General features: G+C 45.0%; 7 protein-coding genes, 1 long non-coding RNA gene and 3 other non-coding genes across 12 annotated transcripts; 8 read left to right on the top strand and 3 right to left on the bottom strand.

Annotated features, from left to right (window-relative positions):
* The first annotated feature begins 34,072 nt into the window (after positions 1-34,072).
* LOC117843296 (CSC1-like protein ERD4) lies at positions 34,073-38,111 on the top strand. The gene is made up of 6 exons (XM_034723867.2): positions 34,073-34,595; positions 35,176-35,354; positions 35,600-35,875; positions 35,980-36,830; positions 36,940-37,195; positions 37,306-38,111. The coding sequence occupies exons 1-6, from the start codon at positions 34,322-34,324 to the stop codon at positions 37,684-37,686; spliced, it is 2,217 nt and encodes a 738-aa protein (XP_034579758.1). The 5' UTR covers positions 34,073-34,321; the 3' UTR covers positions 37,687-38,111.
* A 149-nt stretch (positions 38,112-38,260) lies between these two features.
* LOC117843297 (pentatricopeptide repeat-containing protein At4g21065) lies at positions 38,261-41,163 on the top strand. 2 transcript variants are annotated; one of them, XM_072292036.1, is made up of 2 exons: positions 38,261-40,402; positions 40,731-41,163. In XM_072292036.1, exon 1 carries the CDS (start codon positions 38,484-38,486, stop codon positions 40,266-40,268), a length of 1,785 nt encoding a protein of 594 aa, XP_072148137.1. In that variant the 5' UTR covers positions 38,261-38,483; the 3' UTR covers positions 40,269-40,402; positions 40,731-41,163. The 2 variants fall into 2 exon arrangements, with proteins under 2 accessions (XP_072148137.1, XP_034579759.1); XM_034723868.2 differs by having other exon boundaries at positions 40,693-41,163.
* A 205-nt stretch (positions 41,164-41,368) lies between these two features.
* On the top strand, positions 41,369-43,164 carry LOC117843298 (major pollen allergen Ole e 10). Its single transcript, XM_034723869.2, has 4 exons — positions 41,369-42,210; positions 42,299-42,640; positions 42,749-42,779; positions 42,877-43,164. The coding sequence occupies exons 1-4, from the start codon at positions 42,153-42,155 to the stop codon at positions 42,965-42,967; spliced, it is 522 nt and encodes a 173-aa protein (XP_034579760.2). The 5' UTR covers positions 41,369-42,152; the 3' UTR covers positions 42,968-43,164.
* A 793-nt stretch (positions 43,165-43,957) lies between these two features.
* LOC117843189 (uncharacterized) lies at positions 43,958-47,883 on the top strand. Its single transcript, XM_072291753.1, has 3 exons — positions 43,958-45,401; positions 45,944-46,165; positions 46,396-47,883. The coding sequence occupies exons 1-3, from the start codon at positions 45,158-45,160 to the stop codon at positions 47,475-47,477; spliced, it is 1,548 nt and encodes a 515-aa protein (XP_072147854.1). The 5' UTR covers positions 43,958-45,157; the 3' UTR covers positions 47,478-47,883.
* A 480-nt stretch (positions 47,884-48,363) lies between these two features.
* Positions 48,364-49,929, bottom strand: LOC117843186 (F-box/FBD/LRR-repeat protein At1g13570). Its single transcript, XM_034723745.1, has one exon. The coding sequence runs from the start codon at positions 49,927-49,929 to the stop codon at positions 48,364-48,366; it is 1,566 nt and encodes a 521-aa protein (XP_034579636.1).
* Positions 49,930-50,661: 732 nt separating this feature from the next.
* LOC117846649 (U6 spliceosomal RNA) lies at positions 50,662-50,764 on the top strand. The gene has a single exon (XR_004638378.1). It is a non-coding gene; the product is annotated as a U6 spliceosomal RNA (small nuclear RNA).
* Positions 50,765-52,167: 1,403 nt separating this feature from the next.
* LOC117846666 (small nucleolar RNA U31b) lies at positions 52,168-52,255 on the top strand. The gene has a single exon (XR_004638393.1). It is a non-coding gene; the product is annotated as a small nucleolar RNA U31b (small nucleolar RNA).
* Positions 52,256-52,561: 306 nt separating this feature from the next.
* Positions 52,562-52,649, top strand: LOC117846667 (small nucleolar RNA U31b). The gene has a single exon (XR_004638394.1). It is a non-coding gene; the product is annotated as a small nucleolar RNA U31b (small nucleolar RNA).
* Positions 52,650-52,922: 273 nt separating this feature from the next.
* On the bottom strand, positions 52,923-53,658 carry LOC117846075 (photosystem I reaction center subunit psaK, chloroplastic). Its single transcript, XM_034727180.2, has 2 exons — positions 53,399-53,658; positions 52,923-53,309 (listed from the first exon to the last, which is right to left on the bottom strand). The coding sequence occupies exons 1-2, from the start codon at positions 53,561-53,563 to the stop codon at positions 53,067-53,069; spliced, it is 408 nt and encodes a 135-aa protein (XP_034583071.1). The 5' UTR covers positions 53,564-53,658; the 3' UTR covers positions 52,923-53,066.
* A 523-nt stretch (positions 53,659-54,181) lies between these two features.
* On the bottom strand, positions 54,182-68,206 carry LOC117846074 (187-kDa microtubule-associated protein AIR9). Its single transcript, XM_034727179.2, has 37 exons — positions 67,544-68,206; positions 67,387-67,452; positions 67,102-67,167; positions 66,917-66,988; positions 66,769-66,834; positions 66,613-66,675; positions 66,453-66,518; positions 65,902-66,001; positions 65,358-65,459; positions 64,713-64,936; positions 64,001-64,115; positions 63,531-63,651; positions 63,213-63,388; positions 62,411-62,543; positions 61,556-61,656; positions 61,415-61,462; positions 61,121-61,305; positions 60,879-60,996; positions 60,146-60,273; positions 59,891-60,059; positions 59,330-59,448; positions 58,995-59,163; positions 58,753-58,837; positions 58,607-58,680; positions 58,381-58,500; positions 57,909-58,095; positions 57,700-57,821; positions 57,409-57,616; positions 57,112-57,185; positions 56,823-56,961; positions 56,563-56,744; positions 55,803-55,958; positions 55,506-55,637; positions 55,333-55,391; positions 55,018-55,050; positions 54,803-54,934; positions 54,182-54,676 (listed from the first exon to the last, which is right to left on the bottom strand). Exons 1-37 carry the CDS (start codon positions 68,204-68,206, stop codon positions 54,500-54,502), a joined length of 4,950 nt encoding a protein of 1,649 aa, XP_034583070.1. The 3' UTR covers positions 54,182-54,499.
* Positions 54,933-65,039, top strand: LOC117846076 (uncharacterized). Its single transcript, XR_004638212.2, has 2 exons — positions 54,933-55,486; positions 64,691-65,039. It is a non-coding gene; the product is annotated as an uncharacterized lncRNA (long non-coding RNA).
* Positions 68,207-68,797: the final 591 nt, after the last annotated feature.

The raw sequence follows: 68,797 nt of genomic DNA, 5'->3' as shown, positions 1-68,797 counted from the left end.
AAATTAAGGGATCGATTTGCACCAACTAAAACATGAGGGACACTTCCAAAATACTTAAGAGATGAAAAATACATATTTCTAATATTATTACCCCAATTCCCCAATTACATGATTTTGTATATTACTCCAATACCCCAAGTCTCAAATATCAATGGATCCTTTCTTAGTTGATTGTCTCTCATCTGAGTATCTAGTCTTTATTAATTATACTACGTTCTGCGTGTACATGCTAATAATTGGCCTCGCTCACTATTGAGAAATCAGCTAGGAGGGAGGGGAGCACCTCTATTTATAGGTCCTTATGATCATTGTGGTGTTGTCATGTGGCAACTTTCACACTCTTCAATACAAAATATCCTAACTCTAGAACCCTCCTCATCCTTATCTAGTTTTTTATATTTCTACCATGCTAAAATATCTAGTTTTAGAATATATTCTACACTTCACCATGAAGCATGGCAATTATGGCTCATGCATTCTCTCTAATTTTCTAGAACCTTCTTACCTTGCCATGATCTTATCCTTATACATAGCAAAGTTAGTCTCTTGAGATCTCCACAATCTTCTAGATGTTCCAAGTGTGCATTGCATATTTCAACACTCACTCCATGCACGCACTACATTGAACTAGCTTTATGCAGCAAAATACTTGTTGGAACATATATTTATTTCATGTCTGACCCTGCAGGATCCCTGAGCTCACCTTTTGGCACATACCGAGCACAGCGTATGTTAAGGTAGCTCCAAAGGCTAAAACTGATAACTATATGGCAGTTCTTACGGGTAGAAAGAGTTTGATTCTCTCATTCCCCGTTTATTCTCTTATACGGGAATCATCTTTCATAATTTTCGAATTTCAGATATGAGTGCTGCAGCATATCTTTTTTTTTTCATTTCATGTCACATGGGGCTCAGGCAAGGTGCGACGAGGTGAGCCCGGCCTATGGCGGCGATGCTTGTCGACCATAGGCACATGGGGCGCCCCATGTGCCCGCTGCCGTTGGTGCGGCCCCACATGGCGAAGTGGTCAAGCAGTAGATTTTTTGGGGGCACGTGGCATCCTTGTCGGCGGCCAACAATGCCGCACGGGTGGTGGTGCTCGGCCCAGTCGGCCTGCAGGGGACAAGGCGGCGACGGCAAGGACAAGGAAAAAGGTGAGAGATATAAGGAGATTGAAGGGAAAAGAAGAATGTAAACAGGTTTATTGGAAAAAAAATTTCCGTCAATCCTTTAATGGCTGAAAGGGGGAAAGGGGATTGTCGGAGTCACTCTTAATCTAACCCCAATCCTTGTATCACATCACATTCTCCAAAATTTCCATATCAAATGATACTATCAACGATACAACTATCCAGATGCACAATATTATATGTTATTTGTTAGGTTCCATAAAATAATTTAAAGTTTCATATATTCTTGACTATAAATTGTAGCCACTTGTATGTTTGAGTTTTCAACGTGTTGGATTTCGTATCTAAGGGGTGTTTGGATCCTAGGCTAAACTTTAGCCCCTGTCACATCGAATGTTTAGATACTAATTAGGAGTATTAAATATAGACTATTTACAAAACCCATTGCACAAATGGAGGCTAAACGGCGCGATGAACCTATTAAGCCTAATTAGTCCATGATTTGATAATGTGCTACTACAGTAACCATTTGCTAATGATGGATTAATTAGGCTTAATAAGTTCGTCTCGCCGTTTAGCCTCCATATGTGTAATTAGTTTTATAATTAACTCATATTTAGTCCTCCTAATTAGCATCTGAATATTCGATGTGACACGGACTAAACTTTAGCTCCAGGATCCAAACACCCCCTAAGTTCTATCTCCATGAATATATAGCATTCATCTCCATCTATTGAGGACCTGTTTGGATCCATAGCTAATGGGTGAAAGTGCTAAAGCATTTTCTTGCATTAGCCCATCCATTAAACTTTAGCCCACCTAAAAAGGAAAAAGTATTAGCTGGTAGGAGGAGATAACAGGTGATAATGGCTCGTGAAAAGATCGAAAAGAGGAGACAGAGAAAGGGGACGTGAGGAAATAAGGGGTAAAAGTGACATTTCATGGACTTTAGTTCTATCTATTAGTCATATCTCCAAATAAGAATGCTAATAGGTGGAAGTGCTAAACTTTAGCTATAGCCCATCCAAACAGGCCCTAATTCTGTGACATATCATCTAAAATCCTACGTGGCAGTCATTCATTTAATGGCTACTCCATTCATCCTAAAAAATAAATCATTTTAAAAAAAATTTAGCACATATTAATAAGTTATTCCTATTTATTAGCTATATTCGGTGCTAATTCACTAGCACATGCACATGCCATACCAAATGCCGTATGGAAGCACTACATGATCAGAGTCACAAGTGTTGTTACTAGTTGTACCTTGTCGTGGTTAGTTATTAAGGGGGTGTTTGGGAGACAGGGGCTTCACATTGGATGTTTGGACACTAATTAGGAATATTAAATACCCCCTGTCTCCCAAACACCCCTTAAAGCTACTGCCGCTTGCATTGAAGATGAACTCTACGATTGCAAGAAATAAATTAATTTGACTGTATTAGCATATCTGCATATCTAAGTAACTCGGTAGTACTGTGTTGAAGCACTCTATTTATGGTGTGTTTTGTGTGAGTATACTCTCAGACAACTTTTTATAATGTGATGTGTTCTGATGTTACATTTGTAGAAAGGTGGTAGAAACTATGGGACTATAATGTACTATGTTGAATTAGTTGAATGAATTGGAACTTTAGAAGCGGCGGTCGCCACTTGGGCACTTTTGTAAAATTTTCCTTGGATCTATGTGAAGCTATGGTTGTGGTGAATGGGCAACTTGTTTTCTTGACCGGTACATCCGTAGAAGCAGCATATTATAATGTTTCAAGCCATATTTCTTTGCTAATAGAAGTGCTCGCTGGCCGGTCACCACGCTTATGCTCGAACGATGGCACTACATCCAATTGCCAATTATGTGACACTACCGTGAGTCTGATGAGATAAGGCGACATTGCTGACATCATCAGAGCTTGCACTGAAACAAACCAGACCATAAAGGCATAAACCCAACTCAGCAAGTGATACAACCATTTTTTAGAACGAGTGATATATACACAGTCTGTACAGGTATTCGTGGAGTCTGTGATCTGTGCCACACGGAGCGCTTCCTTGAGAATTTGTGATTGCCGAGTATGTCTTCCATGAGAATTTGTGGTTGTCTAGTAACAGAAGGCTGAGACAAAATATCTCTTGCTGTGCAGATTGTAAGATGCCAAGTGTTGGTTGATCAATGGCCCGATGGCAACCTCAATGTGCTGAAATGCTGTAATGAGCGACTATAAATGATGCCAAATAAAATAAGAGGATGAAAGGAAATATTGTGAGCAGGGATACAATAAAGTATCTAAAATCATCAAATAAGCACTTGAAAGGGGGCACACCTATAAATAACCACCATCTATAGTTGAAATTTTGCTATTTGGAAAAGAATCGTTGAATTGTTAGATGAATTGACTAAGGAATAAATCCAACATAATTAATCCATATTTCCTCCTACCCCAAGGAATTGAGCTTAGCAAGATCCTCGCCCATCCTGCAAAAAGGTAGTAAATTTCTAGCGCAGCACTACCCAACCTATGAGTGTCATTAGCAAGTTTAAGCACGATGACAATTCAAAAATAATAATAATGTTCTGCACGTAGTACTGGTGGCAGCACCGAGGTGGGCCCTGGCCAGACAGGCAGTTACACAGGGATTCCATGCCGCTAGACTAGCGACTAGCCTGCCCGGCCTATAGAGTCGTAGCTACCTGACATGCATGCTTTGGCGCAAGGCACCACGAGTTCGCATGTATAAGTGATAGCATGATAGGTAGTAGTGTCCAAAGACCAAAGCCATCCACCATCCTCGGTGCTGCCACTTTATGATCGGAGGTGTTGTCCTATAGGGTCCTTCTTCACCACCTTCATCATCCCATCATCCTTATTAAGCACCTGATACCTACCGAATTTGCATATGATGATGAAATGAAGCATGGTGGATATTATTTGAACTGTCGTTGCGCTGAGCGCTTGGGTTTCTTGCATGCTTCGAGAAAGTAACCTTGACATATACTCTCTATTTTTTGTCACATGACATTATATATTCTCAACCGTGAGAGATAAGTATGGTGAAACCAAGTTGTGTGGCGGATAAATTATGTCACGCAATTGGTGTTACGAACCGTCAAATCCATCTTTACAATTAAAAAAAATCTAAGACAACCAAGATGTTTATTATGAGCATTTTTATACTTGTGAGATGTCATCTTTTAGTTCTATATATGTACACGTGAACATAATTAGCGAGACTTTAGAATAATAGTCTTTTAGTCCAAAAAAATATGTTGCATTGGGCATACTGAGGTATAATAACAAAATAAAGTCTAGCAATTCTCGCGATTATATAGAGAAAGTGAGAAAGCTAAGATTTCTTATTTGCAAATATATGTGTATTTTATTTAAACGATTGACTTGTTACTAAGGCTATAATAATAATCTCTAATTTAACAAGGACTCCACTTCAGCTGGTTAATTAGTTCATTTAGAGTTGGAGCAAATAGAAGAACCGATAGTATGCAAGCTAATTTGCTGCAATATTCGTTCTGCCAGGCACATGCATGTACAATTTTGACATAATTTCACTAAATATTAATCAAATTGCATGTTAGGGTTTCTCACACGATCAACATATGAGGACGAGGCGACGAGCTGTCCAGCTCTGCCACTGCCAACATGTCTGTTGCGGCGCATTCCAGGATATAGTATGAGTTTGGCAACTTCCATTGACCATTTATGAGGGTTTTTTTTAATCGGAGACACCCACGTGTCAGTTCCTCCTTGATCCCAACCACTTGGTTTCTTGGTTTGGGGCAGCAAAAACTTCCAAAAGCCAACACACCACATTGGGATCAGATCACGGGTTGATAGTGCCCACATGCAAAAAGCTTCTTTTCTTTACACATCCCCAAGAAGGCCAGAACACAACAGCGCAAGTGCAGAAGGCCAGCAGGCAGTGGCTGCATGCGCCTGTGCACCCACGCAGCCCACAGGTCACAGGGGAGCTGCGGGGACCCCGGCCGCTCACCGTTTCATGGCCCCAGGACGAATTAGTTTTATTATTAGATAATATTTAATATTCCTAATTAGTGTGCAAGCATACGATGTGGCAGGGACTAAAGTTCAGTGCAGGGTATCCAAACATCCCCTTATAGTCTTTCTCATCAGCAAACTGCAGACGGAGTGCCTGCATAGTTTAAGCATTTATGGTATCTTGTGCCAATTTTAATAATTTAAAATATACCCCCTCCATCGTAACTTGTAGGTCGTTTTGACATATTTAGATTCGTAATTTTTACTATGTGTTTAGATGTAGTATATATAGATATCAAAATCTATGAATCTAGAAATGTTAAAATGACCTACAATTTAGAACAGACGCTGTCGGATGAAGTAAATAAATATACGCTATGTATAGATACAATAGATGTAAATGATGGATTGATGGAAGCCTTGGACCCACATGTAAGATAGGCAGACAACTCGAGGATACCCATAGCGTTACCACAAAGTGCAGTGGGCATGGCAGATGATCTAAACCATTGGGGTGAAAAATGATGGCAACACATTTTTAGGTAAAAAGTTGAGGGACTGTATACAAAGTGCAAAATGATTGGAAAGACACGTTCAGGCGGCTACCCTACACACCGGGGAGGGGGGAGATTATATCCAAATTCTGCTCTCCTTAAAGCAAATTCTTTTTCTTGCAGCATTTGCTCCAACTCATGACTTTTGTTCTCCATGACTTCAACCTCTTTTTCTTCTTCATCAAGTGCTTCCATCAAACCTTCAATTTCTGCAGAATACACACACAAAAGGAAGTATTAACAACCATAGGAACAAGTGTTTTCGACTTATTTAATTATGCGAAAAGCCGAAAACATGTAGCAGTGAACAAAACATAAGTAATCAAACCAAACTGAATCAAAATGTTCTGACAGCTCACCTTGGTCTTTTCTGCTTAGTTCATCAGTCAATTCCTTAATTCTTCCGTGCTGCTCACTTGCCACTGACTCCATATTTTTAAGCTCATTGACTTGAGTCTCTAAAGCCTTGTTCTCATTATGCAACATATCAACTTGTTTCGCCAAATTGTGGACTTCCATTTTTGCACCTTCAAGCTCAACTGAGAGCTGCTTTGCAGAAGATTCAGCCGCCCTTAACTGATATGAAAGCTCTGAACTGATTGTGCTAATTTGAATATCTTTAGCTTGAAGCTCCTGCTGCAACTCAAGAACAGTAGCCTTCAGTTCCTTTGTGCTGCCTTCATTACTGTTCCGAGAAGTTTTTACAGCTAAAACTAACTGTTCAACTATTGATTTTATACGTTCATCTGCAGAATGATCAACAGAATAGCTCTTGTTACCAGGGTACGTATATATCAGTCATCCCTTCAATCTCAGCAACTGAACTAGTACCTGCTTCATATAGCAAGCTCATATTCCTGCGTTCAGATACAATCTCCTCGTCTCTTTCTTTATCTCTGACTATAGTTCAACAAATTTTGCTCTCAAAGATTCCAACTCATTATGCTGAGAAGTGAGTCTGTTAATTCCGCAAGTTGGACATTACATCAAACAGCTCTGTTGCTTTCTGTTCAACTGAAAAGCCATGCTCATCAATGCTTCTTTTGAGATCATTACAGTCTTTTACACACTCAGATAAAGCACGGCATGCTATAGCAAGATGATGCAAAATCTGCCTCTCATCGGTATCATCCAACTTAATTTCCTAAGGAGCATTTGGAATGAGCTTTCTGTAAAGAGCTCATATGTGTACTGCTTATTATTTCATATAGCAACAACATAAGTGCACTGCTTCAGCGCAGGAAAAAAAGGTGGTCTTCCAGTTAACTACTTCCTCCGTTCCAAATTGTAGGTCATTTTAGCTTTTCTAGATTCATAGATATTATTATGCACCTAAATATTTACCACAATCATGCTTTCATATAGATCCAGCAGCAAATCAGCACCCAAGTGGCAAGCATCAGTTCCAAAGTTTTCATTCAAACCGATTTAACATAGTACATCATAGTCCCATAATAAGTTTCCACCACCTTTCTACTAAGGCAACATCATAACACAGTGTACCATGCACATATTGTCTGGTGTGTACTCTCAGAAACCATACCATAAATAGAGTGCTTTAACAGACCACTACGATTTACATGGATGGTACGGAAGCTTTCATCATCTTCAAGGTAAGCAACAGCACCTGCTACAGTTAACTCCAAAATGAAAGAACAAAATATCTCTAAAAACTATCGCTAAAATATCTCTAAAAATGACTCTAAAATATCTCTAAAAATATCTCTTAAATACAGCTTTATATATGAACTACTCCCTCCGTCCCAAATTACTATTCATTTTGGCTTTTCTAGGAATATAACTTTTTATATGCACATAGGAGTAGATATATACTACGTCTAGATCAAAACAAATTGTAATTTTGGACGGAGGGAATAATTGATAAGCACATTCCCAGACTTGTTTTGCTAAGCACAAGAACACCCACCCAACAGCGGCAAAAGAGGAGAACATAGTGTCTCCACTCCAATATGACCTGTGGATCAAGCGCAACCAGTACGTGTAAATCCCAACGCACACTGCGCAAACATAACCCAACAACACCGGTTGAACTTGAACCCTACACCCTCAAGGTGGCCGGTCAAATACTCAAATCATAGCTCAAGCAATACATCTAGTTCAAAGGAAGAGACGATAATGAAATAAAGTCGTTAATAGATAATAAAGTATCTAAAATCATCAAATAAGTTCAAGGGGCACACCTATAAATAACCACCATCTATAGTTGCACTTTTGCTATTTGGAAAAGAATCGTTGAATTGTTAGATGAATTGACTAAGGAATAAATCCAACTCAGCAAGTGATACAACCATTTTTTAGAACGAGTGATATAAACACAGTCTGTACAAGCATTCGTGGAGTCTGTGATCTGTGCCACACGTAGCACTTCCTTGAGAATTTGTGATTGTCGAGTATGTCTTCCATGAGAATTTGTGATTGCCGAGTATGTCTTGCTGATTACCCATGCAGTCCCACTCTTCATCTTCTTGAGAATTTCACCAACCAGACTAATCTCTTCCAAGTAATTTCTCACCATATCCAGAAGGTTGTTGACAATTTCTCTGGTCTTCTCATCCTTGGATAGAACTACCAGCTTGTCATGAGCTTCCTCCACCGCGTACGATACACCACAGATTACAGCAACCATTGCCACAATTCCAATCTGGACAATGTTGATGAAGCAGAAGGTAATCGTAAGAGTCGTGCGGCTGCTCTTTTCGCTCACCTTCTGCTGCTTGAGCTGCTTCTCGCTGCACAATGCGTGTTCAGGTTACAAACGCTAATGCATATATAGAAATAAAAAGAAGGCATGGAATCACCAAACGCTACCTGTGCTCTTCCCACATCTTCTTGATTTTACTCACTGTAACCTCTCTGTTGTGATCAGAGTAGGCTTTGAACGCACTGAGACAGTCACAGCATTTGCCCTCGCCGGCGCCGTCCTTCTCCCTGGCGTCGGATGTCACACCCGATTTTAAGGACAAAATCGAGTGCATTAAATACATGTGCGCCAGGATCAAGTTACACACATGTACGACAATAGTGACTAGCAAAGACAATGCTAAATCGAATAAAGAGAGCATTAACCATTATTACATGACCGAAAGTCTCACATAAACCACAAAGTCTAATTATTACGCAGCGGAACTCCCAAAGACGACGACGACTCCACAGGCAGCTGACTGAAGAAACGTACGCCTAGAACTCCTCGAAGTCGTGTAGATACTCCTCTTCCCAATTAACTTGGTCTGAACAGGGGTTTTGCAAGGGTGAGTACACTTATGGGTGGTACTCAACAAGTCGTGGGAAATAGTGTAGTGTAAGGCTAATTCAAGGTATGGCTAAGGCATAACTAGCATTCGCTTTTAATTAAGTTGGTCAAATTTTATTAGCACTTAACTAAGTATAAGTTTATACCACCCGAAATTAAACATGAACATAAATAAAGCAACAACATATGCATGAAATGATAACAAGTTAAATCCATCTTCCGATAATATTATCATGTGAGGGTCCAGGCCGCTCTTAACCGTGAGCACGGCTGATCGATCAGTTTAACACTCTGCAGAGGTGGCACATCTTTACCCACAAGTTGCGTAAAAGTTCAAAAGAACTTTGGACCCAACCATGCGGTGTTTGCAAGGCACCATACCACACTTCCGAGGTGTGATTGCATAGGGACACTACAAGGCCTTTACAAAGATTCATTAAGCAGTGGTAACCCGCTAAGGTTTCGGTGTCTTGCGTGCACCACCCATCCCAGGTAAAATGCAACGACTCAGTCCCCCCTCTTGCCTCATCACGAGTAAGGTCACCCCAGACTAAGGTTTCTAATTAATCAGCCAAGACCAGAGCCATTTAGTCTTGTGGTAGCACTGTTTTCCTGGGTGGTCGCTCCATGTTCCGATTAACAAATAATGATCTTGTCTTAATGAAAGGTATAACAGAAGTAAAGCAAGATTTAGCATTGTGTGTAGTTAAACCACCATATACCAAGTAAGCACTAAGCATGAGCTACCCAACATAAAGTAAACCGGTTGGTCAAGGCAAAGGTAAGTCAATCTAGGCGAACCTTAATTGGGACCCATCAATTTAATCTTAATATGTGCATAGCATAAATGTTGAGTACGAGAAAGTAAAGGTGTATAGGACAACAAGGTAGTGATCAAGGACACGACTTGCCTTCTTGGCCTTGCTCCTGCTGTTCGTACTCCTCGAAGGCTTGATTGGCAACTCCCTCGAACTGCGGGGCGTCTACACGCGTCACACGAGCACATACAAGCAAACATGGGCAAAAAGTAAGAAAACAGTACACCAAACATAGTCAAACAGAGAAAACAAGCTTGAAAAGATGATCTACGCTTTAAAACGAACACGTGGATATAAAGAACGCGAAAAACGGAGTTAAGATGCAAAAGATATGATTAAAACAAGATCCAGGGACTTTTCTGTGAGAAAAACAAAACTTTCAGGGCCTATCCGCGAAAACCGAGGGCTTATACGTAATTATGCGTATAAACTGAGGGTCTGACACGTAAAAACATCAAACCCGGATGGCGGGTTGATTTCTGGAAAACTCAAGGGTCAAACCGAAAAGTGCGAGGGCAGATCTGGAATTATTTTTAACGCGATCTGGACCGCGGGTTGATTTGCGGAAAAGGCGGGGGCTTAAGTGCAAAAGCGGCGCGGCGCGGCGTAGTTGACCGGTACGCGATCTTGATTGACTCGTGTCCGGCCGTCGGATTAAGATCGGACGGCCACGGTCGTCCACGACATCGCGGCGGCGGCAGCGAGCGGCAGAGAGCGGCGGCGAGCGGCGGCGCGCGACGGCGAGCGGCGGCGGGTCGCCGGAGCTACACGAAACGGCACTCCGGGGCACCGTTTGATGCGCGGGTTGCACCAGAAGAAAAAAGGAGGGTGCGGCGAACTCATTTTGGGGGTCCTCGTCGACCGGAGCTCACCGACGGCGGCGGAAGACGGCGGGGAAGCGGCGGCGGCGCTAGGAGCTCGGGCGGCTAGGGTTTCGGGGAGCTGCGGCGCTGGTTTTGGGCGGAGGAGACCGGGAGGAGGCGGCGGCTTTTATAGGGGCTTGGAGATAGAGCCCCGGGTTTGAATCCCCGGAGGATTCGGAGCGGATGAGGGAGTCCCGAGTGGAGACGGCGGCGCGGCGGTTGCGGGAATCCGGCCGGAGGTGGGAGACGATGGCGGTGGGCCCCACCTGTCGGTGGGCGTGGCGCAAGCGGGCTGGCGCAGCAGCTGGGCCGGCACGCGGTTCGTGGGCTGCGGAGGAGAAGGGCGAGCGGAGCAGGCCGGGGCAGCTGCGTGGGCCGGCAGAAGAAAAAAAGGGGGAGGGGTGAAGCGGCGGGCCGCGGAGGAAGGAGCGACGGGCCGCGCGGGAGAAAAAGAAAGGGGGCCGGCGGGCGGACTCGCGGGCCGGTGAAGCTGCAGCTGGGCCGAGGGAAGAAAAGAAAAGGAGGGAGAAGGAGATTTCGGCCCAGGGAAAGAAGAAGAAGAAAGAAAAAGAAAGAAAAAGAAAAGGGTTTTGGAATTTGAATTTAAATCTGAAATTCAAAATTTGATTCAAACTCAAGCAACCAAAAATTATGCTCCAGCATGAATGCACAAATAATTCCTATGATGAATTAATTGAATTACAGAAAATGAATTTAAATGCCTAGAATTTAAATAACACCCTAATTTGAGCAAATTTTAATGAATTTAAATTATTCAAAATTTTGGGTGTTACATCGGAGATCTCGGGGGCGGTCTTGGTGGCGCGGGTAGCAGCGACGTCCTCGGCGGCGGGCACCTCGTCCTCGACGTGGATCCCGCCGGCACCCTCGACGTCGCTGGAGGAGCCGTGAGGGCGGACGTCCTCGGCGGCGGGCACCTCGTCCTCGACGTGGATCCCGCCGGCACCCTCGACGTCGCTGGAGGTGGAGGAGCCGTCGTCGCCGTTGCAGGGGAGCTCGGCGGCGGCGCGCATGGAGACGTCCTTTGGCTTGGCGCGGCACACGACGGCGGCGGGGTGGATCTCGGGGTCGCTCTTGGTGGCGGCGTACCTGGACTTGTCGCCGTCGACGTGGCCGGCCTTGTCGGGCTCGATGCCTACCCCGTGGAGACCCCGGCACACGACGGTGGCGGGGAGGCGGAGGAGGCAAGGCACGCGCGCCCCAGCCCCGAGCCACAGCGGCCGCGCGCGCGGGCCGAGGAGAGCCGCCGCGCGAGGTGACCCGCCGCCCAGCGAAGGCGCGCGCGGGCCAAGGAGCGCCGGTGCGAGAGCTGGCCGGGCGGCGCGTGTCGGAGGCGCGCGCAGGGCCTGGAGCGCCGCCGCGAGAGAGGGCGAGTCGGCGCCTCACTAGTAGAGAATTGGCTTTCCATACGCCTCCTTTTGTCCCGGTTTAAAGTTGGCCCGGGACAAAAGGTTCACCAACCGGGACTAAAACTCAGTCACTGGTGGGGGCCTCACCAACCGGAACCTTTTATCCCGGTTGCAAAGGCTAATGGGAAAAAAGACTCTGAGAGGTCTTTTATCCCGGTTTGAAACACCAACCGGGATAAACGTCTTTTATCCCGGTTGGTAACACCAACCGAGATAAAAGGGTCAAGAGCCTTTTATCCCGGTTCGTAATACCAACCGGGATAAAAGGGGTCATTTATCCCGGTTGGTGTTTCAAACCGGGATAAAAGGGCCCCCAACGAGGTGACTGGAAGGTGGCTGGAAGGGGATTAAATCCCTCGAACCCTTTTATCCCGGTTGGAAACACCAACCGGGATAAAAGGGGGTCTTTTATCCCGGTTGGTGTTTCCAACCGGGATAAAAGGGTCCCCCACGAGTTAATACAAAAGGATAGTATCCCCTACATAGTCAGATGTGGTGTGTAGGTGGGATGGCAAGGAAGCTACGCGTGAGGCTGGAGGTTGTGGGTTCGAATCCCACGAACCGCGCACGCGCATATTTCGCGTGAAAAATCTCGTGACTTGTGACTTGCGTGTGTGGGGGGCCAGCTTGGGAATTTTTTTTTTTTTGCAGCGTCGGCGCTCTCGACCCTTTTGTCCCGGTTGAGTGATCCGGGATAAAAGACCCCCCCTTTTGTCCCGGTTGGTTTATCCCGGATGCATTTTCGGGATATTTGCACCCTACCAACCGGGATTAAAGCCCAATTCTCTACTAGTGCCTAGCGGGGGCGCGCGAAGCGCTGCCGCGACGCGCGGGCCGAGAAGCGCCGCCGCGCGAGGCGACCCGCCGCCCAGCGGAGGCGCGCGCGGGCCGAGGAGCGCCGGTGCGAGAGCGGGCCGGACGGTGCGTGTCGGAGGCGCGCGCGGGGCCTGGAGCGCCGCCGCGAGAGAGGGCGGGTCGGCGCCTAGCGGGGGCGCGCGGAGCACCGCCGCGACGCGCGGCCGGGACGCGGCGCCGGCACGGGTTTTGCCGGCGAGGGCCCGCGCGGCGGCCATTTTGGATTGGACGGGTGTGTGGATTGGGGACGGGTGTGTGGATTGTTGCTAGGGTTTTCGGCCAGAAGCTGGGAGAGGGAGCTGGGAGTGGGTGGGGTTGTTGCTAGGGTAGTAGGGTTTTCTTTTTGAGGACGGAGCGGACAGGAGGGAGGGAGAGCCGGAGAGACAAGGAGCGACCGAGGGCCATCTGGCAGTCTCATCGAGAAGCAGCTGATAGGCCCTACCGCCCTACCAACTCCAGCTGATAGGCCCGGTGAAAGGCTGCTGCCTTGCTGTGGCCTCTCCGCTTTCTCCTCCTCATCTCCTGTTCAAACAGAAGCCAACAGAATCTGATATTTTCCAGAAAACAACAGAAGCCAAACCAGCCGGTTTAATTAAACCGCATTCTTGTTGGTGGTGGTGCACAATGCAGGCTGCAAATCTTTGAGGATGCTCTGTTCCGGTGCGGCCAACATGGCTGTTTTTTTTTCTTTTTTGATAAGGACTTAAGATGAAAACGAGATACAAAGATTTGGGAACCGATATCCTAAATTACAAGTGGTAGCTCCCTAGGTATAAAGAAAGAATCAACACAATGATTCATAACAAGATACTCATCAACATTGATACTCGTACATCTGCTGCTGCAATCATAGGTGATGTCCTAACGAGGGTGCCGGGCTGTAAGAGAGAAGTAGCCACGAGGAAATATTAGGGATCCTTGTTCTCTGGTAGAACAGTCACATGTGTTTTTGAGAATTCGAAATTTTAAGGACCAGTTTGGTGGAGCTCCTGCCGACTCATGCTCCTCCTAACGATGCACTGTTTCGGTCCTGTAGCAACATTGTTCACGGATCCATTTTTCTCCCTCCTCTCCCTCCCTCTCATAGGCTAAGGAGGAGCTAACTCCGGCTCCGGCTCCTCTGACGCTACAGTAGTGTGTCAGTAGGAGGAGCCGGAGTAAGCTCCACCAAATTGGCTCTAAGTCACAGATGTAAGGTGAGTTTCACCGGATTTAAGATATTAACGCCACTTCCATTAGTGTAAAAATGTGATATCAGTTTTAATTGTTGGAGTTATGGCAACATGTCTGTTGTTACTCTTTACGTACTCCAGGACATGTTATGAATTTGGCAGCTTCTAATATCGACCAAGCTTAGGACCATTCATGGAGGGGTCTTTTTTTTTTGTTGGAGCCATCCACGTGTCAGCTCGAGCTCGAATGCTCGATCCGAACCACTCAGCTCTTGATTTGGGGGCAGCAAAAAGCCAAAAACTTGGAACTTATACCAATAGTAAAAGCAAACACCACCTTGGGATCGGATCATGGGTTCATGCTGCCCACATGCAAAAGGCCGGCCCCTTTTCTTTTTCCATCCCCAGAAGGCCAGAAAAGAACGGCGCAAGTGCTGCTGCATGCGACTGTGCATGGCCACAGCCCACAGGTTGCCGAGGGGACCGACCCAACCTGCAAACCGCTTCTATATCGCCAACAACCCAAGGATTAGAGGAAATTAAGCATAATGTCCCAAAAAAGTGGAAATTAAGCTCATCACAGCTTGCACGGTTGCACCTTGGAACAGCTACCCCTTGTTCTCGCGATATGTTTGTCGTGGAGTGGTGTCACTACTAGTACCGGTTGAAATAATCGGTACTAAAGGATCCCCCTCTGGTACCGAATTCCCAGCACCGGTTGCAGAACCGGTACTAGAGGGAGGTTCCCAACCGGTACTAGACGTGGATTGCATAGTAGTGCGTGCAGGGATGAGGAATGGGTGCGTAGGGTGAAGGGCAGAATGTGTGTGAAGGGTGAAAATTACTCAGGCCTCGTACGAGTGGTATACATGCTCACTTGATTAGTCCTTGTTGTTGGAAAAATGGCCCATGGAGAGGCCCATTTAATGGAATCCCAAAGCAAGAGTGCAATGACATTCAATAATCACATACTGCTAGTTTGGGTTGGTGGAAGCCAACTTAAATATGAGAGTTCTCTCACTTCTCTAAATACATAACTGAAGGAGAGAATGGAGCTTGGGTTACACAACACGCGCGCATATTCACGCTCCTTTTCGCGTAACCAATCGCATGACTTGTGATTTGGGACACCGCATGCAGCCAAGCCAAGTTGGTGTAACCTTTGTGCTGGTGGCGTGTAATCTTTTGACAACAGTCATTAGAGGTGATAAACATGCAATCAATGCCTTAATCCTGAATTAATAGGGCGATTACTACTGCCAATTAGTGGGGCAATTTTATAGCAGAAACGGTCAGCAAAGGGTTGTCGTCTTCTCTACAAGAAGTCTTGGAGACGTCCAGGAACACACACGCGAAAACTCCCACAAACTCCTCTTCTGTCTCTTTTTCAATCTGGTGATTTGTGCTGTTTTTCCATCTGGTGATTTGTGCTGTGGTACTGAGCTGCCAGATCTTGCCGGCTCTTCTCCTTGGCGTGCACCGAGGAGGAGGGTGAGTGGTATCTCCGAGCTGCTGTTGTCGGGAAGCCTGCATGAGGGGCGACAATAAGGTTTCTGGGCAGCGCAACTGCACGACTGCTCGAATCAATCGACTACATTCTACACTGCCTCATCAACAATCTGCACTGCATCGAGTAACCCTGCATCCGTGTCTACACGAGGATGGAGCACTTAATCTGTAAGTCCATAGATTTGATCTGTTACAGTATGGGTTACATCATGTGCAGGAAGGTTACGTGCTTAGAAGTTTTCGTTACATCTGCACTGCTTAAGCTGCCTTTATATACCGTTTATATGAGTATGTTGCGGATTACGCCTATTTGTTTGAATCTAGAATTTGATTACATAGCAGTAGCAATGAGTTACGTAATATGCCTCATGTTTAAATCTGGTAGAATTAAACGCATATTTCCAACACTCGCTACACTCTCCAAGCAAACATCTTAGGTCTTAGCCCTTCCCACTCTTTTTCTTCAGCAAAATGCACAACACACCACCTACTGAAGCCACATCATCACGTTGCAGAGTTTAAGCAAAAATAAAATTGGCGAATGACAATTTGAGCAATTTACCCACATTTAAGCCACACAGACAACTTGAGGGTACCACAACCACACACGTTACGTCAAAGTGAAATGGTCAAATGGACATGGTAGAGGATCTAGACCATTGGTCTAAAAATAACAGCAAAAGACACTTTTTGAGGTTAAAGGTTGAGGTTAAAGCTGATTTGCCTTTGACAGATCAGCTGCAGCCACAGTTTCCAACTGTGCTGGGGAGTGAGGGTTCCATTGCCAGTAAATCCACTGAACTGTCTTGTCTAGGAACTAACCTGATTTGTGAGTTTTTTTAAAGATCCTGATTTTTCAGACCAATTTCCTCACCAAATGATGGTATGGTCCGGGCAAACAGTTTTATGCATTACAGCATTCTCGTCATCTGCTGTCATTCCTAGGTTAGCGAGGGATAGATGAAGAATGGAGCGACGACATGACATACACGCCAGAGGAAAGCCCTGTTCCCTTGTTGCCGCCTCATCCCACGAAACATGCATACACAGGACAGATGCTTCATCCATAATCATCAGAAAAGAAGTGACATTCAAGATGTTTCATGCAAATGATACGCAGTTGATATTGCTTCGCGCCATTAGGAGCTGGGCGCACAAAACCGCATGAAATTCATAGCATGATACACCAAGTGGAACAGATCCAACAAAATAATGGATCTATCAATATATATAATCAACATGTCATTATACTCAATTTGGCATGTGAGCATGTAAACATGCAACAGTCAATTATAAATAGGAGCAATCAAGGTCATTTTACCTCTTATTAATATGTCGTAAAATTCCTAGAATGATATGTTTTATGGGATGGAGGGAGTAGATCCTCTACCATGCCCGTTGCACTTTGTGGCAACAAACAGATTGTCACACCCGATTTTAAGGACAAAATCGAGTGCATTAAATACATGTGCGTCAGGATCAAGTTACACACATGTACGACAATAGTGAATAGCAAAGACAGTGCTAAATCGAATAAAGAGAGTAATAACCATTATTACATGACCGAATGTCTCACATAAACCACAAAGTCTAATTATTACGCAGCGGAACTTCCAAAGACGACGACGACTCCACAGGCAGCTGACTGAAGAAACGTACGCCTAGAACTCCTCGAAGTCGTGTAGATACTCCTCTTCCCAATTAACTTGGTCTGAACAGCGGTTTTGCAAGGGTGAGTACACTTATGGTTGGTACTCAACAAGTCGTGGGGAATAGTGTAGTGTAAGGCTAATTCAAGGTATGGCTAAGGCATGATTAGCAGTCGCTTTTAATTAAGTTGGTCAAGTTTTATTAGCAATTAACTAAGTATAAGTTTATACCACCCGAAATTAAACATGAACATAAATAAAGCAACAACATATGCATGAAATGATAACAAGTTAAATCCATCTTCCGATAATATTATCATGTGAGGGTCCAGGCCGCTCTTAACCGTGAGCACGGCTGATCGATCAGTTTAACACTCTGCAGAGGTGGCACATCTTTACCCACAAGTCGTGTAAAAGTTCATAAGAACTTTGGACCCAAACATGCGGTGTTTGCAAGGCACCATACCACACTTCCGAGGTGTGATTGCATAGGGACGCTACGAGGCCTTTACAAAGATTCATTAGTCAGTGGTAACCCGCTAAGGTTTCGGTGTCTGGCATGCACCACCCATCCCAGGTAAAATGCACGACTCAGTCCCCCCTCTTGCCTCATCACGAGTAAGGTCACCCCAGACTAAGGTTTCTAATTAATCAGCCAAGACCAGAGCCATTTAGTCTTGTGGTAGCACTGTTTTCCTGGGTGGTCGCTCCATGTTCCGATTAACAAATAATGATCTTGTCTTAATGAAAGGTATAACAGAAGTAAAGCAAGATTTAGCATTGTGTTTAGTTAAACCACCATATACCAAGTAAGCACTAAGCGTGAGCTACCCAACATAAAGTAAACCGGTTGGTCAAGGCAAAGGTAAATCAATCTAGGCGAACCTTAATTGGGACCCATCAATTTAATCTTAACATGTGCATAGCATAAATGTTGAGTACGAGAAAGTAAAGGTGTATACGACAAAAAGGTAGTGATCAAGGACACGACTTGCCTTCTTGGCCTTGCTCCTGCTGTTCGTACTCCTCGAAGGCTTGATCTGCAACTCCCTCGAACTGCGGGGCGTCTACACGCGTCACACGAGCACATACAAGCAAACATGGGCAAAAAGTAAGAAAATAGTACACCAAACATAGTCAAACAGAGAAAACAAGCTTGAAAAGATGATCTACGCTTTAAAACGAACACGTGGATATAAAGAACGCGAAAAACGGAGTTAAGATGCAAAAGATATGATTAAAACAAGATCCAGGGACTTTTCTGTGAGAAAAACAAAACTTTTAGGGCCTATCCGCGAAAACCGAGGGCTTATACGTAATTATGCGTATAAACCGAGGGTCTGACGCGTAAAAACATCAAACCCGGACGGCGGGTTGATTTCTGGAAAGCTCAAGGGTTAAACCGAAAAATGCGAGGGCAGATCTGGAATTATTTTCAACGCGATCTGGACCGCGGGTTGATTTGCGCAAAAGGCGGGGGCTTAAGTGCAAAAGCGGCGCAGCGCGGCTCGGTTGACCGGTACGCGGCCGGATTGACCCGCGATTGACTGTCGGATCTTGATCCGACGGCTGCGGTTGACGACGACTCGCGACGGCGGCGGAAACCAGAGCGGCGGCGGCGGCGAGCGGCGGCGCGCGACGGCGAGCGGCGGCGGGTCGCCGGAGTTGGGCGAAATAACGCCACGGTGCACGGTTTAACGCGCGGAAGGCACCAGAAGAAAGAGGGGAACACGGCGATCCCGTTTTGGGTGTCCTCGTCGACGGGTTCTCACCGGAGGCGGTGAACGACGGCGGGGAAGAGGCAGCGGCGCTAGGAGCTCGTGGCGGCTAGGGTTTGGGGCGCGGGTGCTGGTGGAGGAGACCGGGAGGGGGCGGCGGCTTTTATAGGCGCTAGAGATAGAGGCGGCGCAGGTTTAAACCCCCGGGAGTCGGAGCGGAGGTGGAGATCGAGGCGGAGAAGGCGCGCGGCGGTTGCGGAGTCCAGGCCGGATTCGGCCGGAGGAGGAAGAAGGCGGGTGGGGCCCACCCGTCAGCGGATGCGGGCGGAGGCAGGCTGGAGCGGTGTCGCGGGCCGGCGCGCTCGTGGGCCGCGAGGCGCGGGCGAGCGGCGAGCCGGGGCGGAGCGATGGGCCGGCGCGCGGTGCGCGGGCCGCGTGGAGGAGCGGACGGAGGAGTAGGCCGAGCAAAGGAGGAGGCGGGGTGCTGGGCCGCGGGGACGGAGCGACGGGCCGCGCGGGCGCAGAAGGAAAAGAGGAGGGGGAGCGGGCCGAAAGGAGAAGAAGAAAGGGAGAGAAAGGAGGGATGCGGCCCAGGTAGAGAAGAAGAAAAAGAAAAAGAAAGAGAAAAGGAAAAATGGTTTTGGAATTTGAATTTAAATTTGGAAATTCAAAATTTGAATCAAACTCAAGCAATCAAAATAAATGCACCAGCATGAATGCACAAATAATTCCTATGATGAATTAATTTAATTATAGAAAATGAAATTAAATGCCTAAAATTTAAATGACACCTTAATTTGAGCAAATTTTAATGAATTTAAATTATTCAAATTTTGGGTGTTACACAGATCCAGCAACATTATTAGTCTGGATTCTCTGCCATGACATCACAAATATCACAACAAACTGCACACTCCTAATCTAACTTGCCCATTTGGATGAACAGACAAATATGCCTTCAAACATGTTACACGCTGCTTCTACGGAAAGAAAACAAGTCGCCATTAACCACAACCATGCTTTCATAGTTCCATATAGATCCAGGGATAAATTTTACAAGAGCACCAAGCAGCGAGTCTCACAACTGATTCAGCATGGCACATCATTAGTCTTATAGTTTCCACCTTCATAACACAGCATGCAGTGAACAAATTGTCTGAGAGCATACTCTCCTAGAGTGCTTTAACACAATACTACAGGGTACTTAAATAGGCTGAGGTAGTCAAAACTCATTTCCTTCTGCGAACCTTTGGTAGTTGACCAGTTTCAAGTAAATAAAGAGTGTATTTCCCACTTATTCCCAGAATGCTAAAAGCAGCAACACCAGATCCGATTCTAATCATGTAGTGCTTCCTTTTGAACCTCTTGAGTTCCTCGCTGTCAAGCATTCAGAAAAAAGAAAGGGTCAAAGAGAAGGCATGGATGCATGCTAATTTTATGTTGACTTCGAAGAACAAGGATATAAGAACCATGGGGCTTGTACCTCAAATCATCTTTGGCTCCAATCCTTGAAGATGTTTTGCCGCAGTGCTCACACTACAAAGCGATAGGTAAAGAGAAGATCAGTTGCATTCATTCTCATTGTGTACTTGAACCTACCCTATAATGAATCCATGCTAGCCTGTATTGCAGCCCAACTAAACTTGCATGCGCAATTTAAGCCATTATATGCATCAGGTGCTAGCTATTTCACAAGTAAACACTGGCAAAAGAAATGAAAGACAGCACTGTTGATTCACACTCTGCAGTACCTTGTGTGGTCAGCAAAAATGCAAGGCATTCACATGGGAAAGTTTCACAAGTAGCTGAGTCATGACATGCATGTGCATGTAGAAATAGGATTGATAATAGCATCTTTAGTTTGTTCTGCCCTTTCACCTTTGATGAATAAATAGTAGAAAGCGGCATAGCGCTGTGCATGCGTATCTGCAGCATAGTTTCATCTCCTATTCTACCGAACTTGACAGATTCTTTTCTATTTGACCAAAAGATCTCATCGCTAGACTAAGTGTGCATTTATATTTTCTAATTTTCTACTGAGGACAAAACCCAAACTTTGAGGTACCGAACTCATGGAGAAGTGCTGGAAAATAGCTTGATGCACTAGAATGCTCCATTATCAAAGAATTAACGATAGCACATAACATCTGGGATTTTGCAAAAAAAAACACACAAATTCGCCACAATACACTTGAAATGCGTGGTTCTTGCTGAAAGAGTAAAAAAAACCACAATCTTTGCTCCTACACACTAAAAAGGTGTATATAGGCCAGGACACATTTAGTATCAGGAACACATTTTTTTAAAAAAAATAATGCTGCAGGGCATTAAATCAAATCTAGCTATGAATATACACCAATATCTGCATTAATGTGTTGAAGAAATGCCTCTTCTTCTAAACTAAGAATCCAGTTTGAAATATTAACAATAATACAAGTACAAATGCAACAAAGTATCACCAAAGCAGTATGCGAAAGTATCAGACGATCATGCACTTGAAGGAGGATTACGCATACACCATAATCTTTAGTAGGTTTGTCCTAGGGTTCGACTGATTCAAGTGTAAGTTTGTAACAGTATGGCGAATTAAATTACTGGAATAGGAGATTTCGAATATGACATCCCCAGCCGAGAGGAATTGAGGCGAATCCCCACCCAGCCAGACAAGCCGTAAGGAATAGAGAAAATTGGTACCAGGCAAACCAAAAAAATAGATCTTTGGCCTGATTCCACAGGACGGTGATTCAAACATGAGATTGATGAATTAATGATTGACTCACGCAGAACAGCAGACACGTCGTGCGAGACGATGATTACAACCGAGAGGGGGAGACTGCGGACGAACCTTGTGGGAGAAGGCGCGAGAGGCCGCCACCAAAGCAGGGGGGATCCTCAGCTTGCCGACGAGAGAACGCAGCGCCATGGTGCCGACGGATCGGCCGGATCTGAGGGAGGACGGCGTGGGGGGCGAGACGTGCGCCGGCGGCTAGGGTTTAATTTGCGTTCGTCTGGCTTCTTTCTTGGCGAGGGGGATGGTCAGGTGCTTTGCCTCTGCTATTCCCTTTGTTTTATCCCAGCACAAAAGCAACCGCGGGCCGTGGCTCGAGTAACCTGGGTCCTGAGCCGGCGCGCCCACACAGGCATGGCGCATGGCTGAGCTCGGTCCAGCACACCGCTGCTAGTCTGGTATCCTGTCAGGTAATTTATTAAACGCCAAGGAATGAAAATTGTTGGATTTTTTTATCCAATCATCTTGGTGCATAAGAGCAACTTCAAGAGTTTACCAAAAAATATCTCCTAAAATTATCTATTGAGGGCTCTACTAAAAATTTATTCTCCCAAAATTATGTCATCCCACAGTAGATTCCTAATAATAAACTCCTCAATACTTCAAAACTGACCACATCAGCACGTGGACCCCTCTGTTGGGCTCCAGCAGCTTTGACTGATTGCAACGTTGCACTGTAGAATCCGGAGAAAATTCGAGTTGATATGGTGAGTTTCGTAGCCAAAATACTGAACTCAGTTCAGTTCCACCCATCACCCTGACCGCTTCATAGCAACGTCGCCGACGATGTCAGCTGCAACTGCAAGCAAGGAAGCGAAAGCGTCGGGGTTCGGGGAACCACGCGAGGGGTTACCTCTCCGACGTTGCTACTAGCAGCCGCGTGAGCTGGCGTGGTCGAGGCGCGCCCAGAGCACCTGCATCTCCACCTCCATACGCTCCATGCGCGTGCACCACTCCTAGCGCAGGTGCTCGTCCCTCCTCCTCACGTACTCCTCGTACCTCCGGCCCCTCCCGGCCACCGCATCGTCCCCGCCACGGCACTCCTCCTCAGCGTCCTCGGCGCGGCCACCGGCAACCTCGGCGGCGGCCTGCGCCCTCCTCTCGACGAGCCGAGGCTTGTACCCAGTGAAGTTCGGCTCCAACTCGGCCGCCTTCGCCCACAGGTGGTCGGCGCTCTTCGTCGTGCCTGTGTCTCTAGACCTCCCAAGCTCCGCCACTGACCCACCTCCGACGAGTTCCGGCGACTGGACCGCCAGGAACCGCGGAAGTTTTTTTATTTTTTCTAAAATAAGATTTTGAGGCAATTTTAAGTTTTGGAGTTACTCTAAGTCTCCACCCTACCATGATCGTCAGGTACACCTACTTTATACCCGGTTCCGATCCCACGGTACTACATATGAGTTTGAGGGATACCCTGTTCAACCAATCTAATCTCATCATTAGTCTAAAACACTACTCAATTTAGACACTGAATGGATTGGAAGAGAAGTTCAGAGATGCCCTTTTGGTAGAGGTGAAGCTTTTGTTAGAATGGGTAGGCCATCGGACAGAGATGCTCTCATTGCTAGAAGCCCCCTTTTCCACAATGGTCTTAGCTTCACTTTTGTACAACACAATCGTGCATCCAATGCCCGTAGGGTCAACTTTAACAAAGAATGTTGGCTTATGCTTATTGGGTTTCCTATTGACAGCCGCTCCTCTCATGAAATCGAGGATTCCATCAGATCTTTTGGCAGGATTATTCTTTGGCAGAAAGATGATGTTCTGGCTAGAGTTATTATAAAGGCACGGGTCACAGATCTTGTGGATATCCCACATTATCTCATTCTGTCAGAAGGAGATGACTTTGAGGGTGTTTCATATACTGTTCAGTGTGAAATTTTACAACAGAACATGCTGGGGGCCCAATTGCAGGATGAGGACATACCACCAGGAGGACCAGATGGGGAATTCGTCTTCCCAGGTTTTCAGTTAAATGATCAGCAGCAACAAAACCAACCACATAACCACAATATAGATCTGGATGGTCCTGGGGGTCAGCTCCCGGATTTGAATGGCAACCCAGCTCAGGACAACATGGCTAATGAACAAGAGGAAGAAGAGGAAGGAATGAATGAGGAAGACTTCCTGGACATACTTATTGAGGAGGCCCAGGCACTCCATGAGGAAGAAGAGGAACCCTAGGTCATTTTGGACCTGGATCTTAACTTATCACCACCACCACCTTCCTCGAGCTCTTCTGATCTGAGCAATGACCCACTCCCAATAGTTATTTACACGGGAGGGATCTCTCAGGCAATTGCTTTCAATCAAGTTGATCAACTTCATGAGCAAGTGCCGATCCCCCCAATGGGTCAGTATATGGATATTCATGCACAGCAGGCTGCCATGCAGGATGGACCCTTGATCCATCCGGAGATTGTTCTTGGGCTGCCTGCCAACAACCAGCAGGTTCAGATCATAGCTGCCAACCAGATAGCAAATGACCAGCCCATGGGGAACATCAATGTTAATCTCGCGCTGTTACCAGACTCCCAGTGGCATAGGGACCCAGTGCTGGCACAAAAGACCAACAAATGTGTGGTTCTTCCAGAGACGCTCTCCCCCACTTCGGAGTCAAACCCAAAGACATCTGGTGCTATTCAGAACCCCAACATCTTTAGACTTTGGGCCCAGCACTTTTTTCCAGCAGGCTGCCCTGAACAAGTCACATACATTCCAGCTGATTGGGCCTCCTTCTTCATCAATATGCTGCTCTCACCTCAGCACTTTGATTGGGCCAAAAAATTTCTTGCCTCCTCTGCTTGGAACTTCATGCTCAACTGTGTGGACAACCCGTCGATGATGGCCTTCAACATTCCCCCAGTTTGTCCCAGAACCAGCCCCTTGCCTTGCATCAGTCAAGAGGAAGAGGGTGGTATCTCTTCAACTTCCTCCGTTGAGAAGGTTGCTAAGACACCCACACTGAAGAAAGCAAGGGCAAGACTTGGGAGTTCGGTGGCTCCGGAGTGTGAATCTTCTGTTAGGAGGAGTAGCAGAATCAAGGCAAGAAATGAAGGCTTTCGTGTTGCTACCTGTCAAGACAGCTGTTGCTTGGCCTGCCACTCGAAAGCCCCCACCCTATCCTCAGCGCACATCCAGGGGCTGGGAGAAAAGGTATGCAACATTGATTCGTCAAAAATCTCCTCTGCTAGTTTGTCAGCCAAGACCAACCCCATGAAGGTGGTAGGAATCGAAGGAAATTCATCTTCCCAGGAGACGCTGAAGAAGGCCAAGAAGACCAAGCCTCAAGGACCGAACTCCGGAAGCTGAATGATTTCTGGATGTTGTTTCTAGTTCCTGTCTGTCGGCAAACATGTATTATTGCAAGTTTTTTCTTATGGCAGTCACAAACTATAATCTGTCATTGACTAGGGGGATCTTTTGCTGGAACGTTGGTTTCGTTTCTATGGTATTCTTGCTTGTTGCTTCAATTCTTGGGATTAGCTTATCAGTTGTCTTGGATCGTTCTTTCTGGATTCTGAAGGTTTTTTCGGTCTGGTTCTCTATCCCCTTTGGATTAAGGGGCCCTTGGAAACGATGTTCTCTCTTTATTGATTATGAGTCGTAAATGTATTTGGAATATCCTATCTTGGAACGTGAGAGGAATTAATTCATCGGTCATATGGAATGCGGTTAGAAGTAAAATAGTGGAATCTAATGCAGACATCGTATGTTTGCAAGAAACCAAAAGGGAAGTTTTCACAGACACGTATCTCAGAAATTTCTGTCCCCCTGCTTTCACCCTTTTCGATTTCATACCGTCTATCGGCAATTCAGGAGGAGCTATTATGATATGGAATGCTAATAAGTTTCAGGGACAGCCAATTTTCCAAAATAGTTTTGCTCACTCCGTGGAGTTACAGTGTAAGATGTCAGGGGAAACATGGATCCTAACCAACATCTACGCCCCATGCACCCCAGAAGGTAAAATAGAATTTCTGGATTGGTTCAAGCGAATTAGGATGCTGGATGATGAAAAATGGCTAGTCGTAGAGGATTTTAACCTGATAAGACGACCTTCAGACAGAAATAAACCTGGAGGTCATCCCCAAGAAATGATGCTGTTCAATGAAGCAATCAGCAGGTTAGGACTAACAGAGATTCAACTCAAATGAGGAAAATACACTTGTACAAATAAACAGAATAACCCGTTACTAGAGAGGTTGGATTGGTTCTTCTCATCTTCTGCCTGGATTTCAGTCTATCCAAACACATGGGCAACAACTCTGTCAAGAGACTCCTCTGATCACAATCCATGTGTCATTTCCATATCAAATCTAATGCCTTCTTCTCAAGTTTTCAGATTTGAAAACTATTGGATGCATCATGAACAATTCAATGACATTCTGCATAACGTCTGGACTTCTCCGGTTTCCTCCTCTGACACAGCTAAAATCATTGGTGCAAAATTCAAAAATTTGAGAAGAGAACTCAGAATATGGAAAGCAGGGTTACCAAGACTAGCAAAAACTATCCAAAATACAAAGGAGGTCATTCTTTTCCTAGATATTCTGGAAGAATCTAAAGATCTATCTCTGCAAGAATGGAATTTAAGAGATATTATCATGAATCATCTCAAAAATCTTTTACAGCAACAGAAAACCTACGGGCAGCAAAGATGTTCTGTCAACTGGGCCAAAATGGGTGATGAGAGTACAAGGTTCTTTCATGCAAAGGCTTCCATAAGAAACAAGATTAACCACATTTCGACGCTGCAAGATCAGAATGGACAGAATGTCAAAGACCATGAAGATAAGGCAAACCTCATTTGGGCGGAATACAAAAATAGAATGGGCAGGTCGGACTACCATCACATGTATATAGATCTAAGTGCTACTCTATTTCCATCAGAGGGTCTACAGGATTTAGAGGAGCCTTTCTCCAAAGAAGAAATTGATGGTATCATCAAGGATCTACCCACAAATAAATCTCCAGGTCCTGATGGTTTTAATGGAGAATTCCTCAAACGATGCTGGCATGAGTTTGCTGAAGATTTTTATGCTTTATGTGAAGGTTTCCATAATGGGGAAGTTTGTGTGCGCAGCATCAACTCCTCTTTCATTACTCTTATCCCAAAAAAAGCTGGCCCTTTGCATGTGAATGATTACAGGCCAATATCCCTGCTAAACTCATCAATAAAGCTCATTACAAAAATTTTAGCGTTGAGGTTACAAAAGGTCATCCCTAATCTCATTCATCAGAATCAATATGGATTTATCAAATCTAGGACCATTCAGGACTGCTTGGCTTGGGCTCTAGAATTTTTGCACTGTTGCAAATCTTCAAAGAAGGACATCATCATACTCAAATTGAACTTTGAAAAGTCTTTTGATCGTATTGAGCATAAGGCAATCTTAGAGATCCTGAAACATAAAGGCTTTGGGGAGAAATGGATAGGATGGATTAAGACCATTCTCAGATCAGGCACATCGTCAGTGCTTCTGAATGGTGTCCCAGGTAAAACATTTCACTGCAAAAGAGGGGTACGGCAGGGGGACCCACTATCACCTCTTCTTTGTGTGCTTGCTGCTGACTTGCTCCAATCCATAATTAACAAGTCTAAGGAGGAAGGACACATTTCCCTTCCAATTCCCTTGAGAGCCAGTAATGACTTCCCAATTGTTCAGTATGCAGATGACACTTTACTCTTCATGGAGGCTGACCAGAGTCAGTTAATACACTTAAAGAGCCTTCTGGATACTTTTGCAGAGTCTACTGGGTTAAAAGTAAATTACAACAAATCCATGATGGTCCCCATAAACACTCAGCAGGACAAGCTTGACCTTTTGGCTGGTATTCTAAACTGTCAAACAGGTACATTCCCTTTCACCTATCTGGGATTACCTCTGGGGTTACGTAAACCTAATATGCAAGACTTCCTCCCTTTGATCAAGAGAATAGAAGGGAAATTAGGTGGAATATCATCTATGCTTTCACAAGGAGGAAAGTTACAGTTGGTGAACTCTGTGTTAACATCATCAGCTATGTTTCAGATGGCCACTTTGAAACTACCTAAAGGGGTTATCCATCAGATTGATAAATTCCGAAAACATTGCCTCTGGAGAGGCTCAGATCTAACATCTACCAAACCATCCAAAGCAGCTTGGCCTTTAGTATGCTTGCCCAAAAGTCAAGGGGGATTAGGGGTGCTCAACATAATTACACAGAATGAGGCTCTTTTATTAAAGTTCTTACACAATTTTTTCTCCAAGGTTGATCTACCTTGGGTACACTTGATATGGGATAAATTGTACAGCAATGGTACCCTCCCGGGTGTCCAGAAGAAGGGCTCCTTCTGGTGGAAGGATATCATCAACTTGTTACATAAATACAAGGGATTTGCATCTGCTCGGGTTGCGGATGGAAGCACTGTTCTGCTTTGGCAAGACTCATGGAATGATCACTTCCTGCAATCTGGGCTTCCCCACCTCTTTTCTTTTGCACGGAACAAAAACATCTCGTATCACAAAGCGATAAGCACGACAGATCTCAGTTTGTTGTTTCACTTGCCTTTATCCACAGAAGCTCATTCGGAATTTCTTATGCTTCAGGAATTTATGCATAATATAGTCTCTCAGAATGATACTGATATTTGGTCTTATATCTGGGGATCCTCAACCTTCTCGGTCAGTAAAGCATACAAGGCCTTAACAGGATAAAGGGAAACACACCCAATCCATCGCTGGCTATGGAAATCGAAATGTCAGAAAAAGCACAAAGTATTCTTCTGGCTTCTGATTATAGACAGGCTAAACACAAAAGATGTTCTACAGAGAAGGGGGATGCATTTGGATTCCAACGTCTGCGAAATGTGTATCCGCCAAAAAAGGGAGACGGTGGCACATCTATTTCTAAGATGCAATTTTGCAAAAGCTTGTTGGAATTCGATTGGGATTTCCTTTGTATCCACAAGATCGTCAGTTCATATCTTCAATCAGATTAGAAGACATTTGAACACCTCCTTCTTCATGGAAATCATCATCCTCATGTCTTGGAGTATTTGGACTACAAGGAACGACTGGACATTTAACAATGTGGATCCGTTGATTTCAGGAACTCGATCTAAATTTCTATCTGAGCTCTCGTTGGTAGCCTCGCACAGGATGAACTCTGTTTTAAGTCAGGAATGCTTAGATTGGATCCACTCCCTCTGATTTTCCTTCTTGTACTTTGTTTATTCTTTTTCACTTGTTTCTGTTTTGGTGTTGTTTGCTTTGTAACCTTTTCAGACCTTCTTTTTAATATATTTCAGTAGGGCTAGCCCCTCCTGTTTCTTTCAAAAAAAAAGATTCATCTACTACCTTCATATGTTGTTCACCAGATCAAGAACAGAACACCTCTTCTTGAGAGGGTGAATTGCATCTAGGTAAGTTCTCCATCAACTAGGAGTAAAAGGCTCCCGATCCGGTGAAGATTAAGTTCTACTTCATCTACAACCTTGCTACTACCACAATAGAAGCATCCATGGCGATTAAAAGTTTTCCTTTTTCTAAGTCTCCGTACTAATTTGATTAGTGGTCATGATTAGGCATGTCAGTAAGTTAATGACATGTTTATGCCTGGATTAAGTTAAATCTAACAAAATCACGCACCCCTGCTGTCACGCCCAGTAGACTGCACTCTCGTAGCTATTGTAGTTGTGACCAGTTTGGCATTTTGCATGAGACAATGCTTTCCATTGAAAAAAATGGATACATTACATTGCAAGAAGGATGGTAATGGCAACACATTTTGTCACAGGGCTAGTTTGGCAGGGCTCCTCGCGAGGGGCTCCTCGTGTGGAGCCGGAGCCGGAGCCGTGGAGCTACTTTTTTGGGCTCCTCCATGCAGACCTAAAACGGCTCCGGCTCCTCCCAAATGTGCCAAAAAATGGCTCCGCGGTCAATGCCGTTTGATGCGGCTCCGGCTCCTCCGTGCTTCGGTAAGCACACGGAGCCGGAGCCGGAGCCCTGCCAAACTGGCCCTAAACATTACGTGCCCCGTGTAAAATGTTGCATGTGATTAAATGTTTGACAGAAAAAGAGAGTGTTTTGGTGACAAAATTAGATACCGTGTGAAAATATTGCTGTCCCAGACTGTCGGCTCAATCTTTCGAACACAGCTCGTAGGGATAGGAACGCATGCACCTCTGGTGTGTTACTGTTACGCCAACCAGGCCACGCTGGAACTCCTCCTCCTTTGCGGGCCACGACAAAAAGATATAGCACGCTCGCGATTACTGGGCTTGTTGGTCGTCACATGGCCCAATGGGCCACTTCATCAAGAAAATGTCCATTAGGCACTCGGCCGGTGGTGCGTAGTTGCAATATCTGTGTTTCAAAATCGGAAGAGAAAAAAAACCTTATCTGGATTTTGAGCTGGTAATTTAGACTGGATCGGCGTCTAGTATGAACGTCCAGTGCGTGGCTTAAGGAGTCGATCGCACACCATGTTTTGAGCTGCAATTCTTGCAGTGGGTGTTTCCTTCTTTTATCCGTGTGCGTACATACTTGATCAGTTATCGTTCTTTACCTCTTTGACCTTGCACACAGCGCACATACTTGTGCACTGCTAAGTGTGAGCATGTAAAGGAAGAACGAATTATTTACAAGCAAAGAATGGCAAAGGCAGATAAAGATCAAACAAAATTATTGTCCCTTCCCTCGTAGAGGTGTGGGGCCAGGCCTACACACATTAATTTCCAACGATTTTTTTTGCGCAATGAGTGGCCCTCAAATCAAGAGGCATTACTTGTCTATTAGACAGTGTCGTCTTTATTCATCATACATCCCCTAACTAACTTGCTAGCATGTGCCTTATTTGTATTTTGTATTTGAGATTCCACACGAATGCATTGTTATGTCTGAGCCACTTGAAACAACAACATTATACTGCTTTTCTGTTTTTTTTTAAAGAAAAAATGGCTGAAGAAAACGACATGGTGTCACGTTATAGTAAGTGTACAATATAGAAGAAAAAGGAATGGTTGGTTTATGTAGCAAAGCACAATAATCTTGAGATGTGATAGGCACGCCGTCCCTACATATGAAAGCTAGCAGGACACGATTAATTATTGTCATCTGCTGCCTTATTAGCTTGCTTTATTCTCCATAAAATCTTCTCCCGATGCAACTGGCCAACTTGCATGAAAGGAGAGTTGAGGATCATTAGCACTGCTTAACTGCTTTGCTTTGTTGATAAGGACGAAGCAAGGAAAATATCTCTCAGGAGGCATAGCTAAGCTAGCTCAAACACCAAACAACAAATAATTTTGGTATATCTGTTCCTTGTGTATGGCCAACTGAATTCAACACATGCATGTTCAAATATTCCCATGCTAACGGGTATGAATTCTAACCAATTTTGTGTAGCTGACTGTTGCTGATCAATGAACCCAAGTGCCTACACTGCAGGTTGCACAGACATTCACATACAAATATACAATGCAGAATGTGTTGGAGCGGTTTTCACATTTGTCGATATCATGACCAAATCGAAGGTACCATCAGCACTAAACCGTCCACGTTATTTACGATTCATGCGGATTTGTCTTTCGGGAAAAAAAAAATCGATTCATCCGGATTCTGCAAACATTCTCTAGCTGCAAGGAGACTGTTTTGTTTAGTACTACTTGCTGTTCACTCATCTGTTTGCCCATCAGCAACGTGCTCGAGTGCTTGTGATCCTGCGGTTGCGTTGAAGAAGCAGCTATCATATCCTACTGGGCAAACAAAAGGCTGATGCCGCTCGTACCCATCGAATTGCTGGTGATCGATCAACCCTCTTTTAGGCCATGTTTAGTTCACTCTAAAATCCCAACTTTGACACTGTGCAAAAAGAAGATTCTCCATCACATCAAACTTGCGGTACATGTATGGAGTACTGAATGTAGACGAAATTAAAAACTAATTGCACAGTTTTGTTGTACTTTGCGAGACGAATCTTTTGAGTCTAATTAGTCAATATTTGGACAATAATTTACAAATACAAACGAAACACTACAGTGTTGCTACAGTATTTTGGACACCCCAAAGTTGGACACTAAACCAGGCCTTAAATCCGGCCGGCTATTTTCACGGCCAGCCCCCAACTGGCAACTGCCACGGATGGGAACATCTCGGGGCGGGGTGCGCCACGTGGCGACCAGTGGGACGTGGAACGTGTCAGTGTACAAGCCACTGGCGAAGGGATTTATTTGGCAGGCAGTGTGGAATGGAAATAGCATTAGGTTTAATAAGATCGCATTTTAGTTTAATTTACCTTGACAGACAAGCCCATCATTTTTTTTATCTAAAAAATATCTTGACAAGCCCATGATGCGTTCTCTCTCCACTCTCTACTTTTCTTCTCTAGTAGATTATGAAGTGTTTATTCCTTTTCGTATATAAACCGTCTGGGGAGAGCACTGGCTTAGCTCCTCTGGTGATGCTGTCTCAGATGTAGTGGCACCAAACACCACGGCATATTCTGCTTGTACAAAAAAAACAAAAAACCTAGCACGTACAGCTCTGCAAGACGGTCTTAATTATGGTATAATTCACAAAAGTATGAAAAAGCCATTGAACTATTAAAGAGCATATGCACTATTTTTTTTACCATTCATGGTGTTCTCTTGTGGAATATTTTCGTTCATTCACAATATCAAACAACAAAAAAACTTTTTTTCCCCTCGACCATTGATAAGTCAATACGATTTTACCCCTAGTCAACGGTTAAAACAGGGACAAATACACAAAGATCAAGGGTAAAATCACAATAACTTGTGAATAGTTGAGGCAAGGGTAAAATCACAAAGTTAAAAAAATAAAAATACAATTGTACTTCAAACTAGGAGCAAAATAAAAAATGTAACCTAAATCCTACTGGCATCTTGCTCGTGGACAAATCAGCACGTAGATCTCTCAGACCTGTCTGTTTTTTTTTCCACGAAGAACACAGTGGTGATGACACGAAAACGATAGCAGCACAAGTTGACAAAAGGATCCGAAGCATGTCACGTTTGCCTCGGCTCCACGACGCCATCCCCATCGACGGCGACGGCCGACGGCGGCGCGCGCGTCCGCTGCGCGGTCACCGGTCACACACACCTGGCAAAGCATCCGGCGTGGGCTCGGCCGCGGCCACAGCGCTGCTCCGCAGCGTGGAAACCGCTTCGCCCTCGTCGTCGTCGGCCGTGGTAACCGGAGGGAGAGACGGCCAGGCGGCCAGCGCAGAGACGCGTGGGGTGTCGGCAAGCGGGGCGCGTCCGCCCCCTCCACGTGGCCGTCTGGCGAAAGCGAAAGCGGCCCTGGCCCACACGGCAGCGCCTTATCCACTCCCCTAGGCGTGGCCGATCTTTCTGCCCGGAAGGAAGATCGGTGGACGGAAATGCCCCCGCGGGGTCCTCGGGTGTCGGCCGGCGGGGCCCACCGGCGGCAGGCTGCCCCTGCACTCCTGCGCGGCGCGTGCCGCCCGGCGCGGCGCCACGTGGGCCGGTGCGTTGCGGCCTAGGAGTCTTCTGCCCCGCGGCTGCTGGTTCTCGCATTCTTTTCTGACGCCAAGCTTGGCCCCGAGCGAACGCGACAGCTCCTAGCTTTTTAAACAGAAAACATCTCATAATCTTTTTTGTTCACGACAAAGACAAGAGGGCACAGCAGTAGTGCAGGATTGCTGCATTGGTAAAGCCACGAGTCAGCAGAATTGGGAGAAAAACTAGCTTAGCTTGATGATATTTGCAAGGAAAACATTTTCTTTTTTGAAACGATAAGGAAAACGTTTGTGACGGAAGTATTGAAATGGAGCCGAATTGTTTGAAAGAACCTTTTAATAATCACACAAAGGCTTGATAGGAGAAACGGCTGCAACACCAATGCTTTGTTGCGTTGTTTTTAGCGTTACGAATGTACGGAGTAGCAAATCTCGTAGGCCGGTTTAAGCGAGGAATTATAGGCCGACAAAAAACTTCCCATCATCATGTGTTCTACTAAAACAAAGATTTAAGCTTGGAAATAAAGGATTTCGTGTGATTCAAATGTTACTTCGCAAAATATGAAATAATTGTAACAAACTTTTCTTAATAATTGAAATATGGACCTTTTGGCTTCCCAAAGGAGGGATAAAATGGTCACTGGATTAATAAGAAGTCAAAAGGAGGATCCCAGCTCCTTTGTAAAGACAACAACAACTTTCTCTTTAAAAAAAACTCAACGAAAAAAAAAACCGCCAGCAAGCTTTGAACTCGAGAAAAGAGGCCTTCACTCTCCAGGGGCAATCCGGACATTTCGCTCAACTCCCCCTTGCCCCTTCCTCTTCCTCTCTCCTTGCGCTTTGCCAGCTCCTCCACGGCTCACCACCACGGCACCACGGAGCATCCAATGCTTTCCCTCGCCGCCTCCCTCCCTCCTTAATTCCACCCTAATGCGCGTCAATAATCACGCCCGCCACCACTAAACCCCTTCCGGATCCCGCCGCTAAGCGCAATCTCCGGGGTTTAAATCCCGGGGAGCAGAGCCGCTTCAAGAAACAGCAGAGCAGGAGCAGGGGGCGGCGGCGAGATGGACTTCGCGTCGTTCATTACGTCGGTGCTGACGTCGTTCGTCATCTTCGTGGTGCTGGTGCTGGTGTTCACGTGGCTGTCGCGCCGCCCCGGGAACGCGCCGGTGTACTACCCGAGCCTCCTGCTGCGGGGGCTCGACCCGTGGGAGGGCCGCCGCCGCGGGAGCCGCAGCCCCGTCGGGTGGATCCGCGAGGCCCTCTCCGCGTCGGAGACCGACGTCATCGCCGCCGGAGGGGTCGACGCCGCCGTATACCTCGTCTTCCTCTCCTCCGGTACGGCCAACCCGGCTGCTGCTCAGTTCTTTTTCTCTGTTTTTCTCCCCCTTTTAGAAACACTTTCTTCAGTGTGTGTGTGTGTGTTGGGGGGGGGGGGGGGGGGGCTTTAATTTCGGTTAGTTGGCAGCTCCCCAGGTAGATGATTTGTAGGCTATGTGCAGTTGGCGTTTGTTTGGTGCTTCATTTGTTCAGAAGAAACTTTTTTTTGCAAGATTTTCTCGCGTTATTTCTTTTGTGTGGATTGTCTTATGACAGGTGCTCCAATAGCGTCGTCAAACTCCTTTTGTTTCAAAAATTCTGTTGCTTTTCACCAATTTTATAGTTGATTTTTTTTAAAAAAAATAGGAGCATATTTTTGTGGTTGTTTGCTGCCCTTGATGTATATAGGATTGCTGAACTGATGTTCTTTGCACGTTACAGGGTAGTTAAGTTTATTCTGCAGATTGTCCTTGAAAAGTCTATTTTTCATTAGTCGAGGGTGGTTAAAAATAAAGCTAGGATGCATTTTGGTGGGGTTGGGATTTGGTCAACATGTCAAGTACAGGCAATTAACAGTATTTGACCCTTGATGTTCCAGTATTGTCGATCTTGGTGTTCTCTGGGATTGTGCTGCTTCCGGTTCTCCTCCCCGTTGCCGGAACTGATCATGCCCTGGACCTTCATGCTGCTGCTGGCTTCAAGCCAAAAACTGATAACAAAGACGACTCAGCTCCAGACTTCCCACAGATGGAAAGACTAGCATTGGGCAATGTTCAAGTAAGCAATCAGTTTATGATTTGCCTTTGTTATCTCAAATATAAATCAATTGAAAAGGTTATATGATCATCTATAGCCAAAAACTATGTTTATGTAACATGAAAAAAAAATACTTTGATAACAGATAACCTTTTCTGTTAATAGTATATTTTTAAGATATCCTGGGTAAGGTTATCATTAGGTATCCTGAGCGTCATATATTCACACAGAGAACTGAAATCAGCATATTTTTACACTCTCTGCAGCCAAAAAGTATGAGGCTGTGGGCATTTCTGTTGTCAGTCTACTGGGTTTCATTTGTCACCTATTTTATCCTGTGGAAGTCATACAAGCATGTTTCAAATTTGAGAGCGACTGCAAGATCAACACCAGATGTTAAACCAGAGGAGTTTGCGGTGTTGGTGAGAGATGTCCCTAGACCCTCTCCAGACGAAACTATAAAGGACTCTGTAGATTCGTATTTCCGAGCACTTCACCCTAACACCTTCTACAGATCAATGGTTGTGACAGACCACGCAAAGGTACTTCTACACTTAAAAATGTTTAGAGAGGAATTATATCCCCTTCACCCACAAAAAAAAAAGAAGGGAGAACTTACTTCTGTTATGATCACATTGCATTGCAGGCTGATAAAATGTACTTGGAGATTGAAGATCACAAGAAGAAAATTGCCCGCGCTGAAGTTGTCTATGCAAACTCGAAAACTGAAAGTAACCCTGAGGGCACTAAGCCTACTCATAGGACCGGATTCCTTGGTCTGATTGGTAAAAAGGTCGACACAATTGAATACTGTAGTGAGCAGATTAAGGAATTACTGCCCAAACTGGAGGTTGAACAGAAGGCTACCCTTCGTGACAAACAGCAGCGGGCTGCCATTGTCTTCTTCAATAGCAGATCTGCCGCAGCTTCTGCATCTCAAACTCTCCATGCTCAGGTGTTTGATAAATGGGCAGTTATGGAAGCTCCTGAACCACGTGAGATAATATGGCCCAATCTTTCGAGAAATATTTATGAGAGGCAAATCAGACAGGTTGTGGTCTATTTCATCGTCTTCCTCACGGTGGTTTTCTATACGGTTCCTATTACTGCTGTCTCTGCTGTTACAACTCTGGATAACCTGAGGAAGGTGCTGCCCTTTCTGAAGGTGGTAGTGGATCGTCCAGCGATCAAGACCATCTTGCAGGCTTACCTGCCACAGATTGCACTCATTGTGTTCCTAGCCCTGCTGCCTGCTTTTCTTATGTTTCTCTCAAAAGCAGAGGGGATCCCTTCTCAGAGCCATGTAGTCAGGGCATCAGCAGGAAAATATTTCTACTTTATTGTTTTCAATGTCTTCCTTATCTATACACTTGGGAAGTCATTAATCACCTCTTTGAAAACTATTTTAAATAACGCTAACATTACTGTGATCATAAATATGCTGGCCACCAGCCTGCCTGGAGGTGCAACATTCTTCCTCACATTCGTTGCCCTGAAGTAATTCCTTTATCTCACTTCTGCAATTACTTATTGTCCAGCTTTTGAAACCTAAACATGTTTAACTGCAGCTATCGAGTGTTAACTCTCTGATTGTTTATATTGTCAGATTCTTTGTTGGTTATGGTCTCGAGCTCTCTCGCGTGGTTCCTCTCGTCATTTTCCACCTGAAAAGGAAGTACCTATGCAAAACTGAGGATGACGTGAAAGCAGCATGGTATCCAGGAGACTTGGGATATAGCACCAGGGTTCCAAATGACATGCTCATCGCAACAGTAACGCTGTGCTACTCGGTCATGGCACCTTTGATTATTCCATTTGGTGTTGCATACTTTGCTCTTGGATGGCTTATAGCAAAAAACCAGGTGAGTTTGGTGTTCCATATATACAAAGATGAAAACTTAGTAGGCATTCTCATTTTTTTTCAAGATAATGTCATTGGTTACTGATTTATCCTACTTCTCTTCCAATGCAGGTTCTTAGAGTTTATGTTCCTAGCTACGAGAGTAATGGTCGAATGTGGCCACACATGCACACAAGGATCATCGCAGCTCTACTCCTTTACCAGGCCACCATGATTGGCGTCATTGGCCTGAAAAAGTTCTATTACTCACCTATCCTTGTGCCACTCCTCCCGATCAGCATCATCTTTGCCTACATCTGCCATATGCGCTTTTACCCAGCATTCGCCAACACCCCTCTGGAGGTGGCGCAGCACGAGCTGAAGGAAACGCCAAACATGGACGCCATCTACACTGCGTACATCCCTCAGTGCCTGAAGCCCGACAAGCTCGAGGATTTGGATGTCTTTGAAGACGCTCAGTCGCACACCACCTCCAGAGCCCCGTCCATTTAGTTTCGGATTCTCATCCATCACAAGGGCGCTGAAGAAGAAGATCCAGACCCTTATTGTCAAATTTATGTAGGGTGCCCGATGAATTTCCACGCTTCCACTTGAACCCTCTGAACTTGTGTTTCGTGATATAGCAATCTGATGTGAAATGTACATACTTGGCTATAGTCTGCTGAACATGTGTGGGTTTATTGTAGGTAGCTCCTGTGGATATTTGGGGTTCTGAGTTTCTTCGTTTCTGTCCACGCGTGGTGTGTTGCTGTGTGATTACTGTAGAACATATGCAGTGTTGCCATGTAGCATGTCTGATTGTCTGTGAGTCGGCTTGCCTGATGCTCGAAGACTCCATTTAACAGAACTACTACTGTCTTATTGTTAATTGTTGATGAAATTTTATGCTGTCGAATGAACTGCCACTTGGTTTGGTACTTTGGCTGACTCCTTGATTCCAAATTTGCAGTACGGATGTCATGCTATTTAGTTTGCTGTTGGACTGTTGGTTGTATTGTATCATTCGAGCCAATGAGAAATTGAATTTGCATCACCAAAAAGCGGGCAATGTCAGCTAAAGTATTTGGTTGAATGCTGAAACATCGGCAAGCAAAATATTTCGCGCATCTCAACTGTTTTACTTGGCATTCTAGGTACTAGTATATTTTTCAAACCAAATTTGGTTATAATTTGATCAGCCAATATGGACTGCCCGCAGCAATTTGAAGTGCAAACTTCAAAACAAAACAACGCCTCGCGCCTTTCCCTGCGGAACTGCACCGGCCGATCGGCGTGGCGCCACCCATCCCATGCTTGAGGCGGCCGGTGGCCGCACGCCGTCGACGCACCCGGCGCTGCGCCACTGCGTTGCGCTCCTCCGCCTCCACCTCGCCACCCCGTCCCTCGCCGCCGCCAAGCAGCTCCACGCGCGCGCCCTCCGCGCGGGCGTGCCGCCCTCCCACCCGCTCCTCGCCAAGCACCTCCTCTTCCACCTCGCCGCCGTCCGCGCACCTCCCCTGCGCTACGCCGTCGCCGTCCTCACCCGCATCCTCCCGGACCCGGACCCTTTCTCCCTCAACACCGTCCTCCGCATCGCCGCGTCCTCGCCGCGCCCGCGCCTGGCCCTCGCGCTCCACGCCCGCCGCCTCGCGCCGCCCGACACGCACACCTACCCGCCGCTGCTCCAGGCGTGCGCGCGCATCCTGTCCCTCCGCGACGGGGAGCGCATCCACGCCGAGGCCGCCAAGAACGGCCTCGACACGCTCGTCTTCGTCAAGAACTCGCTCGTCCATTTCTACGGCGCGTGCGGCCTGTTCGAGAGCGCGCACAGGGTGTTCGATGAAATACCCGTTCGCGAGCGTAACCTCGTCTCCTGGAACTCGATGCTCAACGGGTTCGCTGCCAATGGCCGCCCCAACGAGGTGCTCACCGTGTTCCGGGAGATGATGGACGTTGACTTCGCGCCGGATGGATTCACTATGGTGAGTGTACTGACGGCGTGTGCTGAGATTGGTGCGCTCGCTCTTGGGCGGAGGGTGCACGTGTATCTTGCAAAGGTTGGATTGGTGGGTAACTCGCATGTTGGCAACGCCCTGATTGATTTGTACGCCAAATGCGGAGGTGTTGATGATGCAAGGAGGGTGTTTGAGGAGATGGGGGCGGGGCGAACTGTTGTCTCGTGGACTTCATTGATTGTGGGCTTGGCAGTGAATGGTTTTGGGAAGGAAGCGCTGGAACTGTTCAGTGTGATGGAGAGGGAGAAGCTTGTGCCGACTGAAATAACGATGGTCGGAGTACTGTACGCTTGCAGCCACTGTGGGCTGGTTGATGATGGATTTATGTATTTTGATAGGATGAAAGAGGAATATGGCATCACACCAAGGATTGAGCATTTGGGATGTATGGTGGATCTGTTGGGAAGAGCTGGTAAGGTCGAGGAAGCTTATGATTATATAGTCACCATGCCATTGGAGCCCAATGCTGTCGTGTGGAGGACCTTGTTGGGTGCTTGTGCGATGCACAAGAAGTTGGAACTTGGGGAGGCTGCTTGGGCAAGGCTGATTGAGCTTGATCCAGGGCATAGTGGAGACTACGTTCTCCTCTCGAACCTTTATGCTGCTGTTGGGAGATGGGCAGATGTTCATGTGCTTAGGAAAACAATGGTCAAAGATGGAGTGAGGAAGAACCCTGGGCGCAGTCTTGTGGAGCTCCGCAACTCTGTGTATGAGTTTGTTATGGGTGATAGGTCTCATCCTGAGAGTGAACAGATATACAAAATGCTTTCTCAGATAGCCGAGAGACTCAGACGTGAAGGCCATGTCCCTCACACAAGCAATGTATTGGCAGATATAGAAGATGAAGAGAAAGAGACTGCCTTGAACTACCATAGTGAGAGGCTGGCCATTGCATTTGCCTTGCTGAAGTCTCTCCCTGGTACTCCCATCAGGATAGTGAAGAACTTAAGAGTGTGTGGTGATTGTCATATGGCAATTAAGCTAATATCAAAGATTTATGACCGGGAAATCATTGTTCGGGATCGCAGTAGGTTCCATCATTTCAAAGGGGGATCATGTTCATGTAAAGATTACTGGTAGTTGATTACTGAATTGACTGTCTTACTGGATTCTGATTGCACAAGCCAAGAAGTTCTATTTATATGGATTCAGACCCCGCATCAAGCTTTTGCTGCCCTGGAGCAGCAATTTTGAGGCAGCCTCATATATTATAGGTTGTATATCACATCCCTGCTCTTAAGTTTTCAAATGAAAGATGTTTCCAGACACAGTAAGAACTAGGTTGAGAACTGGATTTTTGCCATACCTTCCTACCTTGTAAAAATGGTAGACATTAAAGCAAATAATCTGTTTTATCCATTTCACTGAACAAATAAGCGTGGAATCTGGCTGTTCTAATCCTATCAAGTTTGATTCTGGTTATAAAGAGGTGTTTGCAAGCTTCCCTTATGTTCATGGGTAAATAAATAAAATGTTTGCTTTTCTGTCCACTGTCACAATACAGATCTGAATCCTGATAGTAGGTCTGCATGAAATGATCAGGCCATGCTTTCACGACTCTCTTTCCAACAACATCAATGCAAGACTGAAGACCCTTACAACCTTATAAAGCTTGTAGGGAGCAAGGTTAGAATATAACTGCTTTCTTCATGACATCATGCACCCAAGGCTAGCTTATGTTATACAGTCTCTTTAACCTTGTTTAATGGATTTTGCTTTATTTCAGTTGTTTCAGCTCATTAGGATTGCCACAGATGTTTTCTGCGCTGCTTTCATTTTTTCTCTTCTTCTTCAGTTTCTTCCTGGCATGTCATTATTCAGCATCCTTTGATTTTTAGAATTCCACTTTTGTTCTAGATGCATGCAGCTCAGTCAAAAGAAAATAAAAATGTAGCTTTTTCATTGTAATTCTGTTCACCGGACCACCTTTCTTGGGGTTCAGTCTTTGTAAAGTGAAGGCTCATCACTTACTGCAGCACTTTCCTATCTAGTATTATTTATGGAAGTTTCTCCCGCACCACCGACAGTTCATCATTTTTCATCCTCCAGTTTCAGAAATCCAGTTTAGTTCCCAGTGCTACAGAGGCAATTATTCTTAACTTTTCCCTTGTTCACGGAAGCCCCTTCGTTAGCTTCAGTTTTGGTAAAGTGAAGGTTCTTCCCTTAATACACAAGGAAAGCCCTTCCTCATTAAGCCCAACTTATTTACCATGAAACAACAAAGAAAAGGTATGAGAACATGCACTTGGCTCCTTCACATCTCCTGGAATCTAGTGGCCAAGTTTCCTTTTGTCCTGCTAGAAATCATGCCCATGCATGCATATCAACATAAGAATCCCATGGTTTCCTGGCCTTCAAGTCATTCCCCCTCAATATTCTATTGTTTTCATAAAGGTCCCTGTACTGGTTGTACAGTCTAAAAACTGAGCGAGATGATGATATAATCCTTTATAGCCTACTTTGCTTCAGGCATGTTGTAAGGACTGCAATACCACCTTAGCAAACAATCTGCATGCATGATTCTTAAGTAGTGATAAAGCTCAGTAATTTCTTTTATTCAATGGCATGAGCATCAATTCTTAGTAGTAAATTTTGTTAATTAGATCCAAGTTGGTCAAACTTAGACCAGCCTGAGGATCCAATAGACTGGGCCTCTGTTAGGTGCAAAATGCATCTCTCTCTGCACATTGGCCCTTTGTGCCTCTTTCCATGCCACCTCCCCTCCATAGCCATAAGCCCATAAATAGACACCACGGCGAGCACCTGGGGGTGCTTTCCGTGTACACGCCTTGCTTAGTGATCCGAGTGAAACCTAGCCCTTTTCCCATGAATAGTGGCTGCTTTCCTGTCTACCCAGCTGCTCTTCACACATACTCTCGTTATATTCCCTAGACACACACACGGGGAGGAAGGCAGAGTGAAAAGCAGGAGCCGTTTCATAGTTCTGTAACTTCTGCTTCAGCCATGAAGAGGAAGGAGCTGATGATCATACACGGCCTTCTGGTTCTTGGATGGTTCATAGGTTGGTAAACATTGAGACTGCTTAATCACAGAGTCATCATTTCTCTGAATTCATATCATAATGAATCTGCCGTTTTCTGCGTGTTCAGCCTCTGCAGCCGGCCGCATCACGCCGCAGGAGAAGGCGGAGTCGGTGACGCCGATCCCGACACTGTCGCCGCCGGAAGGCAACATGACGTTCATCAACGGCGTGACGTGGTGCGTGGCGCGGCCGGGCGCTTCCCAGGAGGACCTCCAGAACGCGCTGGACTGGGCGTGCGGCCCCGGCGGCGCCGACTGCTCCCAGCTGCAGCCCGGCGGCCGGTGCTACCAGCCCAACACGCTCCTCACCCACGCCTCCTACGCCTTCAACATCTTCTACCAGCAGAACGGCAACTCCGACATCGCTTGCAACTTTGGCGGCGCCGGAGCACTCGTCAAGCGGGACCCAAGTAGGAAACGATCTGCACCTTGTGCTCCACCTTCGATCAGTGCTCGTTTTTGGTCACGGCATTGTTCAGTGATCTGATGTGATGTGTTCTTCTTCGCGTTCTTGGCAGGTTTCGGATCATGCAAGTTCCTGGCATCAGAGTAAGTGAAATCCACTGCAAATGTTTTCTTCGACCTCCGACTTGGGGTCATAATCCATGATTTGTGACCGGTGGTAAATTTTGTTGGGATTGTGCAGGACTTCTGCAGCTGCATCCTCGGCGATGTTGGGAAGGGCGTGGATGGCCATAGTCGCTGCATCTCTGATCGCGCTTCGGTTGATAATTTAGAAACTCGAGACCTCGTGATGTATGCTATGCATCGTCTGATCAAGCACTGGATGTGTAAAAAATGTGATGTGATGAAACATCGGTGGTTTCGTCATGCGGCTCTGTAAACAACGGTGCTACTTTTTCGTGTATAAATTTTGTTATTACGAATGTAATAGTCATGTTCTTTAGAAATAAACAATGGTGTTTTTTTTTCTCGAACTACGCAGGAGAGCTGCGCGTCATTTCATTAAGGTAGAAGAAAAATAAACAATGGTGTTCACAAGGGTTTGTCAGGATTTAATGAATAATAATAATACTTTTCTTATTTGTTTCAGGAAATTAAACTTTTACTTGTACAGTGTTAAAACAGCTAACGTTAGATCTAAAGACATCAAAACGGGACCCAAGGTTAGGTAACTTAATACTAGAAGAAAGGTAATGAAATACGACGATGCGGAGGAGAAACAAAAATTAAGCTTTTGTTGTTCGGTTGAACTCAAGGCAAAATGTTAGGTCATAAGCTAAGCTCATCGAATGAAAAAGATTTGAAACACTTGCCATTAACATCATCCTTGACGGCTGAGCTAAGAGGGAATGTTAAATGTCAATGGTAGTCTTGACGGCTGGTGTTGGCCTGATGCGACGTCACAAATTTTAGGACATGTCACATCGAATATTTAGATGCTAATTAGAAGTATTAAATATAATCTAATTACAAAACTAATTACACAGATGGAGTCTAATTTGCGAGACGAATCTATAAGTCTAATTAGTCCATGATTTGACAATGTGGTGCTACAGTAACCATTTGCTAATGATGGATTAATTAGGCTTAATAGATTCGTCTCGCGAATTAGTATAGGGGTTCTGCAGTTAGTTTTATAATTAGCTCATATTTAATCTCCTAATTAGCGTCCGAACATCCGATGTGACTCCTCCTAAAGTTTAGTACCTCGTATCCAAACACCTCCTGAAGCCCAACGCAAAGCCCAAACCACCCCCCAAAAACCTCTCCGCGAGCAGACGGGGTCGACGGAGTCCGGAGAGGCGGAGACTGCGCCGCCGATGGAGCTCCCCGGCGCTGCGGTCATCGGGAGCCCGACGCAACGCAAGGCTGGTGGTCCCGCCCGTTCGTCCCCATCTGGAGCCCTTGTTTGCGGAGACCGCGCCGCCGATGGGCCTCCACGGCGGCGCCGCCGTCGGGAGGCGGACGCTCGTAGGGAAGGCTGGTCTCGTACCCGTCCGTGCGTTCCGGTGTCGCTGCCGTTGCCTTCTCCGGCACCGCATTCACCGAGCGGCGGCCGGCGGCCGTGACGGCGCCGGCGTCGGAGGCCACCAGTGGCACCTCGGCCCCACCAGCCAGTGACGGTGCGCGGGGCCGTCCGTCCGATGCGCGCCACGTGTCCTCTCGCGCATCTCCAGGTACGCTCGTAATTTTGGCCCGTTTATTTCCCTCCCTCCCGCTGCTGCTCTTCTCTCGATAGCCTCTTCTCTTCTTTCTTCGTCCTCTTCCTCCCGGAATCCCCATCGACGATCAAGGCTGCGGAATACTCCCTGCATCCCCCCTTCTTCCTCTCCTCTCCCCAAGGCAAGAAAAGCTTCGCTTCTTACCAATGGACGACGCTTCTGTCCCTGGGGCGTCACAGGACGCCGGGGGAGATGGCCGCAACAAGGCCGGCGTGGACGGCTGCCGGGGTTCACCGGGGAGAAGCTCTCAAGGCGAGTACGGTGTTCCTGCAGAAAGGGGCTCGGGACTGAGGTTTCCAGGAGGGGGACCTGGAGCTGGACCTGCGGATGCCTCAGGTTGGCTCACTTCAATTCCTTGGGTTCAAGAATCCAAGAACCGGTCTTTATTGGAATCAAAATCAAGAACGTGTGTTAACAATCAAGAACTTGAATTCGGTATTGTATATGCTAAAGAACTGCGAATTTTACAGTCAAAATAATGCACCTCCTCCAATTTCTAGCTAGTTGGGGGGGAGCCGGGGAGGATCCCATTCATATGGTTCAGAACAAGCACGATAGCTTATGAGATGGTAGAATAGCAGGATATGTAATTTTCAGTATCTGTTGTCGTGATCTTCAATGATATGAATATATAGAAGATGCTTGAAATCTAAAATTTATGTCACAAGGGTGTTGCTTATGTAGTACTGTGGATTGTCTGTACGTTATTTTATCTTTCTGTCATCTGCTACTGCTAGAACAATGAGTTTGTCAGGTTCTGTTGATATGATGTTGGAGCTCTGCTCTACAGTTCCAAATAATAAGTCAGAACCTAAATTCTATGGTTTTGACCCTCGTATTTCTCTAGGCACACTACCAGCAGAGCAAGGCAATGGTCACACTGATGGCCATCATGAACAGGGGGGAAGACATGAGGACCGTGTTTTCCAATTACAGAAGCCAAGAAAGATTGATACCAACACAGGCGTGAATGCCTCTACTAAAGGTAAAGACAATTCTTGTTTTGTGATAGGTTAAGATATTTGTCAGGTTCAAGAAACACGAACATAGCATGCACCGTAATTTTACCCTCCTAGTAATCTCTATGGCTTAAATCCAACAAGAAACTCAGCTCTTATTGTTTTATCATTGTTGCATTCCAAACATCAAGAAAAAAAAACAATCTCTACTTTTGCTTTGTGGATTTTGATGAGTATATGTTAGATGAATGAAGTAGCCCAAGGCGTGTGCAGTACAAATATTGAATGTTCCAATTCTGATGCTACACAATTGCCACACAAATTTTACTGCATGTTGTTCAGTGAGTATCTTTTCCGAGCAAGTGCTCAATGCATAGAGAGAAAGCAGGGGGAGACAGCTGGTCACAAAGATGTGTTGTACTGTAGAATGCATTATTTTATCTTTCTATCATCTGCTAGAACAATGTGTTGGTCAAGTTTTTGTTGATATGATACTGGAGCTCTGCCCTATACTTCCAATAAATAATTCTGGGCCTTACTTCTAGAGTTTTGGATCATATTTGTCTAGGTACACTGCCAGAAGAGGCGAACAATGGAAGTGCTGCTGTAGATATTGATGACCATAGTGAACAGCGGGATGATATTTCCCGCACCTTGCAATTAAAGACGTCAAGAAAGGCTGACCCTGTTCTGAGGGATTTCGCTGGAGCAGATGAGAATATTGCGCTGATAAGTGGTAATGCTGGAGCTGCTGGTGGTCATGGGGGCACCAAGGCCTCTGCAGAAAGAGGTATTGTACCAGTCTTTTAGTTGGTTCTGAACTTCTGATATAAATGAAATGCGGTGATCGACCTACATTGGCAGATTGGCATCAATGTAAAGGCTTAAAGGGCTGTTTCTTGTTTAATGATATCTTCCCATACCCATATACAATTATATAATAGCTGACTTCTTAGAGCCTTATCATTTTCTTTTAAAAATCTGGTATTTGACACAGTATATGTGGAACTTATCATGCAGGACCCACCAACTCTGCCTACGAGTCAAATAGCACATCAATTTTTGTTTCTATTGGGAGTCATGAACTGCTTCCTTATCATGAGTCAATTGATTTGGCAAGAGAACAAACAGGTGTGGATCTTAATGCTTCATCATCAAATAGTATGCAGTCCTCTGAACCAAATACTAATGACCCTGTTCTGAGGTCCTTTCAATCAGATACTAATGACAAAAGCTCTACTCCTTCAACAACTTCTGGAGAATCATCTGAGGGGTATTCAAGTAGTGATGATAGCACTGGAGATGACAAAAGCTCTACTCCTTCAGCAACTTCTGGAGAATCATCTGAGGGGTATTCAAGTACTGATGATAGCACTGGAGATTCAAAGAACCTCAGCCAGAACGAAAATGTTGGAATTCTGCAGGTTATCCCTCTGGCCCTGAAAAGTTCTGTGAATAGCAATGATGTGTCCAACACTGAGAAGCATAATCTGTCTATTCCTTGTGTTTCCCGAGAAATGGGTTGTGATTCTAAAAGTTCTGGAAGTGTGGAGATGGCATTGAGCCGGGTTGAAGGAAGTCAGTCCTTATCATCATCTTTGGTTCATGAGATCGAAGATCTCTTGGGTTTGCCAAATGAGCAGCCAGAAGTTAACTCAAAAGTTGCTATCCTTCATGCTGTCATCCCAAGTAAAGATGAAGATATAGTTGTGACTGGCTCACTTGATGGAACAACTGACAACTGCCACGGTCCTCTAGCTCAAGAAAACAAGGTCCTTGTCGGTTCACCTACTGAACCAGACGCCAATTCAGAATTTGGCCACCTTAATGATATTTGCCCATGTAATGATCAAGTGGTGCCTGAAGGTGCCCTGCTATATGATCCCCCTGCTTCAGATAGTGTTCCCAAAAGAATTACTTCTGCAAATGCGGACGACATACTCTGTCATGACATCGGGATTCTTCCTGCTGCAAAAACAGGCCCCGCAGAACCTGGCGATGCAGCTAATGATACTCCAAGATGCAAGAAACGTACTGGATCACCACATAGCTCAACTAATGGCCTTGCTTCTGATGCGATCAAGAAGTCTCGAGACATGTAGCTAGCTGAAGACTGGATGCCTGATTGCTGGCGTTTGCCTCTGTTTGGTGACTCTTGTAAACTGCTAATACACCGCTGAGGGCTGCTTGGAGCTAAATGTCTCGTTGTGAACTGGAACTTGGGGAAATGGAAGGCCTTCCCTTTGCCTTGTAAATGTTGTAAAGTGTTGATATTAGTTCTTATGGAAGGAACAGTTACTATTTCTTGTGCATTTATGTAGAATATATGCAGACTAAGAAGCACACATGACGTTGACATACTCTGTTTGGTAAACTGGCAAAGTGACAAGTGACATGTGTTGGGAGCAGTTGGTCTTGAGGTTGCTCAGGTAGCTGTGCAGTGTTGATTACTCATGCTCACCAATGTTGAATACTCACTTAAACCATGTCTCTATGAGAAAAGATTGTATGATGTATTAGTTGAAGGTATGATGGTTGTATGTCTGTTATGCACTGATCAGAAGATACTATTGCGCTGTTTTTTTTTCTTGATATATGGATTATTGGTATAACCAGAATTTGATCCGGATGCCATTTAAAATGAAACAAAATGAATTCACTGCCAAAATGCCCACTTCCTCTGTTTTAAATATGTATGACATTTAGACTAAGCTAATTAGTTTATTTTAAACTATCAAATTGTCCTAAATTTCATATGTACCTTAAAACGGATGGAGATGGAGTATCTTTCGAGCTTCATTTATTGTATATTAAGTGCACAAAAAAAAATACCCATGCCAGGATGCTGCTGTCGCCTGATGAGCACCTGTGACTCTGTGAGGAGGTATGATAATATTATGGTAGAAAAACGTTTTGTGACAATTTTTGCAGTCCAAAGTTTCAGACTCTAATTTTATAACACATCTCATTTGTAGTACAAATACTGACTCATATGATGGTAAACTTGACGGTAGAGGGGATCTTGGGCGCCAGATGCGTCCACAGAACGCCTCTTGCGTAGTAGCACCTCTCGGTGTCTTCCGTCTCCTCCCTCCTCCAGCACCTGACGCCATTGGATGGAACAGCATGCCGCCGGTGCGTGTCGATGGTCAGCCTCCTCATCGCCGGCGACCTCCACAGCAGGAAATCGACGAGCTCCATCAGCTCCGGCTCCCCGCTGAACCCGCCGATGACAATGCTCTTGAGCTTCTTCGGCAAGCAGCGGTTCGGCCATTGGATCCCCTGCTTGTTCGGCGGCGGCACCGGCAGGTGGCTGTAAGCCTCGACGCGCAGCTCCTTGACCAGCGGCGCGGCGGCGAGGAGGGACGCCACCGACGCCACGTGCTCCCTCCATGGTGTCTTGAAGAGCAGCACGATCTTGTTGAGGCCCTCGAATCTCCAGCCGTGTTGTAGGGCGTGTAGGGGCGAAGGGAACTGCAGGAAGAGCTGCCTGAGGTTTGGGAGGGCGGCGCCGCCGCCGCCAGTTGCCACGCAGTCGAGCGGGCACCCGTTGGTCACGTAGAGCACGAGCCTCACCATGGCTGGCGTGCGCCGGCAGACGATGTCGACCTTGTGGCCGGTGTACGCGAGCTCGAGCAGGGTGCTTGATGCGACGGCGACGCTCTTCAGGCCGCCGCAGCTCCGGACGCGTAGGACGAGGAGGCCGTCGTGCGATGCGGCCACGTGGACGAGCTGCCGGCACTTGCTGAGCTCGAGGACGGTGAGCGCGGCGCAGGCGGAGAGGACGCTCGCGACGCCGGCGTCGTCCACGGCGACGCGGGTGAGGCCGAGCCGCGTCAGACGCGCCAGGCCCTCGAAGCTCCGCTGCGCCGCCGGCGCCGCGGCGGCGAGGCTGACGTCGCACAGGAGGAGGCTCCGCAGCCGGCCGGCGGCGGCGAAGCGCCAGTGGGGGAAGTCGTAAGGCGGCGGGCCCCCCGCGGCGGGGTGCTCGCCGTTGGCGAGCGACAGGTGGAGCTCCTTCGTCCCGGCGGAGGCCGCGAACTCCATCGCCTGGTCCAGCACGGCGGCGTGGACGGACGGCGCGAGCGGGAGCGCGAGCACGAGCCTGTCGACTCCGGCGCCGTGGTGCTGGCGCAGGACGGAGCTCGCCGCGCCCGCGAGCCGCCGCGCGTCCCGTGATAAGGCCCCGGCGGCAGCGGCGGCGGCGGCGTCTCCTTCCCCTCCGGGAGGCAGGATGTGGCGCGGGCGGAGGCTGATCCTTGGGACCTGCTTCCACAGGTCCCGCCACCTCGCCGACACGGCGCCGGTGGCCACGGCGTCGCGGATCGTCAGCCGGGAGACTATTCCTATCAGGACGTCATCCGGCATCTTGCTGATGCAGTCGTGATCCTCCGCACGCGGTCTCTTCGCCGGCCGATCGCTGCTGCCGCCGCCGTCGATTAGGTCATCATCATCATGGCCACCGCCGTAGTGCAGCAGTGAGGGAGCACCTCCGTTGACGGAAGGCGGTGACGGTGGCGAAACGTTATTGCCGTAGTGCCTGCATCTTGCCATCGCAGGTCGCGACGAGCTTAGCTTACGTATGTAGGAGGAGCTCCGATCCTTGGCGCAATGTATAGACTAGTATGAGCCGGCACGGATCGGGATCGGGCAAAGAGAACGCGTAAACAGCGGCTAGCGAGCGCGAGGGGAACACGGATTCGGATTGCAAAGTTCCAGAGGCGCGTGAGCGTGGGAGAAGGTCGTCCCTGATCCTCGGGTACGGCGGTTGCGTGTTGATAATTGCTGTGCAATTGCACAAATTTTACCTTGATCTCTAAGCAGACAATGCAAATCTTGATTACAACAAACTCTATACCAGCCAAAGTATATCCCGTGGTCTACAAGAATCTGAATGCAAAACATGCCATATCTCTGACACGGATTGAATTCACGTAGTGATTGGTCTGTTCTATCGTGTCTGAACTCCCCATTCATGAATGAAATTGTTAAAGTTTTTCTACTTACAGTCTGTGTGCATCAAAGAAAGATTTCACGTACTTTATTTGCGCTTTGGAAAGCATGATCGCGTAGTTGCAAAAAATCCCTCGCAGAAAAGAAAAAAAAAGCCACGGAGAAGTACGGGCCATGGCCCAATACGAAGTACCGCGCAGCCCATGTCTATCGGTGGGGATGGGAGAACTGGCGGGCTCAACGACGCGGGGCAACAAGCCGAAGAATTAGTCCCACCTCGGCTGCTCACAAAGCGAAAGCACAGCTTATAAACCGAGGCGCTAGCACCGGGTTGTCTCTTCGGAGACATCCGATAAAATTGGAACGATACAGAGAAGATTAGCATGGCCCCTGCGCAAGGATGACACGCACAAATCGAGAAATGGTCCAAATTTTTTTGAGATTTTGCGCGCTGGTCCCTGGCGCTTGCTGCTTCTCTTGCAGATATGCCCTCGGGACTCTTTTTGGCCCTCCCGCTCTAGTTTCTCTTCACGATTCCATCCTCGAGCGAGTTCTGGCACTTTGGACCCCCGTGACTTTTTTTGTTTGCTGATATGCCCTTGTTTCTTACTTTTTCTTCAACACTATTTTTTTCGATTTAATCCTTGCGTCTTCTCCTCTGTAACTACGGCCTCTTTTTGGCACTTTTTAGATTATGTACAATTTTGTTCACGATCTCACGCTCAGATGCTTCCTAGGACTGCAATCATCTGCTGATACTTGCATCTGAGCCCTTGGGCACGAATTTTCCATCACAGTTATGCCCTCAAATGTTTGTTTTGACCCCTTGGCTAGGAATCATCATGTACCATTGGTATATCAGGTAAGGTGCTCATTGGACCTAGTTGAGTTCTGAAACGGCGCATCTGAGTTCTTGCCTGTGAGATGCCTACCGAAAATACTTTTTTTTGTTGTTTAGCCATTCCGTTACAGCAAAGTGGGTCGATTTTTTTTTCTGAAGTGCTGCCTACAAAACACACTCCAGGCTCTTTTCATTTTACCCTTTTTTTTTCTAAAACAAAAAAGAATAGGGAATTATTTTCTCTAGCACGAATGAGCATGCGTCGCTTGGACGCTTCTCGCGGACACGCGTCAGCGGCGAAGGGCTGCCAGCTTTTCAGGGTTCGAGAGAGCACGACCACAGCCTGCCAGTAAAGACGGTGACTGCCAAACCACTCCAGCTACCAGAACGTGCGAAACGGACCCACCGGAAAAGCTTTGCCCGATGCTCATACATTGGAGGGTTCATCCTTTCATTCCTTCATCGAGAACTTCAGTGCAAGGGGAACGCAAGCTGTGCTTTTTTCCGTTCAGTTTCAGTGTTCTTCTCTGCACGACGAGTAGTTCCTCCGTGATTTTTTTCCCTCTACCTCTCATGTGTTCGATTTCGTTGGTTCAATCTTGTGCCCTCTTTTTTTTGTTTTTTGTTTTTTTTCCCCCAAATGATGGCGATGATGATCTATCATGACCATATGACGCATGTACTAGTGCTGATTGACAGTGTCCAGACCTGATTGCTCCCTGTGACGCCATGCCCTGGACATGAATTTCTTTTCCCCCCATCTCTGTTCGTTGTTCTTCATCGACCAGCTGTTGTTCATGAGCAAGTTCATCTTGAGAGCTCGCAAAAATGACGCCGCCATTCCTTTTGTGCTCAGCGCAATCGTGCTGGTCGATCGCCTGGGGTTTGGTTTCGTGGCTATTATTGTTTTGTCTTGCTCGTGATTGTTGCTGATGTTGAGATGCTTTAAAAAGATTTTTTTTTTGACAACGTTGAGATATTTTTGGGAGTCAAGAGAGGAGGGTGATGATAATCGCACTGACGCCCAGTCATACTGTCCGTGCCGATGGCGGATTGTTGTGGTGACTGTCAATCCAACTCTGACTCCTCGTCTGCTCCTTTCTGATTTTCATTGGAAAAAAATTAGCAGTGTTTGTTACATGTTTTGGTTGGTCTGCATCTTTTCTACACCCATTGGATTCTTTGATCCCTGTTTGGTGGCTGTTAAGTTGTTCTAATTAACTCGCAAAAAAAAAAGGTTGTTCTAGCAAAATTTCCCGGTGGAAACTAGGGGATCAACAGAGGAAGGCTCTGTTTGGAAAATTGGAACTTGTGTATTTTCCCCGAATTATGTAGGTACTTTTAAGTCTTTCAGAAAAAGATATGTAGAGATATTTTTGGGAGTGAAGAGAGGGGGATGATGACAATCGCACTGACGCCCAGTCATACTATCCGTGTCGATGGCGGATTGTTATGGTGACTGTCATTCCAATTCTGACTCCTATCGTTGCTCCTTTCGGATTTTCTTGATTTTTTTTGCATTATTTGTTCTTTTGGTTCTTCAGCGTCTTTTCGACACTCTTTGGTTTCCTTTTTCTTCCCAGTGATGATCCCTTTTTGGTGGAAACAGAGAGACGGCTCTGTTTGGAACGTGCTTATTCTTCCCGAATTATGTAGGAACTTTAAGTCTTAAAAAAATGCGTAGGAATTTGAACTCTCTCTTTGAAGTTTCTGAAGATTTGTTCCATGAAAAAAAAAGTACGAACGACGTGGGTTACTGAAGCTGATAGGCTCTGGGGCCAAAAGCAGCAACAAGCTATGTTCATTGGGACGAGACGATGCATGCGCGCACAACGAATGCACACGCACGCAGGTTACATAGGCGGCGGCGCGAGCGATAGGCAGCCAAACAAACACTTCAGCCGATGATCTGGTCGAGCGCGCCGGTGTTCTTGAGCCCGAGCACGATGCCGACGCCGATGATGTGGCCGACGGCGCCGCAGGCCAGCGTGTCGGCGAGCGTGAACCCGGCGGGGTCGCCGGTCTGCAGCCCGGAGTCGCGGGACTCCAGCTTCAGCCCCGCCGTCGCCTTCCGGTTCGCCGACGGCGCCAGCCCGAACCGCCCCGCGAACAGCATCAGTGTCGTCGACAGCACCATGATCTGCCACCATGCCCCATTGTTACCAACGAAATTTTATCTGTAGTTATAAATGAAAGCGAAGGCTCTGGGTCGGTTGCTTGGTACAGTACCTGGTTGGTGGCCGAGCCGATGTAGTCGCACCGGATGCCCTGCGCCCGCTTCCGGCCGCCGGCCCTCACCGGCGGCAGCGCCGCCACGGACCGGAGCGAGGCGTAGCCGTGGAACCGCGGCACGGCGGCGGACATGGACGCGGCGGCGGAGAGCTGGGAGGCCATGGCGACACCTGTTGTCTCTCGTCTGCGTGCTGCTGCTCTGTTCACCGAACTGAACGTGTGGGTATTTTCAGGGGGCGTGGCGGTTTATGGACGCTGCGTGTCTTAAAGCTTTGGACGTGGGAGAGGTGGGATGGGAGCCACAAGGGCGGCTTGTGGCCTGCAGCGGCCACTCGTGGATAGGTTCCGGATCCTCGGCGCTAACGTGGCGCGCCCTGGTTAGAGTAGGGGAGCTGCCACGTTGGATTGGATAAGATACTGCTCTCACAATTGCTTGCTGAATCCTGAGAGCTACTGCAGGTGCTGGTGAGTTGGTGGTTTACAAGCTTGGTGTAACAGGTAAAACACAAGGAAATTGATGGACCTGTAAAAAGTATACGGTCTCTTCTGACATTTCCATCCGCAGAAAATGAGCCTGGCTGTAGTAGAATGGATGAACGAATTCGCGTGATCGATGATTTTCTTCTCTTTTTTATCCTATATGATGAACAGATGAGTTCACATTACATTGGCAGCACATCACGCACGCGAGTACAGCTTCGTAGAGTACTACTCGCACAAGAAAAGTAGACATGCATTCGGAGTTCCGGACCAGCATTCGCCCAAGTAGCCGACGGCCAGTTGAAAAAATAAGCAAAACTGCCTCATCAACATGCTTAATCTGAGAATGGCAGTTGACAAACACAGCCCCCAAGCAACACCACTCTATCTCACTCTGACACTCCTATTTACATTTCTATGACGAGTCAGAGGAACAACCAGCTGATGCTGCTCCTGATTTGAGAAATCAATTAGAAAAAGACCTGTAAAGCAACACGCATTGCCATCCCACGCCCATACACACAAGCTGCCACGCTACGAATCCTACTAAATTACACGCACACTAACCAGCAATTGCACTGTCAGGTGGAGCAGGTAGGTATGAGGTATCCCTATTCCTCATGCCTCGATCTTGAGAAGGGTATTGAGGGAGGTGCTGTTGAACTTCTGGGCAAGGCCTCTGATCGTGAGGATGACGACGTCTCGCATGTGCCGCGTCTGCACCATCAAGTCGACTTCGTTGTCACTGTCGACGACAATCTTGAAGCGGTGCTGATCGTTGCGATACAGCTCAACCTGAAAGGTTCGATTCATTGTTACCATCGTATCTGCATCTAATAGTCGAGCAAATATCTACATGTAATAGATGTAGTAACAGGATAACAGCAATTTCTATCTGCTGATTTCGCGGGAAGAACTCACATGGAAGGGTGGAGCATATGTTCCTCGTACTTCGGTAGATGGAAATGATGTCTTGGATCCAGGCTTTACTACTTTTATCCTCTTTCGATTCACTTCCAAAACTCTCCGTTCCAAATGTCCCATTACTTGTGCCTGTTGTATTTGCAAAAAGCAATTATCAGTTGTCATTGTATTATGCTGAGGAATTGTTAAACTCCAGGGTGAGCATGCCATACCTTTTTGGGTGTTCGATCCTTGTCACATAGAACCTGCTTAGGCAAAAACAAAGAATAAATTGCGTGGAAGATAATAAATACCATATAGCATTGTTGTTGAAATAACACAAATTGGGCAGTACTAGGCTTGAATATTGTTGCTTTTGAAAGAATTTGTCACTCTACTGTGGGATTTATCAGCACTTGGATTTGAAGGGAAAATAGCCTACTAAGAAACGCTCATTCTCAGCAACAGACAACAGCAGGGCAAGTAGCTCACTATGATTGGCTCTAAAATACCAGGAAATAAACCATTATAATTTAAATCAGTGTCACCTCAAATTTGACTGAACCATCATCCAGCTTCTGTTTCACTTCCTTGTAAATTTCAGGCTCTGCATAAGATGATAGAAGCAGTCGTGCTTAGTGCTTAAAACCAGATAAAATTGCAGGGATCAACGACAAATGAACATGAACAGGAAATGGGAAGGTAAGTGATTTGACTGTACCAACTGCAATCGGCTCTGTTGAAACTGAAATAGGTTGTCCCTCAACTCCATCCTCTCTCACAGGTGTATAAATTGCAACAAGTCTATACCCTACATCGTCAACATTAGCTTCATACATTCTTCCAATTTCGCCTGCACAAGAAGTTGGTTCAGTTATATTATAACTTCAAAGTACATGCATATTGCGTAGAAGCACCAAAAAATGAGCAAACATTCATGCACATTAAAAGTTAAACATTGCAATGTTGTTAAAGTGTATACACGTCACTAGTATTACAGATTTATAGCAAATCATACCAGGTATAGAGATAAGATCAGGGCTTCCAACCATCGATCTGAGCCACTGTATTTTACTCTTGCCTTCTTTGCCTCCGCTATAGGTACCCCGAACAGCATATAGGTTAGTGTGAAAACCTCTTCCTTCAATCTCCAGTTTTTCAATTTTAGGCCTTCCTGTTAAAACCAAATAGCAAACTGTTTAATGGTATTGCATATTCCATCATTCTTTGATAAAATGTATAGTGACACAGACACAACATTCGATTCAATTTGACTTTCAAGTCAGAGTTCAATATTGCATTAGACACTAAGCCAAGAGTGTTTTCTTTAGTGTGCAGTATGCACAAATTCATCCATAAAAATCCTGTCATCTTCACTGAACTTCTAGTTACTTGGGCTTTGTTTTGCACTTTGGTTTTTTGTTGGTTTAGCATATACATGCGATGACAGGATCAACAAATATTGTACTAACAAAAAGACGATGCACCCCAAACCCCAACAGGTAGTCAAAGGATGCAGTGGTATCAGCCTAAAGAACAGATCCGATTTTGCAGTCAGTAATACTTCTTTAGAATCCAAATCATACTGTCTAGAATAATGAAACTCTTTCTTTACAAAGGTAGAATGTTAGCTCATTACTGAAAATAACTTTCATGAATTGTAAAATGCTTTGCAAAGGTACAATGCTTGCTCGTTACAGAAAATAACTTTCAGGAATTGTAAAAATGCAAGCTCAATTGGCATTAAGAAAAGGAGGCATAGGTGGAAGTTGAAAGACCTGGCGCAATAGTAGTAGTCACAGCAGATACCAGCTCACTGGATCGTCCAAATACATCAGTGGCAAAGCATTCACATTTCAGGCAGCGACCAATATCCTCAAAGCGTACTTTGTATGAGCGAGAGCACTGGGTTGCCAATGGTTCAAAAGACTGATCCTCTCCTGATCCACTAGAGACAAACCTGCATCCAGAGATCCACATAAGTGCTATGTACAAATTGAACAAAGTTAAAGAGAGAGGAGAGATTCACTTTTCTTACCACTGATATTTCATCTCCTTCTTATAGTTATTCCATATATGTTGTTGGATCTCATTGCTTGGAATTTGTTCAACAACAGTTAGTGTCTCTCTCTCAACCTGGTTTCCCTTGAAAACAAGTGTCTCGATTTTGAGTGGTTCTGAAAGGAAAGTGATAAGGAATACATGTGGTTACACAAAAACTGCAAAGATGAGGGAGGACCTAGCGCCAGAGAAAGTTGGATTGGGGTATAGAGGTTAAGCATGATGGGGGTGACATAAAGCAAAATCTAATAGGTTCAGAGACTTGCCTGGCAAAATTACATCAGATGGTTCAGACAGCTTTTCTTCACCAGTTATCCCATCTGAACGAACAGGAGTATATCTGCCAATGACAAAATCTCTTATTAAGCCATCCAGTAAGAATGTTCTACTGTTTTTCGAACCAAATATTCATAATATAATAACTTCAAGTATATCTATAGTATACCATTGTAAAGTAATGCATATATTAATAGTTTTACCTTAATACTATGGAATAAAGCAATGCAACTGAGTCATATCACAAGTGTGTAAATACTATATCAACATAGACTAAAGTAGTTTACCCAAACAATAGATGGCAGCTGTAATCTGCATCTGTCACTTCATATGTGACTGAATTGGCACCATCTATACGAGTCCTGGTTCCATCACTAGATTCCCTGTACCACCTATACAAGCTTGATCCCTCGTATCCACCATAATAGATGCCCAGTCCACAATACACATCTGAACTTTTCTGCTCCAAGTGAACATCCAAAACAGATGGAAAAGCTGCAAGTATAATGAAAAGAGTAAGGATCTGGAGGCAATGAATGAACATACAAAAATGTCAAGCACGAATATCAAGGGGCAACCTGCCATGACTGGGTCATCAGTAATAGCCATCACCGGATCGCCAGTCTTTCCATCACATCGTGTAGGAACCCAATAAAGAACAAGGTAGGAACCAACATCATCCAATGAAAGCTTGTATTTTCTGTTAAAAAATCCATTTAAACAGATTAGTTCGTTATATGGATTACCCGACACTAAAAAATTTGATATAGCAAGCAAAAGAACGCACAAGGTTTCTCCAACAACTTCTGAAGATGCAGCAACAAGATCAAATTCCAAATTATCAGGTCTCTCTTTGCTTCGAAACCATTTATATTTCCCAGTGCCTTCCTTACCACCAAAGTAAGTTTTGATGGGAGAAATTTCATTGTCCTCAAAACACTCAGGTAGAATAAGATTGACACCCTTGGGCTCCCCTGCATGAAAGGACGGGTTAACATATAGTCAATACATAGACTGACACCCTTGTTTAATATCGTTTTTATTTTATATGCTTATATCATATAACCGCACAGCACAGAATTTGTATCTCTGCATCACATAAAATGGTTGCTTATGCCATAATCTTGTGGTGGTCCTACCGCAAGCAAAACAAGAAAAAGAAAAAGAAAGTACTAGTTGTAAAGCCTTTTGTAGCAAACAGTACAAAGTTACAAGCCATGTTTTAACTACAATAAGGCAATGTGTGAAGAAACACGAACCAGGTAAGATTGTATCTGAAATAACACTCCTGGGTGACCCCTGTAATCCGTCTTCTCGTACAGGTGTATGTATAAGTTCGATCCGGCAATCGACATCAGCTAGATCGAGATCTAGACAGTCTATTATGAGAAAACAATTAACAGTTAGTTCTGCAATGAGAAAAGGACAGCAAATATTGGAGTTGTGTGCGATAGCATATGTCCAAAAAAGACTATACGAACTGACCGCCGGCAGTCAACTTTTCCTTGCGACCATCGTCATGTAATCTGAACCATTCGTGGATGCAACTTCCCCTCAAACTAGAATGAGAAGGAAAGAGTTTAGCAAGTAACATTAATGATAACCTGGAACACCAGTAGTGTATATCTCACCCTCCAGTATACTCAGCATGGAAGGTCAAACGGCCACCTTCGACCATAGAGCCAGCTAGTTCAAGAGATCGGCATGTTGGTGGCCCTGTAAATAAGTAGATTACAAAGATATCGGTTCGTTTTGTAATTTCATCAACAAGTTGGAACAAATGCCCCCACACATGCAAGTGTGCACACACAAAGCAACACAGTAAAGAAAAATGTATATTTTCCAAAGAGGTAACAGTTGTCGATTTATCTACCTGGTATAATAGGACCAATCACTTCTGTCGACACCAAAGAACCCTGAACTCCATCATTTCTAACAGGCTTGCACAAGACAGATATGTAGAAGCCAATGTCATCGCATTTCAAGGTATACGATGAACTTGTTGCACCTTCAATTTCTTTCTCAGTTCCATCAGAACTTGCCTACAACAACAACAACAAAGCTTTCAGTCCAAAGTACCCTAAGAGTTGAAACCCAGCAAGAATTCATATGGGAGATGTAATTAGTTAAGGTATAATCTGGTTATTAGTACTTACGTACATTACCACGTAAAAAGGAAAAAAGTAGTACTTGATAACAGCAACCTACCAATATCCAGCGGAACATTGTGTCCCCTTCTTCTCCTCCCCAATATCTTTTGCTGGCAACCATAGTTGTTCCTTCAATGGCCTCACCAGTTACTTCAAGAGAAAGTAATGTTGGCATTCCTGTCAGCAATGCAAAGAAATTGAAACAAAGCTGTTATGTATGAAGAATTTTTCTTCAATCATAGTCATAGGTGTCTAGAACCTATCACAACAGCAACCAAGAAAGATATATCGATTCATGTGTACAAAAAGAATAGCTAAAATTTCTTTTCTTGGACACAGAAAACAGAATGTAAGCAGAAAACTACAAAGAATTTAGCAGTGTGCAACAATTCTCATATTTCTTTTATTTTTCACATCTTTGAGTTCGTCATTTAATAGAGAATCCAGGTTCATTCACTAGTTAGTTTCTAAATATACATTTCCTGTCTAATTAGTTTATAAATATACATTTCCTGACATCCAGGCCAAGCAAGCAAATAAATAGATCTCTTTCATGACATAGAAATAATTTCTTCCATTTCAAAAAATTGTTCAAGGCAGAAATAGAAAAGAGAAGCACCTGGAGTAACTCTATCCTTTCCTATGAATACTCTTGCCTCGCCAACGATACCATCATCCCTGATAGGTGTGCACTTGAAAGAAACAAACTTTCCAATAGCTTCCTTTGAAACACGGTATTGTAGCAAACCAGATGCCTCCGACGCTGGAGTGCCTTCATCATCTTCAGTCTGTCAAATTTCATATAAGTGAAGTGGCCAAAGAACAAGCATTACTGCCCATAACTTAGTAGCAACCAAGAAAATACAATACATACCTCATGAAGATGCCAACTATATAAACTATTTCCTTCATGCCCCCCAATGTACCCGTATGATGCTGTTAATATCTGACCCTCAGAGAATTCACCAGTCACTGTTAAGAAGTTCAGGCTGGGTGGCAATGCTGCAACAAAGAAAGGTGATGCTGTTTAAATAGAAATGGCAGCACGACTGGCTAAATCACAAGTTTGTGCCTCCCCAAATGATGGTTTGACAGCTAAAAACAAAAGGACTACCCATCACTTCTACAGAAAGACGATTGCCAATTATTTGATCTATCTTCAAAGTTTCACTTATCCTATGTACTGCAAAACATGAATGTTAAAGTCTTCGTTTAATTTCAGTTCCAACGGTGCTACAGCCATATCCAAGGCAAATTTACTGGCACCTAAATTCATGGGAATACTCCACTAGAGGAATAAGCACTAACATTTCTCCCCTTCTAGGTCATTCGGATGAAATAATCCAGATAGTTGCCATTGAGTGTGGTCAGATGGTGAACCGGTGGGCAGAACTATGAATGGCTAAAATATTACACATAATTGCCAGAATGGACACTCAAAAGAAGCATTTTAGCACAAATAAGCCATTGAGTGTGGGCACATAATGGACAGGTGGGCTGAACTATGAATTGCCATGACATGTGAACATAATAATTAGAAATGCCAGAACGAACACTCAAAAGAAGCTTTTTAGCACAAATAATAAGGTCAACTGACATGTACTTACTTTCCACAACGCCATCTGATATAGCATACGCTGGTTCACCGATTTCACCGTCAGGTGCCACAGGTGTAAACTTTGCGACAATATAATATCCAACAGCACTGAGAGGAATGCGGAATGTCTAATGGAATCAAAAGAAGATTGAAATTCAGTTCTATCACATTAAACAAAATAAAACAAATAATAAAGCCTAAAGTATTGAGCAGTGCATCAATGACATTAGTAGAGAACACAACTGATCTTACTTTAGAAACTTTTGATGTACTAAGGGCTTCAAGCTCATGTTCATTCTTAAATTCGGAGGAAGATGCCTTGTACCATTGAACCCTACTGGACCCTTCAGTTCCACCTGTGACAGTAGCACTAGCAGATATCTTGCTTCCTTCCCTTGCTTCCCCAATAATCATTAAATTGAAGACTTTTGGAGGGGCTGACCAAACGAGGAGCGCAAAGCAAAGTAATCATACATATATTCAGTCTTATCCCGAAAGGAAAAATGTCACAATTGGCACAACTGCACAAATGTCAAACATTAGTACCTTTCTTAACTACATCTGTTAGTGCGCAAGCAGATTCACCTTCCTCGCCTGGAGAAATCATCAGTATATGTTAGTGTAAAATAACATTTGTGCCAACAAGCAGTAGACATGTTACAGCTAACGCCTGCCAGTTCAACAAACCTTCAAGGTTGACGGGGGTATATACAAATTTGAGGTGCCTGCCCACGTCCTCGTTAGTAAGTGTATACTCCATGCTGTCTGACAGCACAAGAAGAAATTCACTGCATACAAACAAATAATTTCCCATTAGCATAAAATATGTGTCCACAGCCATTCAACTTAGTTAAATGGAATTATGGATTACTTCTGGTTTTGCAATTGAGTTCATCCAGTTCTCTGGCAGTTTAGATTACATGACATGTTGTTTACTTGGTGTCCAGTCCACTTGTGCACATGGTGTTTTTTTCACTATTTAGTTTACAAGTATTCAGCAGATCCAAAGTTGACTTTTGTCAAAAGTTGCTCCTTAAAATCATATAGATAAAAAGGTTCAGTCGAGAGACTGCTTGATGTGTCTCCCAATCTATTTGAACAACTCCAACAATAGGTGCCACAGCAAGTAATCATTTCTAGTGAAATCATAAGAATGGCTCCTTTGTCCTTTCAATCATGAAGATGAAATGTTTTGGGCTTTTGGCAGCACAAAATTCTCAGGACATATCTCTATATTAAAAGTGTTAAGCGGCAATATTTTGTCCAAGTGTTCTTAGTTGTTATTTGTTAACATGTAATTATTCAACATTACAGACTTTCAAGAATTATGTAAAATATATAGGAAATACTTCAATGTGTAAGCAGAATCTATGCTTCAAGAAGCATGGAAACGTGTGCTATCAATGGCACACAACATGTTGTCCTAGTATATCATAATGCCAATGATTTTAAGAACTCTGATGCTAGCTAGATATGAAAAATCTATCTAACACCAGTTTTTCCTCAGTTCAAAACTTCGATATGGCAACTAGTGGCACATACCCATTTTCCTTCTCTCTAAACCACCGGATTTTGCTTAGTCCCTCTCGGCCACCAAAGTATTTTCCCTTTCCTATGATAACATTATCTTCAACAATATCTCCCAGAACATGTACATCGCTGACTGATGGTGTTGCTGAAACAATGTCATAGGCAAACAGCTATAAACATTAGAAAAGGAGATAAATGTTGGCACTGGTTCCCTAAGGCTTATGAACAGCTTCTTGAACTTTCAAATTGAGACTGACATGACTACTCAAATATAAAAAATACTTCAAATGTCAAAACAACCAAACAGTTCTATCAGGGTCTGTTTGGATAGAAGTCGACTGAAGTGGAATGGGAGGGATTGGAGGGAAAATTAGTTCATTTAAGACTCAATCCCCTTCATTCCACTCCAATACTCTTTTATCCAAACAAGCTCTCAAGAATTGAAAAATTAACAACTATAACCAGATGAACCATCATCAGTTACTTTTCAACTGCCAATACTGTATATACAGTTATACACAAATTCTTGAAAACATACTTTCTAGAGAATTTCCTAAGAAAAAGAAGATCCTAATTCTTCCATCAACAGGATTTCAAGCATATGTCACATGAAAAAATTTAAGAAACCCATTAATTTTGGGCTAATTTAAAATGCATTGCTACCCTTTTACAAACATGATGGAAGAGATGCTTTCAACCCAACCAAACATGTAGCGTGTATGTTTAGTTTAATAGAGGGGAAAATGGGAAATTCTAGAAAACTAAAAGAGTACGAGAGCATTAATAGGATAATTGCCGGGACAAAGTACTATACCAGCCTTTACAAAATCTGTCATTGTACATTGCGGCTCCCCCTTGACACCTGCATCTGTAGCAGGGGTGTACATAAATACCAAACTTGAATTGATATCATTGACTGTCAGCTGATATTCCATCCCCTCCGCTCCATCGATTACTTCAGCATTGCCATTCCACCTTCGCCTTAACCAACTAGACTCGAAAGAGGGTTAATAAAATCAGTGGCATTTCGTAGATAGGAAACTTTTAGAATTGAGCGCATTTAGAATGTTTTGAGCGCATTTAGAATTTTCATTTGGCCAAGATAGATACAGAATAAATAGGGTAAACAAACCTTGCAACACCTTTTCCTGGTGTTCCACCACACCAAGCAATTTCAGGAACTCCATTTAGTATGTTTCCTTCCACTAGTTCACCACTGACTGTCAAATTGATGACCTTTGGACATCCAGTACCTGGTGAACAAAAGCTGACTGAGTAGAGGAACATATAGCCCCACTTTACAGTTTTGATTTTAAGTAATTAGGTGCATCAATTACACTAAGTGATCTCGCTAGCAGCAGCCAGCAGGACAGTGAAACAATTACCACCCCATAAGAATGCCAAATCATCTCCCTAACAAGAACCCAAAATATCGTGGGACAGCAAATGAAGTGCCTGAGCACTTTTACTGAAAGGGTTTCATAATTTTACAACTGGAGTATTATACAACTATCTACAATGCAAACTTGGCCTCTATCAAACAGCTAGCTTGACAAATCTGGCTTAACAAATACTGCTGAACAAGATGAGCGTTTAAAGTACCTGGAGAAACAGGTAAAGATACAGCAAAGATGGGCGGAAATTCAGCACCATTCAGTATCGGAGTGCATTCAACTTTCAAACATCTTCCAACATCCTCGTGCTTCGGCCAGTACACCTTATGTTTACATATAGCAAGGGTTTAGAGCTTGCAAAAAGGTTGCATAACAGCAAAATGGTGCAACAATGATGGCAGGGACTTAAAATTTGCAGATAATATCAGTGCCATAAGAGGTACAAGTGTTTGTATTTGATATGACCAGGAAATGTCAATTAAACGAGATAAAATGTGTACTAGATCCTGAAGATTTTATAAGATTAGTGTGGTCTCAATTTCATGTCATGAGAATTATGGTCTGAATCCTTTGTCCAAACAACATATAAACATATAATAGTAATAACCAATACAGTTAGGCACTTTTGGCGAACAAGAGATCAAACGACAGGTGTCACCTTACTGCTTGGGTCAATTGTCGTCCTTAACCATTTTAGAAAGTACTCACAATACCATTATACCAAGGTTATTTTGTCATTTCAACCTCATTCAAATGGTGCTGATCAAAATAGAGGAAGCAGACTGGAAGTGTGATGGGTACAACCATACATCAAATATAAACCACAAGTACTGCTTAGAGACTAGAGGAGGCATGGATCACTGTACAAAAGTCTAAAGCATGGTTTTGTCTGATGCAGATCACTTAAAGGAGTATCATACCTCGCTCAATGCTTCAGGAATAGGCTGAAAATCAGTTGGTGTTTTGCCACCCAGAAACCATTGGTATTTGAGGACCAGCTCACCCTCCCTACCAAGATTTGTGAAGCCAAAATGACAATGGCATGGATCCTCTTCAAATGGATGGTCAACATAAGCTTTATTCACCATGTAATCTTGAGGGAGCTTATCCTTCCATTGCTCGAGTAGGAAGGAAAATGTTGAATCTGTCCAGGCAACATAAATTCGCAATTAGAATTACCGAGGACACGTAGAAATAAGGTCGACATATATTTACAACTTTAATCCATGCAATGACCTTCAATATTTGACATGCAACAAATCTGTTTGATTTATGAAGGAAAAAAGTAAAGGAATACAACGATCAGTAACTTTAGAAAAAACAGCAAGCATGCCTGCTAATCTCTACATGAACATGAAGTTCTTATCTGCACAACACAATTGTTTTCATGCATTGAGATAAAAATTGGTTAAATACTGCCTGCCTCACATCATTTGTGTCAGAATGAAGATGGCTCGAACCAAAAACACAGTTTTGAAGTAATAAAATAGCAGGATCAATCTTGACATCTTGAAGATAAAAAGAAAATGTCAGCAAACAATCTTTCTTCTCCAGTAAAATCATACCAGCAGCAAGTTCAGGGGAGCAAAATTCCCAGCCATCACGAATGCAGATAGCTGTATGAGCAGGATATTGCTTTGCGACCTCAGCCTCGTTGGGGTTCAGATCTGCATCAGATGGCGATGCCCACTTCAGAATTATGAAATGTATCAAAGTATTTAGATATAACATTCGAGTTGCGCCAAACAACTTAGTGGGTGCCTCTATTAGAACATGTACCCATGTAGTATAATAGCAATTTTGATAGTTGGAGCTTTATAGTAGACATTTTATAGTAGACATTACTGATGCTCATGCTCATATATATGCAGATGAACCATTTAAATTGAGCTAACTCTTTTCTCAACTTTTTGAAAAATCACAATAATGATGTGCAACCTTTCTAACGCAAACATAAAGCTGGATTATCTGGATGTATAAAATAATGGAATATCTTAGTCATCATCTTTCATCCCCACTAGTTACCAATCTGAATGGATTGTATGCATAATAGCCCAGAGCTGTTTGGGCATCAAGATGAATATTTCTCACTACGAATTAAGGCAATACCTCGGTCATTGAACTTTTTCAAAGTAGGGCCTATAAGCAGAATAGAAGCAGCTTCCAAGTGTGGCATCTCAAGCAGTGGATTCTCCTCAACACGTAAATGCTGCAGTCAGTTCAACATCCTAGGTGAGTATACTGTTCCAGACGCATCCAGGTATATCAATAGTAATGATTCGATCACATAATTCTTGTACAGAAAATTAAGATTCAAAGTGTTTGAACCCCATAACAGACTGGTAACATGTGTTAATGGATAATTTGATTTGTTGCTTTCATGCATATAAGTTGTCCGTAGCATCATATTGCGCGAACAACCATTAACCATTTTAATTAGTGGACTGCCTAATATCCGTATTCAAAATTTCATGCATTGTTACACCACAATAGTAAGCTTTAGCCTTCATATGTCACCTTGCTACATAACAGTGGGATAAAGGGCCTGTAGTTAAAGGCCACCATCAAAGAGATTTCCATATTTGTGGAAGTAGTAGTTTGGTAACAGCACAAGGATGTAGATCGTTCATGACTACACAGACTAAAAGAGGAATTCAGACCTCCAGAAAAGGCAGATGTGGAAATCCCTTCAGAGTTGATATTTTGTTTCTGCTAGCCGCTAACACCTGTATAAAGAGAAACACCAGTTAAGGCCATCATGGACCATTCTAATATGTTCGAGGCAAAAGGGAGAAATTAAAAAACAATCAGCAAGCTCACTTGAAGTCGAGGTTGATGAGCCATACAGAGTGACTTTAGCCTGTTTTGAGCAACAGAAAGGAACTGGTGCAAAAAGAGAGATAAGTGGAAGGTGTTAATCTATGTCACAGTAAGTAAAGATTAACTGCTAAGATCAAGTCAGCAATAGTGGCATACCTCCAAGTTAGGAAGTTCGGGAAGGCTAGCAAGTGAAGTTATTTGATTTCCAGCAAGATAAAGTTGCTACATGGTATGGTATACATAAAAAAATAAGTGCATGTAAGCCATCTATAATCTCAATCAATATGATGGGGATAGCACAAACCTGGAGAACGATGCAATTCCTGAGAGGCTCGAACCCAGGGAGCTTAAAATCATTAAAGCTCAAATCAAGAACCTGCAAGTGTCATGACAGACATAAGCTAGTAGCCCAGAATCAAACGAGCGATTAGCCTATATATGGCACATCACATTGTGGAAAAACAATAAAAAGATGAAGTCAAGGCATACCTTGACCCCCTTGAGAATCTCAATGCCCTCCAAACTTGATAAAAGGTTGTCCCTCAGATACACAAACTAGAAACAAAAAAATAATAATAATGTTAGTCAGCAGATGTTCCTGCTATTTCGAATACATAGCTTATGCAGGTTGTCTACTTTGTGCATTCTTCATAGAATTTGCTACTTGGAATCTTGTATAAAATCAGCAGCCTCATGCTGTTCATTTATAACCAAGAACAGAAAGCTGAGAGAACTAGGAAACAGAAGAGAAGACATGAAGCTGGATAAGCTTACCTCAAGAGCAGGTGATAATCTCAACTGCTTCAGGCTACGAACCCTATGGCCTCTTGAATCAAGTCTCTACAGTAGGGGGAAGGTGATGAGCAGTCAAAATCGCCAAATCATGCTGTTATCTGGATTGTTCAGAAAAATGCAGAAGAACGGCACTAACCACTTCGTCACTAGCCTTCAAATCCACCTGTGGCAGCATCATGAACCTTGAGTCACGGCTATCTGCAGTTGAACTCTTCCTCCGACTAGGCACAGATGATGATGTCTGAGAACCTGATTTCTTTGTAGCGGTGCTTGTAACGGAACGTGGTGATTGCAGAGAAGCATTAGAGGCCACTCTCCTCGTGCTGCCACCGCTGCCATTGGAGCTCTCTGTCTTTGACTGGACCTTCTTCAGTGTTGAAGTTGGGGATGCCTTGACAGCAGGTCTCTTCACCAAATCTGCCTTTGCGCTCTCAATCAAGGATGTTTTCTTTTCCACTGCGGGCTTTGAGCTCACAGTGGAGGCGGACACCGGCTTACTCTTCTTTGCTCCATCCAACAGCGTAGGACTAGCCTTCTTAGCAACAACTGAACTCCCATTGCCCTGTTGCTTCCCAACAGTTCCTGTGCTGCTTCTCCTCTGCACCGAACTGGCATTCACTGATGAAGTAGGCTTCATCATGGAAGACCGGGGCACGGCCACCTCCGCTGAAGCTGCACCATCAGCTCGCTTTTTAATTGACGAGGCAGTCCCCAACGCGAACCTGCCTGTGGGTGCCACTGGCCGTGGCTTCACCGGTTTACCATCCGCCACCTTCGAGGCCTCTGATGGAGCTTCCATTCCCCTCCAACAACAATGGAAACCTCAACAGATCCACCCAAATGCGTCCTAGTCAAACCCGGAATCTCTCAATGATAGGAGCATAAGTGACCTGACTGCAAAAAAAAATTAAAAACAGATAGAACACCTGAGTTAGTGAGTTAGAGACGAATAATTGGCCATCCACGCAATAATTATGCAACAACCACAAGCTTGCAGCAATCAAACGCTTGTCTGTAACATGAAACTGCCCACGGAATCGTCAACGCCCCGATGGAAGTTATGGCCGATTGGACAGAACGATGGAGCCGTGCAGGCACGATGTCACGGGCCATAGCCCGTACAAAAACATGCGAAACATTAAAGCTTACCAGAAATAAGCACAAAAATCAATCTGTACACGGAGAAAAAAACAACAGTGCAGTGACCGTAACTTACGGTCGGAATTCAAAACGTAACCAAACTAAACGAAACTTCGGCGTGGCCATTGATATCCCAAGCGAACTCGGGAGGCGTCGAATACAAGCTCAAATCATCCCCAAAAAAACCGAGACCGGCGCCTCCAAAACCCTAGACCTCCCACCAGCCGCATAAACCTCCGGCATTTCGCGG

The sequence above is a fragment of the Setaria viridis genome, chromosome 2 (genome assembly GCF_005286985.2).
Source record: "Setaria viridis chromosome 2, Setaria_viridis_v4.0, whole genome shotgun sequence".
NCBI lineage: Eukaryota > Viridiplantae > Streptophyta > Magnoliopsida > Poales > Poaceae > Setaria > Setaria viridis.
Note: the sequence above shows the minus strand (reverse complement) of the source record. Positions and strands in the feature narration are given on the sequence as shown.

Excerpts from the sequence above, each read along its gene's own strand:
- LOC117843189 (XM_072291753.1), top strand. The coding sequence starts at position 45,158 with ATGAGTTTGTCAGGTTCTGTTGATATGATGTTGGAGCTCTGCTCTACA. Across the intron at positions 45,402-45,943 it reads CGTGAATGCCTCTACTAAAG|GTACACTGCCAGAAGAGGCG; the intron begins GTAAAGACAATT and ends ATATTTGTCTAG. Across the intron at positions 46,166-46,395 it reads CAAGGCCTCTGCAGAAAGAG|GACCCACCAACTCTGCCTAC; the intron begins GTATTGTACCAG and ends CTTATCATGCAG.
- LOC117843297 (XM_072292036.1), top strand. The coding sequence starts at position 38,484 with ATGCTTGAGGCGGCCGGTGGCCGCACGCCGTCGACGCACCCGGCGCTG.
- LOC117846074 (XM_034727179.2), bottom strand. The coding sequence starts at position 68,206 with ATGGAAGCTCCATCAGAGGCCTCGAAGGTGGCGGATGGTAAACCGGTG. Across the intron at positions 58,501-58,606 it reads GGAAAAGTTGACTGCCGGCG|ACTGTCTAGATCTCGATCTA; the intron begins GTCAGTTCGTAT and ends TTCTCATAATAG. Across the intron at positions 57,186-57,408 it reads AGCTGCCATCTATTGTTTGG|ATATACTCCTGTTCGTTCAG; the intron begins GTAAACTACTTT and ends TGTCATTGGCAG.
- LOC117843298 (XM_034723869.2), top strand. The coding sequence starts at position 42,153 with ATGAAGAGGAAGGAGCTGATGATCATACACGGCCTTCTGGTTCTTGGA. Across the intron at positions 42,641-42,748 it reads ACTCGTCAAGCGGGACCCAA|GTTTCGGATCATGCAAGTTC; the intron begins GTAGGAAACGAT and ends CGTTCTTGGCAG. Across the intron at positions 42,780-42,876 it reads TGCAAGTTCCTGGCATCAGA|GACTTCTGCAGCTGCATCCT; the intron begins GTAAGTGAAATC and ends GGGATTGTGCAG.
- LOC117843296 (XM_034723867.2), top strand. The coding sequence starts at position 34,322 with ATGGACTTCGCGTCGTTCATTACGTCGGTGCTGACGTCGTTCGTCATC. Across the intron at positions 34,596-35,175 it reads CCTCGTCTTCCTCTCCTCCG|TATTGTCGATCTTGGTGTTC; the intron begins GTACGGCCAACC and ends TTGATGTTCCAG. Across the intron at positions 35,355-35,599 it reads TAGCATTGGGCAATGTTCAA|CCAAAAAGTATGAGGCTGTG; the intron begins GTAAGCAATCAG and ends CACTCTCTGCAG.
- LOC117843186 (XM_034723745.1), bottom strand. The coding sequence starts at position 49,929 with ATGGCAAGATGCAGGCACTACGGCAATAACGTTTCGCCACCGTCACCG.
- LOC117846075 (XM_034727180.2), bottom strand. The coding sequence starts at position 53,563 with ATGGCCTCCCAGCTCTCCGCCGCCGCGTCCATGTCCGCCGCCGTGCCG. Across the intron at positions 53,310-53,398 it reads TCGGCTCGGCCACCAACCAG|ATCATGGTGCTGTCGACGAC; the intron begins GTACTGTACCAA and ends GCATGGTGGCAG.